General features: G+C 40.9%; 1 protein-coding gene and 1 pseudogene across 2 annotated transcripts; one reads left to right on the top strand and one right to left on the bottom strand.

The window, feature by feature from the left end:
* Nucleotides 1–10,648: 10,648 nt before the first annotated feature.
* On the bottom strand, nucleotides 10,649–11,956 carry LOC101538725 (tubulin alpha-1A chain-like; annotated as a pseudogene).
* Nucleotides 11,957–19,375: 7,419 nt separating this feature from the next.
* Nucleotides 19,376–50,769, top strand: SLC28A2 (solute carrier family 28 member 2). Of its 2 annotated transcripts, none has more exons than XM_004609801.2 (17): nucleotides 19,376–19,453; nucleotides 19,598–19,686; nucleotides 27,604–27,695; nucleotides 29,082–29,265; nucleotides 31,294–31,435; nucleotides 32,699–32,812; nucleotides 33,199–33,276; nucleotides 33,840–33,920; nucleotides 34,335–34,415; nucleotides 37,744–37,869; nucleotides 37,944–38,074; nucleotides 38,476–38,644; nucleotides 38,823–39,020; nucleotides 39,949–40,030; nucleotides 42,225–42,323; nucleotides 42,488–42,599; nucleotides 50,584–50,769. In XM_004609801.2, the coding sequence occupies exons 1-17, from the start codon at nucleotides 19,376–19,378 to the stop codon at nucleotides 50,726–50,728; spliced, it is 2,001 nt and encodes a 666-aa protein (XP_004609858.2). In that variant the 3' UTR covers nucleotides 50,729–50,769. The 2 variants fall into 2 exon arrangements, with proteins under 2 accessions (XP_004609858.2, XP_054988470.1); XM_055132495.1 differs by having other exon boundaries at nucleotides 27,607–27,695.
* Nucleotides 50,770–72,089: the final 21,320 nt, after the last annotated feature.

Consider the following 72,089-nt stretch of genomic DNA (forward strand, 5'->3'; position numbering starts at 1 on the left):
TTGAATATCTCTGTATAGCCAACAGTGTGTTAAATACTTTAACTATTTCACTTGCATAAATGAATTGTTAGTTTCTTTAGTTCTGCAGCTCTGAGAAGATGTCATTGCATTTTTTTAAAAAAATAAGCCATAGGAGTCGTGTTGCATGCAAGACATGCTCTCCACTTCTTTGATCTATCTCCCCTGCCTTTTCCCTTTTAAATATTACATAAGCTATCTAAAGATTTTAATCTAGTTAGTAAATATAATAATTTGGGGACACAGGTTGTTGTATTGAATGTGGGTACAGGATTGGAAAGCTAGATTTCACCCTGACTGCAAAGAACATCAATCATTCAGGCTTTTCCCCTCACCCAGGCTTATCTGACTCACTGTTGGCTCAGTAACCCAATGACCAGGATGACCAGAATGTCACCACTCTGAGGCTGCTTTCCCCCATCTTATAATGAGGGGAGATATACTGATACTTCCCATACTACATAAGTATAATTCCATGAGCTAGCATGTTATTGTGCAGGAATAAAATTCAGGCAATGGGTGAGGGGCTACACCATACATTTAGTTCCATACTTTGTTCCTGTTGTTAGGAAGTTATAATGCAGTTAGAGAGAACATCAATAAGCAAGTTGTTACTAAAGTATTGACCACTTAGATACCATCTAAGGTCCCATCATGCTTTAGTATTTAAATAAAATGGTCTTGAACCTTTCTTTCCTATAAAATGAGAGTAATTTCTATCACTCTCAACATCTGAGAATTTTAGACTTCTTTTTTTTTCTTTTTGCTTTTTAGGTCACACCCGGCGATGCACAGGGGTTACTCCTGGCTCATGCACTCAGGAATCACTCCTGGCGGTGCTCAGGGGACCATATGGGATGCTGGGAATCGAACCCGGGTCAACTGCGTGCAAGGCAAATGCCCTACCCGCTGTGCTATCGCTCCAGCCCCCTTTAGACTTCCTTTTTATGTTGTCTCTGACTGGCACGTATCTTCTGCACAATTCTCTGATTTTTCTGGGTAAATTGACTTTTACATATCACTTCCCTGTTCTCCCCTCTCAGAAGCCCTGAACATCCCCTGGATGCCTGAATTCACCAAGTACCACTGACTCTGAGTTGTACTTATGGCACACTTTACTGTAGTCTTGAAAAGGGAGGTTAGAATTGTCAGTCAGCACAATGAATGTTAACTGTCCCTCTCAACCACTTTGTGGCTATTGTCACCACTGAAAAGACCTCACTGAACACCCCTTTTTCTCACACCCCAGTTTTTACCACACTGTTCCATTTCTTTCTTTATCTTTCCTTTGGCCTGCTTTGACCTGATCCTGCTAAGATGCTCCCCAACCATTGCTCTGTTACTATGTAGAAGAGTCACCCTCTTGTGACACTTCATTTGAACTAGGTACTGTGCTAATTTGTATAATAGCAGACATTCTCACTTTCCTTTGAGCCAGAGGAAATCCAGCACTAGCCCAGGTTCTTCTGTGTTTTATTTTTGAAACAAATAATTTTTAAATTTATTTTTTATTGTGGTAAGCTATTTATGAGTGTAAATACTTCTGTGCTCTAAAGTTATACCACACCACACTATACCAATCACCAAGGGACTAGTAACTATCTACCACATTTCACTGGACTTTTCAGTCCAACTAGCACCCCTCCCGCCCCTGCTCTCCTGACCAACTTTGGATTTGGGTCAGAGTCTAAAAGTTTCTTTTTGTTGGAATCCGGATTTGGGATATTCCTCTGATGATGGAGGCCTGAAATTTTAGTGCTCAGCTAATCCATGCAGTGATGATGGGGTAAGGGGTTGGTGGGATCACCAAGGCTACTTTCTATTGCTGTGGATCCAACTGAGTGCCTCAAACTTGAAAATCATGTGCTTCACTTCTTTGAGCTCCTTCACTGTTTCCCCTCAACAAGTAACTTAGACAACTTTTATGTGGGAGGTACTGGGGCCTCTGCTCTAATGCTGGTTGATAGCCAAAGAGATGATCAAAATAAGGTGAAATTGCTGGGCTGGGAGATAGCTCAAAGGGAGAGCACATTATTTGCATGAAGGAGATTGAGATTTAAACCCTAACACCATATGGTCCCCTGAACACTGCTGGGAGTAACCTGAGCATAGCGCCAAACTCCCCGAGGACCACTGTATCTCTGTATCACTGTCATCCCATTGATCATCGATTTGCTCAAGCAGGCCCAGTAATGTCTTCATTCATCCTTGCCCTGAGATTTTAGCAGCTTCTCTTTACTCGTCCTTCTCAATGGTACCGAATTAGAGGCTCTTCAGGGTCAGGGGAATGAAACCCATCTGTTACTGTATTTGGCATATGAATGCACCACAAGGAGCTTGCCAGGCTCTCCCCTGTGCGGGCAGTAAACTCTTGGTAGCTTGCCAGGTTCTCTAAGAGGGAGAACTAGACTATCAGATGTTGCACGCAGCTGCTTCTGGGAGCTTGGTTTTATAGTCTCTGGATGTTGGCCGTTGATGGGATTACACAGCACCAGGGGCAGTTTGTGGGTGTGACTACCTAGCTACTGGAAAATGGAGGATCTAGGTAGAGGAGGCCCAGTCCCAATCTGAGCAGCCTTGAAGATCTCGGCCCTGGGTCCCACACACCTGGGTTCCTCTGCTGGTTCCTTCAAGAGTGAGGCTTGTCCAAACATGTGAAGAGTGGCCTTGAGCATGGGTGTGGCTGGGTTCCGGAGGTCTTCAACTGCCAGGGCTGTTGACCACTGAGGACCACTGGAGTTTGTTAAATAATGCACAAGTCGAAATGAGGAACTCTATGTCCACTTTCATAAATATTTTTCCCTCAGGCTACAATATGGAAAATTGCAATATTAGATAATGTAAAAAGATACCTGGGGCTAGAGAGGTAGCACAGGCACTCACCAACATATCATCCAACCCTGGCTCAATCTCTAGCACTGCAAATTGTCCGCCAGCACCAATAGGAGTGATTCTTGAGCACCATCTGCTCAAAAAAATGGAAAAATATAAAATGCTACATGACATAACCGTGCTGCCAGACCCCACACCAGGCTGTTTCATTTGGGGTGCCCCAGAGACCCCTCCCGCCCTAAGGGACCCAGCCCCAGCAGCCGAGAACCTCCACGACTCATCCCCTGCCATGTTCACAGCATTTATCCACACGCTCAGGCTGAGCCTCACCCACAAGTAAACCCCCAGAAAATCAGGTATGTGAGACTTTGTGACTGAGAACTCTGGGTTCAATGGAACCAGAAACGAAGATCCTCTGCCCGTACTACGCTGCCTCCCCGTGATTCAGCAGTCACACCCATAAACCATCCCTGGCTGGCGCCAGATAATCTTGTCTTGTCATCGGCCACCACCCAAATTGCATGTCCTTCTTTCCCGGAAGAGAGCATAACATGACGCTCGCCATAACCATGCCGCTGAACCCTGCGCCAGGCTATTTCACTTGGGGCACCCCAGAGGGGGTTGGGTGAGATCCCGTCCTGCCCCAAGGGACCCAGCCCCTGCAGTTGTGGAAAACCTCCACAACTCAACCATCACCACGCTTACGGCTGTTCTCCACATGCTTGGGCCAAGCCTCACCCACGAGTGAACCTTTTCCTGGACTGCATCACCTCAAGACACTTCATAGGACACACCCTACCCATATTCCAAGAGTTTTGTACCACGTCGAATGGAATTCAAAGTAGGAGGCAACCAACCTTAGAGGGAAATATTGTTTATTTTGGTTCCGCTTTGGGCAGGGATTGGAGTTTGGGATGGAAACATCCAAAATATGGTGATGGTAAGGTGTAATGGTGTTGGGATGGGTGTTTGAATATTAAATGTAATCAAATATTATAAACTACTTTGTAAAATAAAAATAATTTTTTTAATGCCACATGATTAATTGACTTGTGTAGCTCATGCAGTAAAAGGACAGTGAATTCACTGGTAGTTGGAACATGTCCAAAGCCTTTCAGGAAAAGGGGTGTTCTCTGAGTTGGATCTATGGGTAGCATGAGAATAGAAAGAGGGGAGAAAGACACAGGAGACCTGGTAGGATGAGCAGTAGAGAGTCATGGGAAACAATGAGAGCTCTAGGCTGGAGGATAACTCAAAAGGTTTGAGCGCATGCCTTGAGGTGTAGGACCATGGATTTGATCCCCAGCATCACATCACCTGATTCCCCAATTCATATCCACACCAACTCTACACCCCATACACCTTTCACTGTTCTGGTGCACTCCACTATTTATGATTCAGGCCTGAAGTTTCAGTGCTCAGCTGAACCCCCATTTAAGTTTTTTTTTTTTAACTTTTTTGGGTCACACCTGGCGATGCACAGGGGTCACTCCTGGCTTTGCACTCAGGAATTACCCCTGGCCGTGCTCAGGGGACCATATGGGATGCTGGGATTTGAACACAGGTCGGCCGCGTGCAAGGCAAACGCCCTACCTGCTGTGCTATCTCTCCAGCCCCCCCATTTAAGTTTTGTTCTACCTTAATCTTCTGCAATCCCTTAAGCAGATATATATTTATCATCACCTCAACTTTGCCAAAGGAAAATTCACAGCACATGCAAGTGATTTTCTCCAAATTTATGAAGTAACTTTGGCCATGGAGTCTCTGACTCCAAATATTTATAATCCTGCCTTAAAAATGATAAAAACATGAGAGAGAGGTACCCTGAAATGAACAGGAATAAGTAGACCAAGGTTTATGTTTTATAACTTATTTCCTAAATAAACAAAGGCTTCCACTGATGGGGTGTAGTTTACCAATATGAAGGGGGCATCCAGAGTGGGAGACCAACACTGAGAAAGTTGTCTTAGACTCCACACACCTTACAAGTCAGCCAAGGAAAGTAATAGCCATCTACAAACCAGTCTAGACTATGAGGACTTAGCCTTTCTTATTGGAATCCACATTCCTGAAAGACAGCTGTGGGAGGTAATTGCTGAGGGTGCAGCTATCAAACACAAGAATAGACATGTATGTATTTGTGGAGACACATCAGGCTCCCACTCACTTTCTTCCCATCACAAAACTGAGACTATGCTCCCACCCGCCGTTGACCTCACAGTCACATGCCCAGAAAACCATCAACCAATTGTCCCCTGAACAAGTGTCCTGAACCTCATGAGCTCTGACTTGGTAGAGCGCAAACTCTCTCACAGGTCTCACAGCACTGCAAAGGAGAAGAAAAGGAGGGGTGGGAAATAGAATTCAAGGATTTTTTTTTTCTTTTTGGGTCACACCCGGCAATGCACAGGGGTTACTCCTGGCTTTACACTCAGGAATCACCTTTGGTGGTGCTCAGGAGACCATATGGGATGCTGGGAATCGAACCAGGGTCAGCCTCATGCAAGGCAAACGCCCTACCTGCTGTGCTATCACTCCAGCCCCAGAATTCAAGGATTTTGAGGGAGAGAAGAGAGAGAAAAGGAGGTAGTTTGAAAGAAAGGGAAAATAAGTTACAAAGTGAACATAAGAGCAGTAAATAAGAAAGGAACTGCCTCATACCAAGGCAGGGAGGTGGTGTCTCCTTAGGATTTATAATTTCCTCACTCCGGGTTCTGAGTTCAGCTAACTTTTGGTTGGTCTTCCAGTTAGATATTTTCATAAACCTTTTTGTTTGTTTTTGGGTCTGTTCCAGCAGTGCTAAGGGCATAATTCCTCTTCTGAGTTGGTATTACTCTTAGAGGTGCTCAGGGGACCTTACAGTTATGGGTATCAACCCCTGGCCTCCTGTATACAAAGAATGCACTCAGATATTGAGCTAACTCTTCACCCTCTAGAAATTTTTTTTCTTTTTTTTTTTTTTTTTTTTTTTGCTTTTTGGGTCACACCTGGCAATGCACAGGGGTTACTCCTGGCTCTACACTCAGGAATCACCCCTGGCGGTGCTCAGAGGACCATATGGGATGCTGGGAATCGAACCCGGGTTGGCCGCGTGCAAGGCAAACGCCTTACCCGCTGTGCTATCGCTCCAGCCCCGAAATTTTTTTTCTTTCTAAATATTGAGAAGAGTTAGTTATCTAAGATGTGGTAATTAAATTGACTAAAACTAGGGCTGCTGTATAGAGGGGTATGTATCATCTACTCCTCTATTTCTTATCCTTCACACTTTAAAACGATTCTGTATGTGCGATAAAGATACTGTAGCATTGTAGCACTGTCCTCCTATTTTTTATCAATTTGCTCGAGCGGACACCAGTAACGTCTCCATGTGAGATTTGTTACTGTTTTTGGCATATCGAATATGCCATGGGTAGCTTGCCAGGCTCTGCCATGCGGGTGGGATACTGTTGGTAGCTTGCGGAGCTCTCCTAGAGGGACGGAGGAATCAAACCTGGGCCGGCCATGTGCAAGGCAAACGCCCTACCTTAAGCTTTTGTTTTGTTTTGTTTTGGCATCTCATCAGTGCTTTGGGTGCTCAGGGCTTACTGCTGGCTCTATGCTCAGGGATTACTGTTGATAGTGTCTGGGGAAGCCATATGCAGTGCCAGGGATTGAACCAGAGTTGGTCACATACAAGGCAAGGCCACATTCAAGCCTCTGTACTAGCTCTTCAGTCCAAAACCTTAAACCTCTTACAGTAAAATTCAGAAAGCATCAGAATTTAATGGTAAATGGCAAATATTTAAAAATTATCACTAGTTGTATGACATAAAAGTTACAGGGTCCTTGGAGGACACTTTGTCTTCAGAACCCATTTAAACAAACTATTTTAATTTCCTGCAGTACAGTTGTGTTAAAAAAGTTTAGTATGATCAAAGGTCAAACATGAAAGTTTTCTTACCTCATGGTGAGCTGATAAAAATTTTTAAAAAATCATTTAGGTAAAATGGCCACAATATTACTAAATTTTATGGTCTCATGAACAAACTTGTTGCAACCCCATTTCCTTCAAAGCACTTGAGATCTTCAACCACTATCCCCATATCACCTCTAGTCCAGCTTCTCATTCCCTCCATCCTTTCCTCCATTGCTTGGTAATCTGAGTTTTGCAATCCAAGGCCAAAGTTTTGTCATTCCGTGATATTGTCTATTCCCTATTTTGTCTGTCTATGTTCACAAATGAGTGAGATCATCTGGTATTTGTCATTATCTATCCCTCTGACTTACTTTGCTTAACATGTTACCTTCCAGTTCCATACAAGTTGCCGTTGACTGTAGTGTTTCATATTTTCTTACAGTTGCATAGTATTCTGTTGTGTGTATCTATGATGCAGCTTCCTTATCCTTTCCTCTGTGATGAGACATTTGGGTGGTTTCCACTGTTCTCCATTCTTAGTGACAGGGATATGTTCTGAGAAATATGAACAATGATTACTATGGGAACATAAAAAAATGTAACCACAGAAACTTAGAGATTCTGTAATATTGCTTGGATATTGAAAAATCCAGTCCATCGCTGTTACATAGCACATGACAGTAATCCAAATGTTTTGGTATTCAGGATCAACACTACTGCAAATTGTATGTTTTAATGTTTCCCTTTCCATTCTACTTCCACATCTCTTTTATTTTCCTTCACAAGGTCATTCTTGAAAGTAGTCCTTGCTCTCTGGTGAGATGGAACCAAGATCTTGAGTTGGAACCCCATGCCAAACTCTAACACCAGGCCTCATGCGGAAAGTACCAATGGAAGAATAGAGGAAAGAAGCAAGGATAAGGTGTGCTTTGCTTATAACTTAATGGAGGGATTTGGAAAGAGGTGGTAAAGAAGAAGACAGTCGTAAGTTTCTGTTCCGAGTGCACTGGTGCTGAGGTTCACCTCAGTGAAAATTACTTTTGATTTTTTTATTGTAACTTAGGTAACAGAGTTAAAATAGAGTTATTATCCCCATCAAAAATGGGGAGAAGAAATGAACTGAAGTTTCCTCAAAAAAGAAATACAAATGGCCAAAAGGCACATGAAAAAGTGCTCCACATCGCTAGTCATCAGGGAGATGCAAATAAAAACAACAATGAGATATCATCTCACACCACAAAGACTGGCACACATTCAAAATGAACAAAGGCAACCAGTGCTGGCATGGATGTGGGGAAAAAAGGATACTCTTTTACTGTTGGTGTGAATGCTGACTGGTCCAGCCTTTCTAGAAAACAATATGGACAGTCCTTCAAAAACTAGAAATTGAACTTCCATATGACCCCGCAGTATCACTACTGGGAATATATCCTAAGGATGCAAAAAAGCACAGTAGAAATGACATTTGTACCTATATGTTCATTGCAGCACTGTTCACAATAACCAAAATCTGGAAGCAACCCAAGTGCCCTAAAACAGATGACTGGTTAAAGAAACTTTGGTACATCTACACAATGGAATACTATGCAACTGTTAGGAGAGATGATGTCATGAAATTTGCTTATAAATGGATAGACATGGAGAGTATCATGCTAAGTGAAATGAGTTGGAAAGAGAGGGACAGGCCTAGAAGGACTGCACTCATTTGTGGAATATAGAATAACATCACATGAGGCTGACACCCAAGGACAGTAGATACAAGGGCCAGGAGGATTACCCACATAGCTGGAAGACTGCTTCATGAGTGGAGGAGAGAAGGCAGTTGGAATAGAGAAGGGATCACTACGAAAATGATGGCTGGAGGAATCAGTCGGGATGGGAGATGTGTGCCAAAAGTAGATAATGGACCAAACATGATGACCTCTCAGTGTCTGTGTTGCAAACCATAATACCCAAAAGTAGAGAGAGAGTATGGGGAATATTGTATGCCATGGAGGCGAGGGGAGGGCGGGAAAGGGGGGTATTCTGGGGATACTGGTAGTGGGGAATGTGCACTGGTGGAGGGGTGGGTGTTTGGTAATTGTGTGATTGTAACCCAAACATAAAAGCTTGTAACAATCTCACGGCGATTAAATAAAATTAAAAAAAGTGTTATTTTGATCTTGATATACAAAATTACTGCACCTCACCAAAGTGTCCAAGACCCTGTCCTATGCAACCAAAAATGAATACCAGAAAAGTAAAGACCCAGGAAAAAATATCAGTTGTGATACAAATGAAGTAATATAAGGCCAGAGATTTGTCATTATTAGATACTGTCTATTCCTTTGTCTCTTTGTTGGATTTACCTTCAGATTTTTGAGAAGACTGAAATGTTTGAAAACACTCTCCATGGTCAGGCAGTGGGAGTTGTTCCCATGAAATGAAAGGTGTATGATAGGCTATCGGGCTCACCAAAGGTCTGAGTCCATGACAAGCAAGCACAGAGTCCTGAAGCTTGATAACTTTGCAGCAGCATTGCATTGATTTACAGGAAGTTCTGAGGGTACATTTTTTTCTAAATGCACTTAAGAGATAACCTGCTCCAACGCCCCTAGATAACAAATTTTATGGCCCTGACTGGCGCCGAGGCCAGATGAAATTGAATAGGAAGGCCTTTCAGAGGCATGATTTCTAAATCATTCTCTACCCTAGCTAATAACAAAATAATATATATATATATTTATCATTAGATTAACTGATGATTAGGAAGTTGGACTTTACAGCCTTTTTTCTCTGCCTTTCTTCTAAATAATATTTCTTCATTGATGACACATTTTCAACATTTTCTTCAGCAGTTGCTATATGTTAATGCACAGTTAATTCATTACATTAATACTGGCAGCCCCAACCTGGGAGCTTGAAAAAGGTTCAGCCTCATGGGAAGACTTCCTGAGTGTTATGTTTAAAGTTTTTAAGCTCCTTTCATTAGAGAATCATTTATTCTGTCTTCTTCATTATTCATTATTCAGCAAGTATTATTAAGTGTCTGCCATGTGATAGACCTGGAAGCACTGTGCATTTGACTAGTGATGGATGAGTATTTTGGCTGGATTGCTGGTCTGTATGTTTTAAGAGCTTTAGCAAGTTGCTGGCACGGCTTTCTGTTTCCCAGGTAACTGAGCGTATCATAAAGGGACTCCTCTTTTTTTAAAAAAAATATTTTACTTGTTTATTTATTTTTTATTTCTGGGTCACACCCGGTGATGCACAGGGTTTACTCCTGGCTCATGCACTCAGGAATTACTCCTGGCAGTGCTCGGAGGACCACATGGGATGCTGGGAATCAAAACCAGTTCGGCTGTGTGCAAGGCAATGCCCTCCCCGCTGTGCTATTGCTCCAGCCCCCCAAAACATTTTAAATTAAATTTTTTAAAATTCAATCACAGTTAGATACACAGTTACAAGGTTGTTCATGATTGGACTTCACTTATATAATGTTCTGACTCTGGGAAATTTTTTTCTGGAATTGGGGCAGTAGGCAGGGAGGGCTTAATGTGACCTGGGAAGTCACACAGAGTCTCCTCTCAAGAGGCCCCTATGCTTGGTTTAATACTCTGCTGTCCCTGACTTATAGCCCTTCATCTCTGAGCAAGGAGATCCATATTTCAGTTTGACATGGTCCCCACAAATGAGTTGTTATAAAGCAGAGAATTCTCTGGGAAAAAATTTTGCACCTTGTAGGAGAAAATTATGTATAAAAAGAGTAACAGGAGCTGAACGGGAGTGGGTACCAAGGCATCAGACACTGCTCTAAGATGTAGGTTTGAGAACCTAAGTATTTGTTGAAAGGAAGTAAAATGCAGCCCACACCCAGCAGTGTGATAAGTAAGCACTTTACATGAATCAATTCAAATTAGAATTTTATGAAATGGGAATTACAGAAGCCACACCACCTACTTCATACTCCTTGTCAAGTGTGGCCTGGTCCTCACGGGCCTCCATACCCTCACCCACACACCAGTGAACAAAGGCATGTTTGCAAATATCATATCAAATTTGTGGTCCAGGTGATCCCAGGCCTCAGCAATGTCTGTGATGTTGCTCAGCGTGTACACAGCTCACTGGACTTTGGCCATGTCTCCACTACGAGCCACAGTAGGAGGCTGTAATTTATACCAACTTTGAAGCCAGTGGGACATCAGTCCACAAACTGGATGGTACGCTTGGTCTTGACGGTGGCAATGGAAGCATTGACATCTTTAGGGACCAGGTCACCACTGTATAAAAGGGAGCAAGCCATATATTTACCATGGCGAAGGTCTTATTTCACTGTCTGGTTGACTGGCTCAAAGCACATATTGATGATCTCTACAACAGAAAGCTATTCATGGAGGGCTTTCTCAGCAGAGATAACAGCAAGCGTATGTGGCCAGAGGGAAGTGGATCTGGGGTAGGGCACCAGGTTTGTCTGGAATTCTGTCAGATCAACATTCAGGGCCCTATCAAGTCACAGGAAAGCAGTGACAGAGAACACAATTAGGCCTGTCAATCTGTTCAGGTTAGTTGAGTGTTCCGTATCAAGGTTTCTGTGACAAACATTACAGATGGCTTCTTTGTCCATCATAAAGGCACAGGGTGAGAGCTTCAGGGTGATGTGAGTGGAGAGGATAGAATTGTAGGGCTCAACCACAGCAGTGGAAGCCTGAGGGGCTAGGTTAATGGAGAACTTGAGCTTGGGCTTCTTGCCATAGTTGATGGAGTGATGTTCCATCAGTATGGAGGTGATCCCAGAACTAGTTTCCCCACCGAAGCTTGAAACACCAAGAAGCCCTGAAACCCTGTGCACTGGTAAGCCAGTTTCCAAATTTGGTCCAAGATGAGGTCTGTGATCTCCTTGGCAATGGTGTAATGCCCACAAGCATAGTCATTGGCAGCATCTTCCTTGCCTGTGATAAGCTGCTCAGGGTGGAAGATCTGGTGGTAGGTACCAGTGTGAACTTCATCTATACTGGGCTCCAGGTCTAAAAACACTGCCTTGGGCACATGCTTGCCAATATCTGTTTCACTGAAGGAGATGTTGAAGGAGTAGTCTCTTCCCTCAATAGTTTTGTCACTTTGCATCTGGCCATTTGGCTGGCTGGCTGCTGTGTTTCAGACAATAGAGCTCCCAGCAAGCTTTGCCAACCTGGGTGCAGCCTGGCCAGTGTGCATGGTAATACACTCATACATGGTTGCTGCATGTGGTGGAGACGGTGAAGAAGAGGAGAGGTTGTTGCTTTTTACAACACAACTCTTAGGTGATTGATATAAGAGATGTTGTATCCATTCCATCAAATCCCAGTCATTACTTCTCTGTACTTTCTAGCACACTCCATCTTGGAATGGCCCACATCCTACTACTCTTGGTGTACTATATTTTCTGTTACTTTAAGGTGCATGCCACTCTGAGATCACGAACATCCCAACTCGAGGTACTTAAGTTCTTCATTAATTTACAGCACTCCACTCTGGGGTTTCCGATGACATTCCCTGTGGAGGGCGGCCTTGAGCATAGTTTTGCAGTTGGGTTCTGGAGGTTTTCAGCTGCAGGGGTTCTGCTGAGGCGGGGAGGGAAGTTGCCCCGGTGCAGCCTGGTGTGGGGTCAGGACGTTCTCAGTGTCATGTTTTTTACCCAAATTTCATTTACTTTGGGTATCCCTTTTCTCTTTGGAGAATCCCCATTTTCTTTTTATTTATTTATTTATTAGTGAATCACTGAGAGGGTACAGTTACAGATTTACATATTCTCGTGCTTGTATTACAGTCATACAATGATCGAGAACCCATCCCTCCACCATTCTCTACCACCAATGATCCCAGTATCCCTCCCACCCCCTAATTCCATCCCACCCCACCCCACCCTGCCTCTGTGGCAAGGCATTCCCTTTTGTTCTCTCTCTCCTTTGGGTGTTGTGGTTTGCAATAGTGGTATTGAGTGGCCATCGTGTTCAATCTATAGTCCACTTTCAGCACTCACCTCCCATCCCAAGCGGTTCCTCCAACCACATTTCACTTGGTGTTCTCTTCTCTATCTGAGCTGCCTTTTCCCCCAGCATGTGAGGCCGGCCTCCAAGCCATGGAGCAAACCTCCTGGTCCTTATTTCTACTATTCTTGGGTGTTGGTCTCCTATTCTGTTATTTTATATTCCACAGATGAGTGCAATCTTTCTATGTCTGTCTCTCTCTTTCTGACTTATTTCACTTAGCATGATACTTTCCATGTTGATCCACTTATATGCAAAGTTGATGACTTCATCTTTTCTAACAGCTGCATAGTATTCCATTGTGTAGATGTACCAAAGTTTCTTTAACCAGTCATCTGTTCTCGGGCACTCGGTTTTTTTCCAGATTCTGGCTATTGTAAACAGTGCTTCGATGAACATATAATTGCAGATATCATTTTGACTATTAATACTTTTTTGCTTCTCCAGGATATATTCCCAGTATTGCTGGGTCAAATGTGAGCTCAATTTCTAATTTTTTGAGAAGCATCTATATTGTTTTCCAAAAGTCTTTGCTCCATTTTCTGATGGGGTTGGATGTTTTCTTCAACCAATGCCTTATATACCCTTGAAATCAACCCTGTATCAGATGGGTATTGGGTGAATATCCTTTCCCATTCTGTAGATTGTCTTTGTATTCTGGTCACTGTATCTTTTGCGTTGCAGACACTTCTTAGTTTAATATAGTACCATTTGTTTGTCTCTGTTTCCATTTGGTTGATCAGTTGCGTGTCATCTTCAGAGATACCTTTAGCTTCAATATCATGGAGGGTTTTGCCAACCTTGTCTTCAATGTACCTTATGGATTCTGGTCTGATGTTGAGGTCTTTAATCCATTTTGATCTGACTTTTGTGCATGGTGTTAGGTCGAGGTCTAAGCCCATTATTTTTTTTTAAAATTTTATTGAATCACTGTGAGAGAGTTACAAGCTTTCATGTTTGGGTTACAATCACACAATGATCAAACACCCATCCCTCCACCAGTGCACATTCCCCACCACCAAATATCCCCAGTATACCCCTCACCTTTTTCCATCCTCCCCCTGCCTCCATGGCAGACAATATTCCCCATACTTTCTCTCTACTTTTGGGCAGTATGATTTGCAACACAGATACTGAGAGAGGTCATCATGTTTTGTCCATTATCTACTTTTGGCACACATCTCCCATCCCGACTGATACCTCCAGCCATCTTTTCCTTAGTGATCTTTCTCTATTCCATCTGCCTTCTCCCCTCTGCTCATGAAGCAGTAAGCCCATTCTTTTGCATGTGGATGTCCAGTTATGCCAGCACCATTTGTTAAAGAGGTTTTTCTTTGTTCCACTTCACATTTCTTACCCCCTTATCAAAGATTAGATGATCATACATTTGATGTGGTGTGTAGGGATATTCCACTCGGTTCTATTGATCTGCGGCTCTGCCTTTGTTTTAGTACCATGCTGTTTTAATTGTTACACTTTGTAGTAGAGTTTAAAGTTGGGGAGGGTGATGCCTCCCATCGTCTTTTTCCCAAGAATTAGCTTTAGCTATCCGTGGGCGTTTGTTGCTCCGTATGAATTTCAGGATTGCTTGGTCCATTTCTTTGAAGAATTTCATGGGTATCCTTATAGGGATCACATTGAATCTGTATAATGCTTTGGGGAGTATTGCCATTTTGACAATGTTGAGAAAATCCCCATTTTCTTTTCAATTTAGTATCTTCCCTCAATAAAATTTTATTATTTGAAAAAAAATTTTTTTTCGGGTGGCTGGGGATGTGGCTTATGAGAAAGCACATATCCTGCATACATGGTCCTTGGCACCAAAACTTATTTTTTAACAAAATAGATGCAAAAATTATTTTCAGAGATTGGATACACAGGATATTAATTCCTGAAAGAAGATGAGCTTTATCTTAGATTACTGTCTGCAGTGAGTTTCCAGAATCAGAGAAGTATGAAAGAGATTGGGAGTTCTTTCAGAGTTCAGGAAGGCCAGTATAACTACAGTTCACAGGACTGAATACTGAGAGAGGGAAAATAGCTTCAATTGACTCCCACTGATTTTGATTTTTTAAATTTTGATTTTTTTAAGGTTGTAAATAACTTGGGATATGGCTCAGCAGCAGATCAATTGATTTATGTGTGTTGAATTCCCAGGTTAAATCTCTAGCACTGGGGGAAGAATTGTAAAAGATTACATAACAGAAGATCTCTTATGTACCTCTTACCTCACCTCCCACAAATAATACAGAACTGGGAGTAAGAATCCCAGGATATGGTTTGGTAGAGGCATTACTAGCTAACAGCTCTGAGTAAATCACTTAATTCTTCCTGATGTGTTATTTGAGAGAGTTTATCAGACTATTCGCGATAGAGCAGCAAAGCAAACATTTAAGCAATGAAGCCAAGGTCTCTGAGCCAAAGGTTTATTGGGGGAGGTATCAACTTGGCCAATTTTCTTCTTTTTGACGGTTGGTTATGTCAATAAAACCTGCATTTAAGGGTATTGGCTTCTTTGCAAAAGTGATTGAGTTCTTTAGATGAGCGTAGAAAAGAAAGAGTAAAGAGTGAGCATGAGAGAAGAGAGAGGTGATCACTGGCATCGTTTCTCCTGGACTGAAGCTGTGATCTATTCCTATCCTTATTCCTGCACTTGGAAATTAAGGTAAAAATTGAAACATACAATGTGATCTAGGATGAGCAGAAGAGACTTCAGAGTCATATTTATATGACATCTGCTTGAGAATATCTTTAATTTTCTGAATCAGTCTTAAGGCTTTATGATAGTAGTCAACAACTCTAAGGTCATTACTGGTTTCCAAGTTTATTTTCCTTACTAAATAATTACTTAATTATCATAATCTTACGAGAAAGCATTAGTTAAGACTAACAGAAGGGGTCCAGCATGGTAAAATGAGTTGTCTAGGATGTGTTATTGATACTTGAAGCAGATGAGCAGATGGGGGCAAGTTTGTGGAGGGAAGTCAAGGGAGAAGAAAAGAAGCTACTCTGATATAAACCTAAGAGACAAAAGGGCTGGGAACTCATTGAGATACAGAAAGGAAGTGAATGCTGGACCCCGTGAAAGAAACTCCAACATCAACCAAAGGTCATGATAAGACTATGAAAAAAGAACAGCAAAAGTTTCAAATTCTTTCACTTGACAACCCCCTGATCAAGGAATCCTTATCAACATAGAAAGCCGAAAGAGGAAGCAGTTTGGGGAAAACTTTGCAAAGGCAAATTTTGACATGGACTAGACTCTCTCCTCTCTGCATAAGCTCTCTTTCTCTCTAATATTTTTCCCTCTTTCTTTTATTCCATATTATTTACTGAATAATGATCTCACTTCACAATTTATCTCCCTCTGAAATTCTTTTTTGAGAGAGTACAGAAAAGACTAGAAATGGGGGCAGAGGACAGAGGGCAGGACTGACTTCCATTTGGGGTTTTGGTTTTTTTTTTTTTTTTTTGCTTTTTGGGTCACACCCAGCGATGCTCAGGGGTTACTCCTGGCTTTGCACTCAGGAATTACTCCTGGCGGTGCTTGGGGGACCATATGGGATGCCGGGGATCGAACCCAGGTCGGCCGCGTGCAAGGCAAACGCCCTACCCACTGTGCTATCGCTCCGGTCCCCGGTTTTGGGTTTTTTTTTGGGAGGAGGTTGTTGTTGTTGTTGTTGTTTTCAAAAGAGCAGTTCCTCCAGCCTAAAGATATGATGCCTTATAATTGGGATGGTAATGATCATCTTCTGTGATATATAGATCAAGTGAACCTCAGATGCATATTGATGCCTGTTTATTGGGGAGCAGTAGGGATTTGCTGAGCAGGAAAAGAGGGACGGAGTGTCAGAGGAAGAAGGGACAGTATCCATGGAGAAAATCACGTAGGAACATGTTTTTAGAGAATTACATGAAGATGGAGGGCATAAAAGTAGTTGCTGAATAAACTTGAAGAATTCTTCTGTTAATCCCCCCCCCTTTTTTTTTTTTTACTTTTTTGGGTCACACCTGGCGATGCACAGAGGTTACTCCTGACTTTGCACTCAGGAATTACTCCTGGCGGTGCTCAGGGGACCATATGGGATGCTGGGAATTGAACCCGGGTCAGCCGCATGCAAGGCAAACGCCCTACCTGCTATGCTATCACTCCAGCCCTTCTTAATTCCTTTTCTATGTCCACCAATAACTAGTGTTTCCCTTTATCCATCTTCTTCCTCTGCTTAGAGCCACACCTTGTCTTACCTGGTTGTTTTTGTATCCTGGCAGGCAACGTGAAGATGGGCTTTAAAATGAGTCAAGCTCTGCGAACAATTCCTGTGAACCTCACCCTCCAACCCACCAACCGATCGCTGTTGGTCCCGCCCTCTTTAGAGGGTCTCCAGAGCCGAGCTGGATTTTTGTTTCTTCTTTCTTTACTAAGGAGCCAGCAGAAATCCTGCCAACTGGAGTAAGCAAGGGTCTTGGGGGAGGGCAGGGACTTGATTTGTCTAGCTGGCTTTCTGTTCCCATATACATCTTTAGTTCATCTTTCTTCTGCCTCCCTGTTTAATTTAGAATGAACCCAGACTTTTAGTCTGCATATTGAGCCCACTCCTCCTGTACTTAACTCACTCTCCAGACAGTTTTTTTTTTTTTTTTTTTGCTTTTTGGGTCACACCCGGCGATGCACAGGGGTCACTCCTGGTTCATGCACTCAGGAATTACTCCTGGCGGTGCTCGGTGGACCATATGGGATGCTGGGAATCGAACCCTGGTCGGCCACATGCAAGGAAAACGCCCTACCCGCTGTGTTATTGCTCCAGCCCCACAGTGATCGTTATTTTTAAAAAGTATACAATAGCAACTTTTTTTTTTTTTTTGGCGTCACTCCTGGCTCCTCACTCAGGAATCACCCCTGGCGGTGCTCAGGAGCTCAAATGGGATGCTGGGAATCGAACCCGGGTTGGCCGCGTGTAAGGCAAACGCCCTACCCTCTGTGCTATCGCTCCAGCCCCCTACAATAGCAATTTGTTGACCGACTTTTTAGCAGCCATTGCATTCTAATCACAGGTAGCTCTGCTCTCTGTTCTTTGATAAAAACTTGTTTCACAGTGCTAAGTGCTATATTTTCTGAGTTACCTTTTGCTTTTTACTTGCAGGGCCCCCAGTGAAAAATTGGTCAATGCTTCTCTTGATATGTCTAGTTGAAATTGCTCAAGAATTTTGTTTGTTTTCTAGCCATACCTGGAAATACTAAAGGGTTCCTCTTGGCTCTGCACTCAGGAATCACTCCTGGCAGTGCTCGGGAAACCATATGGGATGCTGGGGATTGAACCCATTTAGCCGCATGCAAGACAAGCCTCTTATTTGCTGTACTGTCTCTCCCATCCAGCTGAAGAATGTTTACTCTAACACTCCTAATAAGTCTGTAACTTTAAAATTAATTCAGGTTATTCAATATTTAACTCGAGAGTTAAATATTCCTCTGCAGGCGAAGTGAAGATGAGCCAATCTCTGAGAACAATTCCTGTGAGCCCCACCCTCCAACCCCACCAACCAATCGTTGATAGCTGTTGATCCCGCCCTCTTCAGAGGGTCTTGAGACCTGAGCTGGATTTTTGTTTCTTCTCTCTTTACTAAGGAGCCAGCAGGAATCCTGCCAACTGGAGTAAGCAAGGGTGTTGGGGGGAGGACATGGACTTAATTTGTCTTTTTTTCTTTCAAATCTCTTAAATGAACATATTTAGGCCAAATTCAAGTAGCTACATGCCTGCAATATAACCCTAATATATATATAACAAAATTTATGTATATTCAATGAAATTATAATTTAAATGCCTGAAGAGATCACCTCTTATAAAAATCATTTCCTTGGGAAGGAAACTTTTCGGCAAAACGAAGAACAATTCAGAGTGGACATGACATTGAATGTTTGCTAGCGCTGCTTATAGGTGAGGCCCAGATGTTGGTTTAGTAACTTGATCTTCTCACTTTGCTTTAGAGCTTTATTTGGAATAATTACACGGAGAATCATTATTCTACATGTGGATTATTTTTATTTAAGGATGAGCTCTGGATTAGACGTTCTAAAAACAACTCTTGTACTTCATTAATAAGGAACATGAAAGCTGTGAACACTGATTTTTCACTAACATATTGGGATGTGGGGTCTTCCCAGCTCTCTGCTCTCTTTCATGTTTTCTTTTTACTCACTCCAGATGCCCAGGCTAACAGGAATTTCCCTCTGGGACAAAAACAAAGTCGTTCTCTATCTGGGTGCTGAGACCTAGATGAACACTGGGTTAAATTTATTTGAATTCTTTCTGCTCTTTATGTCTCTTTTCGGTTTGCATCTTTTCTAGCTATTCATCATGGGAAATAGAAGTCTCAATTCTCATTATTTATCATATAAAATTATGCTTCCAATATTCTAATTTTCTATTTTTAATTCTATTTTAATTTATTTTTGTGGGTGTTATTTTTTTGGGGGGAGGGCACACCTCACTTAATCCTGACTCTGCTTTTCCTGCAAAAATATGTGAAAGATTCTCCAGAGGCTCTCTATGACTTATCCCCAGCTTTTTGTTTTAGAATGACTGTTCTTTACAACTGTGCCCTTGTTTTTCATCAAGGACAATAGCAGATGGAGCAAACAACTGGAAGTGAGTCCATTGGTATGTCCATGAAGGTGGGCATAGAGAACCCTGGAGCAGAGATCTTGGTAATTCTAGGGGTTTCCATACAATTTTGTGGGGTATTGGATGACTTCAGTGGAGGATCTGGGACTGTTCTTAATCCAGTCATCTCTGGGCGGGGGAGTGGGAGGGGAGGTTATCACTCACACCAACTTTCCCTGTGCTTCTAGGATGGCAGTATAAATCTGGAGGAAACCAGGAGAACTCTAGAGCGAGGAAACAGCCTTGGGGATGGACTGGGGCCACCTGATCACCATAGGTACAGGTGTTCTATCTGGAATGGGGTTAGTTGGGATCGAAGAGCCAAGGAATGACTTTGTATGGTTAGTTGATTCACAAGGGGTCAAACTTCATTTTCTGGGTGTGTGGGATCTTATTGAGAAGACTCATCCATATGCTGTTAATATTTGCACACATATATTTTTATGTAATTGCTATATGAATGGAATTATGTACCCAGTTGTAGGATATCATTGGTTTGTCCTTTCTCCCTTGCCACAAGGAGTTTAGGTATATCTGGTAATAATCTCTAAACATTTTAAGACAACATTGGTATGTCCTGTTCCCCTTGCCACAGGAAGCTTAGGTTTATTGCAGTGCTCCCGAGGCATTTCCATTCCACTGCGTTTATCTGTAAACTCCTCTCTATGCTCTCTTCCCCAACCAGTTAATCAGCTTTTCCCCCTAATCAGACTCTGTTAACTTGTAAGGTCAGATTCCTCAGAAATCTATGATTTTATATGTATGAGTGAAATGTTGTATTTCTTCTCTCTTTATGTCTTTTGAATAGTTTACTAAAGCAGTCTCCTTTTTGTATGGACAAAGGAAGATAGTCAATATTATGTTTTATTACTTGGAAGTTAATTGGCTTTGAATATTATTTATTCCCGGCATCTGCTTTCTTGACTTAAGCCTCAGTTGCCCTTAGTTCCTAGCACCCCAAAAGCAGGGTCCCGACGAGGGACTGAAGGGGCCCAGGGGAGCTACCCTGGCATCGATATGGGCTAGGCCAAAGTGCCACGATTCTTAACTATAAGTTAAAAGTTTGATCATGGACAAATGCTGTTATGATCCAAAAGCAACGATGAGACTAGGACCCTGCTAGGGATAGGAAAGACTAATCTGGCCTGAGCACTGTAGTCTGAGATCGAGATGACCCCAGGAGAGCAATTCTATAAGCTTAATGTATCTTTTACTGTGTCTATACAAAATGATTAATATTATGAATGCTTATATGCTAGTTGGACAAGGAGAGGAAAAACACACCCTTGGGATTCTGCTCTTGGGCGGGTCGTCCTGCTGAAAGAGAATCTATCCTAGAAGAAGCATCCCCTGAAGGAAAGAACTTTAACCCTATTGATTGTGACCACAAACAAAGCATGTGTAAGCCCCGACCCCTCATGCTTGGGGATTTAACTAGGCTGGAAGAGTGGGCTGGGGGTTTGAGGGCCACATCTAGACAAGCTAGATTGAGATCCAGATCCAGAGCGAGAAGGAGAATGAAGTAGCATGGGGGAAAAAGAAGCAGGAGGAGAATCAGAGGAGAATGGAGATGGGAATGAAATAAACTGCAACTGAGACCAATCATCCTGGCCCTCTTTCCTTCCTTCGCCTGCCCTTCGCCATCAACCTCCCGGAGATAGGGGAAGCGGCGTGAGACTACCGAACGTGGGCTTCGGGGGAGAGATAGAACCTCCTGAGCTGCTGCTGAGCCCCTTTTTTCTGTTTATACACCCAGTATCATTAATAATTGGAGTTTAGAAATATTAGCTTTGATTGGACTGACCACAAAAATAATATTGACCATTTCTTGAGTGCTTGCTATGCTACAGAATGTTTTGTAATTAATTTATTAAAATTTCACAGCAATGGGTGTGTACCAATTTTAAACCTTTTCCCCCAAAATTATAAAATTAAGCCATAGAAATGAATTAACCTATCTTCTATATATGCATATATATTTTAAAAAAGCTCTTCTGGATCACGCAGATTGATGCGTGGGTAGAAAGGGAAACTAGAAGAGGTAGAGAAGGATGCATTATGAGGGGAAATGGAGAAAGTGAAAGTGTACACTCCTGGACGTTAAAGAGAAGGGAGGAGGAAGAAGAAAGGCATCGTTCAGCATCTACATGTAACAGGGCTAAGAACTGGAGGTGGTTTCATGGTGGTGGTTGCAGTATTACTAGCTAAATGTATACTTTGAGTAAAAGAGCAAAGGAAATCACGTTTTTTCCCACCAAGGTTCTGAATATTTATAATCTAGATGCCTAGGAGAAGATAAGAAATCAATTTCTTAAGGAAATGTGTAACCATGATCCAAAGATGCTCCTGCCAAAAATGGGTTATTTTTGTTAGCTTTCTCTTTAATAATTAATTCAGAGAACTCACAGTGAAAGAAGGCCTAATATGTTTAATTCTGTTTTCTTCTCCAGAAATTCACTTTTATGTACACATTCACATATATCATCTAATAAAATTGTGGACATGACTACTTCAAAGTTTTGTTTTCCACTTACTTTATGTATCTCATTTTATGCATGACTCTGGAATAGTAATTTTGAGTATTGGTTGACTTTTTTTTTTTTTTGTTCACCTTGGTGACTGAGACTATGAACTGGCAAACTTTTTCTATACAGCACTATATGTAAATATTTTAGACCTTGTGGGCCCTACAGTTTCCGCTGTTATTGTTCAGCTCTACCATATTATCAGGAAAGCAACCACCAATGAGATTCAACAAATGGTATTAGTGGTCTTTTAAGTTTTTTTTTTTGTCCTGGGTATTAAAACCGGGGCCCCACACATATTTATTTGAAAAAATTAAAAACATGTATTTTTGCAGAGTGGTATTGTTTAATAAAATTTTACTTACAAAAATATAGTGGACAGACTTGCCCAGGCATCATAGTTTGCTTATTCTAAAGAAAATAATAAATAAAACCTTCATTATAGCATGTACCTGTAGTCTACACTGTCAGGCCAATTTCAGTCCATCAGTGTGATGTCACTGAACGAGGTGTTGGGAGTGATGCAAGGAGCCCATCATTAGAGGTGTTCCCCCACACTACCATAGACATCACCTTAAATACTTGTTTAGCAACAAAAGTCATTAGGAAGTGATGAGTTTGAGTATTTATTATCCTTGTTTTGAACCTTTATTTCTAAGTTATAAATTTAGACTATTTAGATTTTAATAACTGCTAAAACAATTATGCAACAGTAAGCTCTCTCCAAGGTTTCAAGTTGGCTTCTTGTGCAGCTAGTAACTATACCACTTACCAGATAGTGTACAGATTACTATTTCTCCCTGTCCCAAGCCTCAGTGTTAGTTAAAGAAGGATAATGTTAGTTGTTCTCTAAAAGGGTATTGATTGATTTTGTGAAATTGTTGGCATCTTAGACTTCTCTGATGGGTGATAATGTCTTGTTCCCTCAGATTTAATTAACTTTATATTTTCTTATACGAGAAATTTTTTAAATTTATTTTTTGCTTTTTGGGTCACATCCTGTGATGCTTAGGGGTTACTCTGTACTCAGGATTACTCCTGGTGGTCCTGCGGGGAACACATGGGATGCCTGGGATTGAACCCAGGTGACTGCATGCAAGGCAAACACTCTATTACTGCAGCGCCTCATATGAGAAATTTAAATGATACAGATGACATAAAGTTATACAGATATAGATACAAGATTATGCCTTAATGTGTTTCTAGGAACATTTCACATTTTTCCATTTGACAATTTTTTTTTTTTTTTTTGCTTTTTGGGTCACACCTGGCAATGCACAGGGGTTACTCCTGGCTCTGCACTCAGGAATTACCCCTGACCATGCTCAGGGGACCGTATGGGATGCTGGGATTTGAACCCGGGTCGGCCGCGTGCAAGGCAAACGCCCTACCCGCTTTGCTATCTCTCCAGCCCCTTTTTGACAAATTTCTATATTTTTATGTGTAATTTGATTTTTTTCTGATTAACCACAGTAAAATCTGGGATTTGGATGCCATTTCCTTTTAGCTAAGCTGTTCAAATAGCTGCTATATAGTGTTTTGATGTTTTTGGTATGGCAGTTCTCAGGGGTTACTCCTGGCTCTGTGCTCAGGGATCACTCCTAGCGGGGCTCAGGGGGTCACATGGGTTGCTGGGGATTGAACTCTGGTTGGCCATGTGCAAGGTAACTGTCCTGCCCACTTTACTATTTTTCTTAACCTAACAGCTATATAATTTTTTTTAATTTATTTATTTTTAATTAGAGAATCATCGTGAGGGTACAGTTACAGATTTATACACTTTTGTGCTTATACTTCCCTCATACAAAGTTTGGAACCCATCCCTTCACCAGTGCCCATTCTCTACCACCCGTAAACCCAGTGTCCCTCCCACCCTCCCCAATCCCATCTCCCCCCCACCCCACCCTGCCACTGTGGCAAGGCATTCCCTTCTGTTCTCTCTCTCTAATTAGCTGTTGTGGTTTGCAATAAAGGTGTTGAGTGGCCGCTGTGCTCAGTCTCTAGCCCTCATTCAGCCCGCAACTCCCTTCCCCCACATGGCCTTCGACTACAATGTAGTTGGTGATCGCTTCTCTGAGTTGACCTTTCCCCGGAACGTGAGGCCAGCCTCGAAGCCATGGAGTCAACCTCCTGGTACTTATTTCTACAGTTCTTGAGTGTTAGTCTCCCACTCTGTTATTCTATATACCATAGATGAGTGCAATCTTTCTATGTCTGTCTCTCTCTTTCTGACTCATTTCACTCAGCATGAAACTTTTCATGCCCATCCACTTGACTACAAAATTCTTGACCTCCTTTTTTCTAACAACAGCTATATAATTTTTTAAATTTCTGTTACTTCACACCTATCCTAGTCACATAGATAGGTGTGCCTGAAGTGTGCCTCAGAACTCCCTTGTTAAAGTCCTCAGTGATTCCCCTTCATTTCCTGTACCCAACCCTATAGACTGGTATTTGAGTCTCCCCACTCCTCTCAGCTCCAACCATGATCTGTTAATTTGTAAATTAACTTTAAACATTATTTCTATTAATTTTTAGCACACGGGTAGGGTGTTTGCCTTGTACATGGCCAGCCGGGGTTTGATTCCTCCATCTCTCTCAGAGAGCCTGACAAGCTACCAAGAGCATCCTGCCTGCACGGCAGAAGCTGACAAACTACCCGTGGCGTATTCATTATGCCAAAAACGTAACAACAAGTCTCACAATGTAGACATTACTGGTGCCGGCTTGAACAAATCTATGAACAATGGATGTCAGTGACAGTGCTACAGTGCTAATTTTTATTTACTTTAAAATAATTTAATTTTTTTTAGGCACCAGGAATTTACATTCCTATTAAAAGTGTTCCAGATTTACAATACTTCAGCTCCCGTGTCAGGTCCTCCACCAGTGACCACAGGTCTTCTCCTGCCCACCCCACTCTCTAGAAAACTCCATTTAATATTTTTTGCTTTTTGGGTCACACCCGGCAATGCACAGGGATTACTCCTGGCTCTGCACTCAGGAATCACCCCTGGCAGTGCTCAGGGGACCATATGGGATGCTGGGAATCGAACCCGGGTCGGCCACATGCAAGGCAAATGCCCTACTTGCTGTGATATTGCTCCAGCCCTTAATTTTTTTTTTTTGAACATCATGATATACAAAGTTACAAAGCTTTCATGATCTAGTTTCAGTATAAAATGTTCCAACACCCATCCCTCCACTAGTGTACATTTCCCACCATCAATGTCCCCGGTATCCCTCCCACCACCCCCACACCCCTGCCTGCTTCTATGGCAGGCACTTTTCTTCTTACTCTCTACTTTGGGGCATTATGGTTTGCAATACAGATACTAAGAGGCCATCCTGTTTGGTCCTTTATCCGCTTTAAGCACACATCTCCCTTCCAGAGCGATCCCTCTAGCCATCACTGTCACAGTGTTTCCTTCTCTATCCCAGCTGTCTCTCCCCAAGCAAACTTGAGACAGACTTCCAACCATGACCTAATCCTCCTGACCCTTGTTTTCTTAGACAGCTCTTTTATTTTATTTTTGTAAATTTAAATTTTTTAAAAATTTTTTTGCTTTCTGGGTCACACCTGGCAATGCTTAAGGGTTACTCCTGACTCTGCACTCCTGGCATCACTTGGGGGACCATGTGGGATGCCGGAGATCAAACCCGGGTTGGCCACATACAAGGCAAATGCCCTACCCACTGTACTATCACTCCAGCCCTGAGTACTCTTTTTTAAATGGGGACACTGGTGCTGGGATATGTACACTGGGGAGGGGTGGGTGCTGGAACAATGTGTAACTGAAACCTAGTCATGAACAGCTTTGTAAGCAGCTATCTCAGTTTCAATTAAAAAATTAGTTTTTAAAAATTTAAAAAAGTTAAAAGAAATGTATATAGTGTTCAGGACCCTCAACTGTGCCTTTATGTTACCTCCCATTTGCCATAAAAAAGTCTCTCCCTTATCTCTGGTTGCACACACTTTGATGCAGTGTGCTGGAGAGTACATGCTTTGTTGTGGCACCAGTGATCCCATCAGGAGAGCCACTAGGATCATGTTCTGTACATGTTGCCTGGTGCCAGGTACTCAATTCATCCTTCATCTCAGCCTCCATCCATCCCTGGGTCCCTATATATAAACTATATAAAAATAATATAAACTATATAAAATATAGTTTAAAAAATATAAAATAATATAACTATAAAATCATATATATTTTTATATAGTTGTTCTTTTTGATAATGCCAGTCTCTGTGATGCGAGGTGATATATCATTGTTTTGATTTGCATTTCCCTGGTGGTTAGAATATAGAGTATTTTTTCCATATACCTTATGGCCACTTATATTTCTTTTTTGAGGAAGTTTCTGTTCATCTGTTCTCTCTATTTTTTGATGGGGTTGGATGCTTTTTTTTCTTGTAAAGTTCTACTATATATATATCTTGTTTTATATATCTTGGATATTAACTCTTTATTGGATGAGTGGTGGACAAATAATTTTTTCCAGTCTGTAGGCTGTTTTTGTAGTCCCATTTATTTATCTTTATTTCTGCTTGCCCAGTCCATGGCATTTCATCCTTAAAGATGCCTCTAACTTCAGTGCTTCAGTGTCACGAAGGATTATGTCTGTGCTTTCCTTCTGTGTACCTTATGGATTTAGGTCTGATATTGAGGTATTCAATGCATTTTGTTTTGACTTTTCTGCATGGCATTAGAAAAAAGTCCGAGTTATTATTATTGTTTTTATGCATACGGATGACCAGTTTTTTCCACATCACATATTAAAGAGGATTTGTTCCTCTTCACTTTTTTTTTTGCTCCTTTATCAAAGATTAACTGACCTTATACTTAAGGGTCTGTCTCTTAAATTTTAAATTCTATTCCATCGATCATGGGTCTGTCTTTATTCCATTACCACACTGTTTTAATTACTACTGCTTTGTAGTACAGTTTGAATTTGGAGAAAGTGATGTCTCTTATCTTCTTTTTCCTGAGGATTGTTTTGGCTGTGTGTATGTGTGTATGTTGTTGTTGTTTGTTTGTTTGTTTTTATTGTTTTGGCTTTGTGTGAGTGTGTGTGTGTGGTTGTTGTTCTGTATGAATTTCAGAAGTTTTTGATCTATTTCTTTAAAAAAAAAATCCCTGTAATGAGTATCCTTACAGGGATTGCATTGAATCTGTATTTGGGGAGGATTGCCATTTTGATGATCTTAATCTTCCCAATCCATGAGGAGGGGCTATGTTTCTATTTCCTCCTGTCCTCTTTTATTTATTAAAGTAGTGCTTTTTAATTTTATTTGTATAGGTCTTTAATCTCTTTAGTTAAGTCAATCTTTAGTTAAGACATCTCCAGAACAGGGTAGGAGTAGGTTTCTGGAGTTTCCCCAATGTGTACTGTTGGCCATTTCTATGACAAGATAACATAGATTAACAAGACATAACAAGATTACAGACAATATTGCTAGTCCAGACTAAGAGAGTTAATCTAGTTTATTGCTGCTAGGCAAGGTTGGACTTTTTGCCATTGCCCAGACACTAATACCCCATGGAGAAATGATTTACTTCATTCATCAAAAGAAATTTCTTCTCTAGCCAGATAATCTTTAACTCCTAGGAATTGATACAAGAGGGATGTGTCATATTTTTTAAATCTTAACTTTTGGGTTTTTGTTAGTAGGAAGCTACAGCCTTTCACCAGGGCAAGAAATTTCTACAAAACACATGCTGGCTTGTTCAAGAAGATTCTGCAGATCCTGTTGTGTTCGGGTGAGGTGATAAGAAATCATGGATGGGAGAGACACAATCATTTTAGGAACTTAAGCTTGTATGTCAAGATGATTACTAGATGAAAAGAAACCTCACTCTTAAACTGATATCAATAATGGGCTATTTGATGTTCAGATCTTCTGATTGCTTGTAGTAATGAGAACTATGATTTATTTAATTGCATCTCCAGGAAAAAGTAAGATATGACAATAAACCACTACTTAAAATATACTAAAGCTAGGAATGTAGCTCAGTGATAGAGTGTATGTTTCACATATGGGGAAGCTCTGAGTTTAATCCCTGGAACCCAAATACACACATTATACATAAACATTTATAAAATACATATGTAAAATATATATTATTTGATATATATATTTCAAAGAATATAGGTTTCTGTCTTTTTCAGTCTTGATTGAATATAAGACATTTGTTGCAATCTTTATGAGAGAAACCTATATTCTTATTTGCTGTTGTACCCCTAATATCTGTAGCACTGTAGCACTGTTATCCCATTGTTCATCAATTTGCTCGAGCAGGCACCACTAACGTCTCCATTGTGAGACTTGTTATTGTTTTTTGGCATATTGAATACGCCATGGGTAGCTTGCCGGGCTCTGCCATGCAGGCGGGATACTCTCAGTAGCTTGCCGGGCTCTCCGAGAGGGACAGAGGAATCGAACCTGGGTCGGCTGCATACAAGGCAAACGCCCTACCCACTGTGCTATCGCTCCAGTCCACCACTAATATCAATGAAATAAAATATTTTTAAAAAACACAGCAAATCTCTATTTCAAATATATTTCCAGTGTTGGAACATTGTATGACTAAAACCTAATCATGAACATCTTTGTAACTGTGCATCTCATGGTGATTCAATAATTTAAATATATATTTACATAGGTGTGTATATATATATGTATATATATATGCACACACACATGGATGGTGTGACTAAAGTTTTATTTAGGGTTGTCAGAAAGCTCTGGAGTGAGGACCATATATCTATGTTTTCTATTAGTGGCCCCTTTACATAGTTTTGGTCAATAAAAAGGTTAAAATGACTGAAGTTAAATTATTTTTCAAGAATGCGTGACAGATGCTTATCCAGTACATCCCAAGGGATATATCAGATAAAATAGAAGGGAGGGAGGAGACAAGTGACTACATAACAGTGCTCAGACCAAGTTGAATCTCACTGGAGATCCTTGAGACGAGCCAGTGAGCATGTTTTGGCATGAGAGTCTCGGCTCTGTGTAATAATGGGGATTGATGACAAGGTTAGTGGGGAGGATTCTTGCTTTTAATGACAGGTGTTCTTGATGAAAACATGTACTCCTGGATGCACTATTTTGCTGACCCTTCCTCTGTACCTTCTCTCTTTAGCTTATGCTGCTTACTTCCTGACAGCCTGCATATTGGATTTCCAAAGGGCACTGGCCTTGTTTGTCCTTACCTGTTTGGTGCTCTTGGTCCTGGTTCACCGCTATCTGAAAAGGTTCTTTGGTAAAAAATTAACAAGTTGTCTGAAGCCCTTTAAAAACTCCTGCCTGAAGCTTTGGATGAAACGGTGAGTAAGATAACTGGTTGAAATGGTGCATAAAATAGCCCTTCAATTTTTCTGGTTCCACAATGTGTCAAAACCCCAGTCAACTTCCCTTCTCATTTGATCTCTTTTGACAGTCCTCCAGTGTCTTTCATATCCTCACCTACATTCTTCATAACCAGGTCCAGAGTAGATGGTAAATGTTCCTTTGTGCTGGACTTCAATCTGGTTTCCTGTACCATGCTCTCAATTTTGCAGCAACCAGGCTGGATTAAGTGTTAGACAGTATTTCTGACTATTTATTGTCAGTGCTCATGCCATAAATGAGGAAAAAAAATATTCTCCTTTTCTATAAAGTAGTCAACGAGAAGACTTGTAGCTGAGGCCAAATGCCAATCAACCCTCTTTTTCCCTGACTCGTCTTGTGCTTTTTTCTACCTCTAATCCCAGAATTTCTCTGTTCTCAACTGGTGTTTTGAGCAGTTTCTTAGAGTTTAAGAGCAAATGAACCGTTCATGGAGCCTCATTCTGTAGCAGTCACAGATCATCTAACTATGCAATGCCATGTGTCCTTTTAGCACAGATTTGGAATGAGAAAATAACTTTTATAAAAGAGTCCTATTTCTCTGTCTGGTCTTCTCGGGATGCACAGAAAAGTAGGTATTAATGAGATTTGTACCAGCAATAATTTGAAGAGACACCAAAATTTGGTGTGGATTAGGAGGTAGAGCTGACAGACTTTGTTAGGAAGGTGGATTCTCTAAGTAGAGTTTATTTACTTTAATAGACATGAATTTACAGTGAAAACTTTCCTGAAATGCCTTTTGTTGTTATCTCCACGAATGGACAATGTGCTTTGTTTTCCTCAGTGATTGCCCTTCTAATCTTTTCCCTTGGTCTACAATGACTCCAGCATTTAAGCCTGAGGAGAACATTCATGTATTGATCAAGTTCGCTAGATACATTAGGGACCATAAAATTATGGGTGGAGGCAGTTGATTTGTGGCTTAGTCTTTATTGTTTTTCTTGTAAATAGTGGTTGGAAATTGCACAGGGATCCGTGGAGGGCCAAAGCATACTTTTTATTTTTTAATCTTTATTTTATGTTTTTACTTTTCAATTGGACTGGAGCGATAGCACAACAGGTAGGGCATTTGCCTTGCACACGGCCAACCTGGGCTCGATTCCTCCATCCCTCTTGGAGATTCTGGCAAGCTACTGAGAGTATTGCACCTGCACGGCAGAGTCTGTGCATATTCCATATGCCAGAAGCAGTAACAACAAGTCTCACAATGGAGACGTTACTGGTACCTGCTCGAGAAAATTGATGAACAATGGGATGACAGTGCTACAGTGCTACTTTTCAATCAAATCATTATGAGATACACTTAGAGTTGTTCGTCATTGGGTTTCAGTCATACAATGTCCCAACACCCATCCCTTCACTAGTGTACATTTCCCACCAGAAATATTCCCAGTTTCCTCTCCATCAATGTCTTTTCTGGAGGAAAAGTTTATCCTTGGGGTGAATTCTTAAATTGTTTTTGTTTGGTTTTAAATTAAAAAAATTATTAAATAACTGTGACTTACAAAGTTCATAGTTGAATTTTAAACATAAAGTATTCTTGCACCAGTCCTACCACTATAGTCAACTTTCTTTCACCAGTGTGCCTAGGTTCCCCCTCCGCCCACTCCCCAGCATGCCACCTTCATGGTTACATTTTTAAGTTTTTTTTTTTTTCCTTTTTGGATCACACCCGGCAATGCACAGGGGTTACTTCTGGTTCTGCACTCAGAAATTATTCCTGGCGGTGCTCAGGGGACCATATGGGATGCTGGGAATCGAACCCGGGTCGGCCACATGCAAGGCAAACACCCTACCCGCTGTGCTATTGCTCCAGCCCCCTAAGTTGGTTTTTATAGTCTGCATCTCATGTTGTCAGTGTTGTTGACTCTCTGGTTTGAATATATAGCTGTGCTACTCTTCTAAACCACCTGTGTGTCTCTATTCATTACTAAATTCATTCCATGATTTTGACATTCCCTCCTCAGGGTGTTCGCAGGAGTTGCTTTGATTGGCCTTATCCTGTGGTTGGCTCTGGACACAGCTCGAAGGCCAGAACAGCTGATCTCCTTCGCAGGAATCTGCATGTTTGTTCTCATCCTCTTTGCCTGCTCCAAACACCACAGTGCAGTGAGTCTAATTATGCGGGTTGGGCAGAGTACTCAACCAGGGGCCACATGTTACTAATTAAAGCCCACATGTATCAAGTATTGATTAACAGGTCATAGCACTAAGTTCTTAACAATTTCTGGAACTGCTTTCTTGACAGTTATGCTCCTAACCTAAGTTTTTAAGTTCTCAGGGGCCCTTTTAAAACTATATATTCTGATCAATAAAGAGTTTTGGTATTAATTTTGTGAATCTGAGGCAGTGTAAAGAAACAAAATAAAGAAGGGAAGAAAATAGAATTCACTAGAGGATAAGCTTCTATTGCACATATAATATTAAAGATTTGGTTTATGACACATACATGTATATATGTATACCATCAAATTTGTAGGAATAGTTATAGAAAGCTGATGGACAAATATGGCTCTCACATATTAATGTCTTGTTTTCTCTACTTCCACTCCATCTTAACCTAGATTTATTGTAAATATCCCAGGAAGAGTCCTTATATACCCATATTTTTAAACAGATTTTGGAATAATGCTCTTGTCCCCCTGCTCATTTTTTTATTGAAGCATCATTATTTAGAATATCATTAATAATAATTTTATGCACATATAGTTCTAACACTGTACTCATCATCAGTGTCCCTCCTCTGATATCCCATAGGGCTCTCCCATTCACCTCTCTACCCTAAGTAAGCACAGTTCTGTAGACCAATTATCCAGTTTTGTTGCCTTTGGCCAGTTGTTGATCTCATTATATATCTTTATTTTTTTCCCCAGAGATTCTGTTTTAATGCCCCCCTTTTTTAACCCAGAAAATCCTTTTGATTCATTTTGTGTTTAATTTTCAAGTGTTTGACTTGTCCCATCAGTTCTGTTTGTGAATTAATTTCCAGCTTTAAAGCACCATGGCATAAGAGGATAGTTACTACAATTTCTATCTTCTTGGTTTTATGGTGGTATGTTTTGTGATCTAGCTTAGGGTCTATCTTGGAGAATATCACATGTGCCTTACATAATAATGTATATTCAACATTTTGAGGAACAGAGAGCCTTTATGTGGCTTTTAGACCCATCTATTTCATTTCTTCTTCAAGGATTTTGTTTCCTTATTGAGTTTTTGCCTTAGTTGATCTATCCAGGAGTAATACGGGGGTGTTAAAGTTTTCTACTACTATTGTGTTGTTGTCAATAGCTTTTTATTGGGTATATTAACAATTGTTTTAAATATTTTGATAGTCCATGAAATACTGCTCTATACTATTCTTACTGGTTACAGGTATCCTGGAGGACAGTGCTTTGGGGCCTGGGTCTTCAGTTTGCCTTTGGAATTTTGGTCATTAGAACTGATGCTGGATTTAATGCATTTCAATGGCTGGGAGAGCAGGTTCAGGTATGAGAAGTTAAATATGATAATTCTGTTCTTTTACATCCCCAGAGAAAGGAGGCTTGGGGGAAGGATGAAAAGAATGACTACATCTTGTTAATTCAGACTGTGATGGGAGATCTGGTGGGAAAGCAGAGTGTACTGGGGTACATTAAGCATATGAATAAGAGGACTATTGCTGAATACTCTGTTATTTAATGAACCTCTCAGGTGGATAGCCTGTTCTCAGGCTCTCCTTAGGAGGCCAACCTAGTTGCTGTTGGAGGCCCTTATTACGTATGTGGATGGTTCCATTTTTCCTTGTGTCCTTTCTGACTTGATTCTTTCTTATTTTCTTTCTTTCTTTTTTGTTCGTTCATTCGTTCATTCTTTCTTTCTCTTTTTGTCTCCAGATTTTCCTGAGCTACACTGTGGAAGGCTCCAGTTTTGTCTTTGGCGATGTGCTGGTCCAGGATGTCTTTGCTTTTCAGGTCATATTTATTTTATGGGCAGAAATGAAGTCAATCTGGGGCTGGAGCGATAGCACAGCGGGTAGGGCGTTTGCCTTGCACGCAGCCGACCCAGTTTCGATTCCCAGCATCCCATATGGTCCCCTGAGCACCACCAGGAGTAATTCCTGAGTGCAGAGCCAGGAGTAACCCCTGTGCATTGCTGGGTGTGACCTAAAAAGAAAAAAAAAAAAGAAATGAAGTCAATCTTAGGGGAGTTGTAAAACAGAGTAATTCCCCCAGGACCTATAAAAGAAAAAATATAGAATTATCATTTTCACCTTGATGTTGGAATGATAGTGGACTTGGGGAAGAAGAATTGGAGAATAACTTATTGTGGATTAATACTGATTTTCTCTATATTTTAAATATATCCCTAAACTTATTTGTGTTTAAAAAGCCCCTGATTGTCTACATTGTATTAGTTTCTCTTGGGATACTGAAGCCTAATTTAGAGGACTAAAACCCAAACCCCAGTATGCCCCGAGTATGTGATTGCATTCACTGTGAGGTCTCAGCTTTTTTTCCCATCACTCTCTTTACAGTCCTTACCAATTATCATTTTCTTTGGATGTGTGATGTCAATTCTCTACTACCTGGGCCTTGTGCAGTGGGTAATTCAGAAGGTGAGTCATTCTTCTCTACCGGTTGGAAGATGGGCCTTCATCTTGTGATCTGTCAAGAGACATGAAGATCACACTTCTTTAGGGAAATGCAGATGTGTAGCATTTAGAGCATGAGAAGAAGCAAATTCTTTCAAGAATGCCTAATATCAGACCATTAATTAGGTACAGGTCCTCGGCAGGCTGAGAAGTAGAAGAGAAAATCATTTTCCTCTGAGCTTTTATGTACTTGTTCTGGATGCTAACAAGTCTGAGTTCTGATCCAGCCTTGGTGATAACTTACTTTATGGCCTCTGGTTTGCCACAATAGTGCTCTGGGTCTCAGTTTCCTTACTAGTAATGTGAAGGAGAGGTTTTACCAAGGACTCTTTAATTTTCCTGTGACTGTTAATGACTTAAATCTTTGTGTCTCTTTAGGTTGCCTGGTTTTTGCAAATCACCATGGGCACTACTGCCACAGAGACCTTGGCTGTGGCAGGAAACATCTTTGTGGGTATGGTAAGTTCCCTGAAGCCTTCTGGTCTTCTCTCTGGGGAGCAGAGCATGTGGCAGAAAACAGAGAAATATGAGTCCTTGCTGAAAATCAGACAAATGAAGAGTGCACAGTCAGCCAATGATTAAAGAAAACTCAGAAACACAAAGAGAACTCAGATTTTTGTTTCTTCTTCTTTTTAAAGTTTTTTTTTTTAATTTGTTTTCAGTGTCAGGTATCAAACCCAGGACATCACCCATGCAAAGACCGAATACTCTATGGCTGAGCTTTATATCCAGCCTGAACTTCAGCTCGTTACTTTCATTTTTCATGCCTACTAATACTTACCTGAGCCAACTTAATTTGAGATATTTAGTCATTGATAAAATTTATTACATAAGAATTTATGGGAAATCTTACTCTCCAGGGGCTCTGAATGCTGCTTGCTGTCTATTCTGATTTCTCCCTGTGACCTTTGTTTTCAAGGAGGCAAAGCTTAGGAATAACACCAACTCTCCTACCCCCCAAAATTGTGCGATGCATTTGTCAGTACAAAGTAGGTGCTCAATATGTGCTGTGAATGATCAGCTCAAAGTTAAGGACAATGACTTGTTATATTGCCAAGGAGTCATTCCTTCTGGAGGCCTTATGTGATTAACTGCTTGTGACATGTTCTCAGAATACTTCTGCATATTGTTACCATAGCACTCTACATTCTGCTGTAATTACACATAATCAGCTTAGCTTCCTCTGCTAAGCTATAAGTTACGAAGGACAGGAATTTTGAATTATTCTTATTAATATCCTTAGCATCTAGGAACACAGAGGATCCCATTTTTATGATTATTTATTTTTAATGTAGGTCTATTGCTATTTATTCAGCCACTGATTAAGCTGACTGAAGCAGACATGAACTTCACATTACTTTTTTAAAAAGAATTTTTTATTGAGTTATTCGTGAGATAGACCAAAAGCTGTTCATGATTGCGTTTCAGTCATACAGTGATCCAATACCCATCCCTCCATCAGTGTACATTTTCCACCACCAATGTCTTCCATTTCCCTCCCCCAACGCCATACCCCCCACCCCCAGCCTTCCTCTATTTTTGTGCATTATGGTTTGCACTACAGGTATTAAAAGGTCATCATACTTGTTCAGAGAATTTCTATTGGGATGGTAATGCTGGAGTAGCGTTTTAACTGAGTGGCAGCTTTGGGGTATGGATATTACTGCTCGAGCCTTCCAGGGAAGTAGGGGGAGGTAACCCATCCTGACTCCAAGAAAGCCTTGGAGATTTCAGTCACAAAACCCGCATACCCAAATTTTCAGCTGATTATATCTCGGGTAGGTCTGTCCTGAGACAGTGGAATCAGACCAGGGGCATGGTAGTGCTTTTGGATTGTGGAAGCAAGCGGCTGCCAGGGGCTCTGCTTGGGTGGGCCCCAGGCTAACAAGGGTCCCTTTTTAATGGTCAGCACCAATATTTTAGATTGCTACTTACATATAATTTTTATAGCTGGATCTTTATAACTTTATAACATTCTCTCTTTTTCTCTCTCTTCGGGCTTTTGGGCCATATCCTTCTGTTCTCAGGGATTATTTCCAGCTCTGTACTCAAGGATCACTTTCAGTAGTGCTTTAGAACTCAAACCCATGCCTCCCCCATGCAATGCCTGTGCTCCAGCACTTTGAGCCATCTTCCCAGACCCACAAATATTATTCCTTATGATTTTTTTTGTTTTTGCTTTTTTTTTTTTTGCTTTTTGGGTCACACTTGGCAATGCACAGGGGTTACTCCTGGCTCTGCACTCAGGAATTACTCCTGGCAGTGCTCAGGGGACCATATGGGATGCTGGGAATCGAACCCGGGTCAGCCACGTGCAAGGCAAATGCCCTACCCGCTGTGCTATCGTTCCAGCTCCTATGATTATTTTGTTAACCCTGTGCTTAGTCATCTATCTGCAATTTATTTAATGAGTGATTTTAAAGCAATTAATATGCACTCAGTAAGTGCACCATATTCCATAAGGTCATTTTTTTTTTTTTTGCTTTTTGGGTCACACCCAGAGATGCTCAGGGGTTACTCCTGGCTTTGCACTCAGGAATTACTCCTGGCAGTGCTTGGGGGACCATATGGGATGCCGGGATCGAACCCGGGTCGGCCACGTGCAAGGCAAACGCCCTACCCGCTGTACTATCGCTTCGGCCCCCATAAGGTCATTTCTTAAATGTAAAGGTTTAAACATTGAGAACATGTAGAAGAAATATATACCAGTACTCTTCAATAGATTTTGGGTTTTCTTTTTGTTGTTGTTGTTTGTTTGTTTGTTTTGGCCAGTGGGACACACCTATAGTGCTCAGGCCTATTCTGGCTTTGTTCTTGGAGATTAGTGCTGTGCTCAGAGGATCACATAGCAGTTTGAAAAACATGCTCTTAGCACTTCAGCTCATTCTCCCGCTGAGCAGAGACTGGAAGATTGCTGGAAGCGTTGCTATCTTGAAGAGCGATCTTGAAGGCTCCAGCATGCGAGCTTTGACTGTTGGAGGCCCAGATCCAATTCCTGGTATTGGTCCTCCAGGTACTGCCAGGAGCAACCCCAAGCACCCATGGGAGCAGACCCCCGATTATGGGCTGAACATTACCTGAGCACCACTGAGAAAACAAAAATAATTAAAAGGCCAGGAAATATCTCAAAGGTGTGGTGCATATACTTGCATACGCAAGACCACCAGTTTGATGTTCAGCACTTCATGGCCTTTCCCTGCCCTGGTGCTTCTGGGCTTGGCCCTCATGGCCCTTAGCACCCAGGGTGAAGGCTCCTTGCATTGCTTGGTAAGAGTACTGAACTATCAGGCATGAAGAATAGCCTGGAGTAGCCCCACAATTCTGAGCATTGATGGGGAAGGTTCCCCAAAGTAAGCATAATAAAAATTAAGATTTTAAATATATAAAAGAAACATGAGGGAACATAGTGATAGTATAGTGAGTTGCCTTGCACATGGACTACTGAGTTCAATCCCTGGCACCCCGTATTGTTCCCTGAGTACCACCAACAGCAGTTCCTGAGTACAGACTCAGGAATAACCCCTGAGCTTTGCCAGGTGTGACCCAAAAACAACAACAAAAACAAAAAAAAAAAAGAAAAGAAAAGAAAAGAAAGGAAAAAACCATAAAAGAACACAGATGCAAACAGTGTCAGGCAGAATGTGATTGGTTCCAGACTTGGGAGGAGGGCTTGGGTCTGGGAGGATGGTCTCACTGGAGAGCTGTATGCTGGCATCCATGGGGGAGGGGGGCACTCTTGGTTGAGGAAGTTATACCCTCTTTGATCTGACATACTTCCTGTTTATAGACGGAGGCACCTCTGCTCATCAGGCCATATTTGGCAGACATGACACTCTCTGAAATCCATGCAGTTATGACAGGAGGTTTTGCCACCATTTCTGGCACTGTGTTGGGAGCCTTCATATCCTTTGGGGTGAGTATAACTATAACTCCAGAGGTGAGGGAGTTGGGGCCCCACAGTTACTGATCCCAAGGCTGGACTTTCAGGTTGATGCGTCATCCTTGATTTCTGCCTCTGTGATGGCTGCCCCTTCTGCTCTCGCCTTATCAAAGCTGGTATATCCAGAAGTAGAGGAGTCCAAGTTCAAGAATAAGGAGGGGGTAAAACTACCTCGTGGGTGAGTCCAATGAGCCAGAGAATTTGGGAGCTTCAGAAGTCACAGTAAAAAAGTAAAAAAGGTGGCAAAACTAAGATTCCTAGAGAAAGTATAATCTGATTCCATATCCTCTTTTGCCTGCCTCTAACTAATCATGTTGATTTGCTTCTTTCACTGAATCCCTCATCCACCTCAATCTCTGCATGTGATGTCTCTGCATGTGATACTGCTCTTGTTGTCTGTGCAACTTAATGGTAATTAATTATGACACTCTTTGCATCATTTCTGCCAAGGGCCATTAAGGAACCTCACTTTGTGCCTTTTTGAACTCCTGCACCACGGGAACAATAGGATTTTTCCTCTTGTAGGAACTGAGACCTACTGAAGACAACATATTCTTCTTCTGTGTCCAACTCCCACAGGCAGGAAAAGAATATCCTGGAAGCTGCCAGCAATGGAGCCTCAGATGCTATAGGCCTTGCTGCTAACGTAGCAGCCAATCTTATTGCCTTTTTGGCTGTGTTGGCCTTCATCAATGCTGCCCTCTCCTGGCTGGGGCAATTGGTAGACATTGAGGGACTGACTTTCCAGGTAAAGGATTACATTTGTTGGGCTGATTTCTGGGTGTGTTTAAGTAGACCTTGAACTGTACATGTCCTCCTGACCCACAAGGATAGGAGAGGGGGGGGAGGGGCAAAGACAGGGTGCAGAGAAGCTCCTGGCCTGGGTTTTATGTTCTTCATTTTTGTGGGCTATGTCTTTCACACAGGTCATCTGCTCCTACATCTTAAGGCCCCTGGTTTTCATGATGGGTGTAGACTGGGCGGACTGCCCAATGGTAGCTGAGTTGGTGGGGATCAAGTTCTTCACCAATGAGTTTGTGGCCTATCAGAAACTATCTGAATACAAGAATAGACGTCTTTCTGGAATAGAAGAGTGGCTCAACGGTCAGAAGCAGTGGATTTCTGTAAGTGACCATCCAGAAAAACAGTCCCTGTGCAGACAGAAAGTGTTACGCAAATGTTTGTTTCATACCTACAGACACCTTACTACTGGCCAGTCCTAACTACAAAGCAAGCCTAATAGTGTCCTTAGCCTAGAGCCAGCTGCCTTGAGGTCTGTGTTTATTGTACAACCCTTACCCCCAACACACACCCCCCACTTCCCATACATTTCCCTCCTGCCACATACACCCAATTTCTCTATAATTGCTGGATCTTTATAGTTGGGGTAGTCCAAGGAAGACACTTCTTATGATGGTCTAAATATCCGTCTGGGATTAGAGAGATAGTATAGGGATTAAGGTGCTTGCCTTGCTTATGGCTGAATTCAGTTTGATCCTGGAACCACCAGCAAAAATTCCTGAGCACGCTCTGGTATTGCCCCAAACCCCCTTCTTCATGTATTAACTTGACATTGCAAAAGTTAAAGTTTCCCCTCTGTCTCTCTCCACTCTCAATCATAGGCTTTCTGATCTCCTCATGCTCAAGTCTTATTCCCACACTTCAACAAAGGGACTATTGTTGTATGAAGAGGCCCATGATGGCTCCACATCTTTATCTCTATCATTACTCAGAATGTGCTTCTTTCTGTGCTTCCTTGACACAGACATTAGAGCAGTGTGGACAAGAATCTTGGGTTCTAAATGTAAACCTCTTTCCTTTTTTTGGTACTGTGGTCAAACCTGGCAGTGCTAAGGGCTTAGTTCTGGCTCTGTGCTCAGGGACCAAATTGCATGCTGGGGATCAAACTGGCATTATTTGCAAGGCAAGCACCCTACACACTATACTATCGTACTATCATTCCACCCCTTCTAAATATAACTTTCTACTCTTATTATAGGACTGTACACACAAAACTAAATTCATTTACTTATTTATTTTTGTTTTTCCTAGGTGAGAGCTGAAGTCATCGCAACATTTTCACTCTGTGGGTTTGCCAATCTTAGTTCCATAGGAATCACACTCGGGGGCTTGAGTGAGTTCATTTCCCCACTTTCCTAATGCGCAGATTCTATATTTTGAAGTTGGTATTCCTGAGCACATGTTTTTCTTACAAGCTGGGCCCTGATAGAGAAGTTTGTGTTCAATAGGCCTTCTCAGGCAGCAGTAAATCTGCAGACAACTATGCTGTTGGCTGTGTGTGAAGTCCAGGAGAGTGTACAGTTTCAACTTCTGGTTAATTAGTAATGATATGATTTAAATTTTGCCAATAGATGGGGTATAGAGTATAAATAAGTAAAGATTTTTTACTTAGTAGTAGAGGTCATTTTAAAAATTAGACTGCTTGGGGCTGGAGCAATAGCACAGCAGGTAGGGCGTTTGCCTTGCATGTGGCCGACCCGGGTTCGATTCCCAGCATCCCATATGGTCCCCTGAGCACTGCCAGGAGTAATTCCTGAGTGTAGAGCCAGGAGTGACCCAAAAAGCAAAAAAAAAAAAAATTAGACTGCTTGCTGCTTCCAGGTTCTTCAATAGATGTAGGAGTTGCACAAGAAATGAAAAAACAACTAAAAGCAGCAGACACATCATCAGGCATGAATTTAGTAAGATAAAGTGTTGGGTTAAAAGTTTCATGTCATTGGGCTGGAGTGATAGCACAGCGGGTAGGGCTTTTGCCTTGCACGTGACCGACCCAGGTTCGATTCCCAGCATCCTACATGGTCCCCTGAGCACAGCCCGGAGTGATTCCTGAGTGCATGAGCCAGGAGGGACCCCTGAGTGCATAAGCCAGGAGGGACCCCTGTGCATCACCAGGTGTGACCCAAAAAGCAAAAAAAAAAAAAATCATGTCATTAAGAGTGGGAAGAATAAGATTTGAAACAGACAAAGCTACATTTATTTATTTATTTATTTTTTCAAAGCTACATTTAGACTGCTGAAGATGTTACTAAATATGAGTGCTGAGGGAGGAAGTAATATAAGAAAACAAAAATTTTTTTGAGGCCTGTGGCAGGGAGAATCACTATAGCAGATTCTAAGTTTGTAAGAATCAAGTTAAAGGTACTATGCAAGAAGAGCTACAGATCAGGGGCTAGAGTAAGGCTCTCACCTTGCACAAGGCCAAGCTGCGTTAGATTCCCAGCGCCTTGAGCACAGAGGGATCACCAAAACCAAACCAAAACAAATACAACTCAGTGCTGCCATTATGTTGTGATAGTTATATTTTAGGGAAAAATCATTCAATGATTTGGTAACTGCTAAAAACAATGTAAATGTTAATCAGTGTAGTTTATCTTTTCCCCTTCTGTTAGATATTTGTTTGTAATGTCTAAAGTTGCTGTCTGACTAGATTCTAATAGTGTAACTGCTCTGTAGTAAGGGCTCAGGCATCCTGTGGCTAAGGCTTAAGTGGATGTTGCCCTTCCAATCCCTTAAGCTCAAAATAGTCTAATTGTGGTCTAGATTTAAGAGTTAAGATCCTTGGACATGAGGAGTATCATGTTGAGTGAAATTAATCAGAGAGAGAGGGACAGATATAGAAAGATTGCACTCGTTTGTGGGATATAAAAAAAATAGTACAAGACTAATACCAAGAGAGTATAGAAAGGGCCAGGAGAACTAGTCTGTGTTTGGAAGCTTGCCACAAAGCAGGAGGGGGAATGCAGCTGGGAACTATGGCAATGATGGCTGGAAATGATCACTTGGGATAAGAACTGAGTGCTGAAAGCTGGTAAAATAATATACCTGATAACCTTTCAGTACCTTTATTACAAACCACAGTGCATAAAAGGAGAGAGGGGTGGGGGGAGAGAGAGTGAGAAGAGACAGGCTGGTAGGGGAGGGAAATTCGGGGTCATTGGTGGTGAGAAATGTACACTGGTAAAGGTGTGGGTATTGGAACATTGTTTGACTAAAACCTAATCATGAACAACGTTGCAACTATGTAATGTGGTGATTCAATGAAAAAAAGGGATGGGGAAGAGTGAAGATCTTATCTGGTGAACACCCTGGTATTGTACCTGCCTGGAGTAACTCAGAGCATTGCTTGACCCAGTACCACTTGGGAAGTGTTCCTGAGGAATAGTTGGATGTGGTGATTCTTCAGTGACACAGTTCCTAGAAAAACACTAGCCAGCTTCTGGGGAATGGGTGCTGTTCACCTCAGTTTTGCACCTCTGTATTCTTCTAAATGTATTTGATTGTAAACACTTTTGCTTTGTTGTCTGCAGCCTCAATGGTGCCTCATCGGAAGAGTGACTTGTCCAAGGTTGTAATCAGTGCCCTCTTGACAGGGGCTTGTGTGTCCCTTATTAGTGCCTGTGTGGCAGGTAAGTGCATCAGGTGGTCTCCTGATGAAAGTGACTTAGCTTGATCCTAATAAGGTTTCTCTTAGAATATTGGCCTAATATGTGTCTCGCAGGAAAGACTCCTGTCTTGATTACCTCTTGATTGCATCTAGAGAACTAAGAGTATTTCTCTCATCCTTATCTAGGAATTCTCTATGTTCCCAGAGGAGCTGAAACTGACTGTGTCTCCTTCCTAAATACAACTTTCTCCAATAAAACCTACGAGAGCTATGTGTGCTGCCAAGAGCTCTTTCGGAGGTGAGTGAATGCTGGGATCCCTGATTCTCCATCTGATACTCCACACTCCACTTTTGGGGCAGGGGAAACCTTGTGGCCAGTCATTTGGACACCGAGGATAAGAGAAAGGAGATGTACATGTATGAAGTTTAAATATATGTTATTTTCTGTTATAACATGCACCCTCAGTATTAGCTCTGGTACAGACTAGTGACTTATTGTACCTATATTTGTGGAGTACTGAGAAGTGGAAGGACATGGGAAGAAGGAAGGTGTGGTGATTTCTCTGATAAAAGTTGCTTATTTATTGTGATTAGAATCTAGGTAAGTTTTAGGTGACCATATATGGTCACTTAGTTTTAATAAAGGAGCCAAGAATATACTATGAGGAAAAGAGTATTCTCTTAAATAAATGGTTCTGGGAATGTTATAATAATGTGTGGAAAAATGAAGCTAGACTGTGACTTATATCACATCTAAAAATTAACTCACATGGATTAAATACTGATTATAAGACCTGAAAGCTTAAAACTACTAGAAAGAAACAAAAGGGATAAGTTCCTTGCCATGGGTCTGGACAATGATTTTTTGTATTAACACTGGAAATGAAAATAAACAAGTGGAACTTTGTAAAATTAAAATATTCTGCACTGAAAGGAAACAGTCAACAAAATGAAAAGTCACCATACACGATAGAAGAGGTCTAATAATGGTTAGTGTACAAAACAAGAAGACTTCATAGAAATCAACAGTAAAACTAAGTAAATAAAAAACAACCTATCAATCCAATTAAAAATGTACAGAGGGGGGCTGGAGTGATAGCACAGTGGGTAGGGCATTTGCCTTGCACTTGACCAACCCAGGTTTGAATCCCAGCATCCCATATGGTTCCCTGAGCACCGCTAGGAGTAATTCCTGAGTGCAGAGCCAGGAGTAACCTCTGTGCATTGCCAGGTGTGACCCAAAAAGAAAAAAAAATGGACAGAGACCAGAGTGATAGTACAGTGGTAGGGCATTTACCTTGCACGAGGCCAACTCAGATCTGATCCCCGGCATCCCATATGGCCCCCTGAGCACTTCCAGTAGTAATTCCTGAGTACAGACACAGAAGTAACCCTGAGCTTCATTGTATGTAGCAAAAAAAAAAAGAAACCCCACCAATAAAAGCAAAAACTAAAAATGAACAGAGGAATCAAGCAGACATTTTGCTAAAGCTTCCAAAAATCCATAAGGTGTAATCCATAAGGCCCAACATCCCTGATACATCAGGAAATGCAAATGAATCCACAAGGAGATGTCACTTCACACTTGTTAGAATGAATGCCATCAGAAAAACAAGAGATACAAAGGCCAGTCAGGATGTAGAGGAAATGGAGCCCTGATATACTAAGGACATTTAAAATAGAGCTACCTTATTTTTCAGCAATCCCACTCCTGTTTGTATTATCCAAGGAAACAAAACATTCTTTGTATCCCATGTTGATTACAACATTAACCGTAGTAGCCAAAGTATGGAAACAGCTTACGTGTCTGCTGACAGATAATCACATAAGGAATATGTGGCATTATATACAATGGAATATTACTGATTAATTCTTATGAAAGGAAGAAATTCTGGTATTTGCAATAATGTGGATGGATTTGAAAGGTATTATGATAAGTGAAATAAACCAAAGACAACTTCCTGACATCATACATGGGGAATCTAAAGAGAAAATCAGACTCATTGAAATGGAGATCTGATTCATAATTGCTTGGTACTAGGAGTGAGGGACATAGGAAAAGGCTGGTATAAAGTACAGACCTTCAAATATAAAAAATAAAAGGGTTAATCAAATATTATGACTATTGTTGATAATTGAAATTTGCTAAGAGAGGAGAACTTGTGTTCTCAATCCCCAAAAAGTATAAATGTGAGGTTGGAGAGATAATACAGTGGTAGAACTCTTACCTTGCATTCAGCTTAACTTGGATTCAGTCTCCAGCACCGCATATGGTCCTCTGAGCTTCAATAGGAGTGATCCCTGAGCTTACAGCCAGGAGTAATCCCTGAGCACTGTCAGGTGTGCTCCCCCCAACCCAAAACAGAAAAAAAAGTATGTATGTGAGGTGATGGGTGTGTTCATTTTGTACTTCTTTTACAATCTACAAATATACATATAAAATATTTAGAATATTATAAATTTGAAAGTGTTATTATATTGTCACTTCGACCATAGTGAAGCTGAAATGTAGATGGATGACAGATAAATAGATATATTGATGGATAGTCTCATTCTCAAAAAAGTGCAGGATCACTAAATGGAAAAGAGGAGCTTTATTGGTAATAAAAACAAGTTGGGAAGGACAGAGAACAAATTCAGAGAGGAGGGCTGGAGCGATAGCACAGCGGGTAGGGCATTTGCCTTGCACGCGGCCGACCCGGGTTCTAATCCCAGCATCCCATATGGTCCCCTGAGCACCGCCAGGGGTAATTCCTGAGTGAAGAGCCAGGAGTAACCCCTGTGCATCGCCAGGTGTGACCCAAAAACCAAAAAAAAAAAGAAAAATTCAGAGAGGAAATAAGGGGTCTGTGTTTATGCCCAACAGAGATAGAGTGACATAACAGCTTAAGCATATTATAGTAGTTTTTCAGAAAATTTATATATTTATTCATGAAGGAGAAAGGCAAACATGTGCAATTGAGAAACTTACAATCAACACACATTACACTATAGGAATGGCAGAGAAATGTTGTTGGAGGTTGTATTTTAATGTTGTAATAAAGACCAAGGAGGCTAGAGATTGAAATGGGATCTATTGCAGTCTCCAATGGTCAGCACTGTTTGGTCAAGACCTGGAGTACTTAATAGTGCCAAGGTGTACCCAGAGTTTTATTTTGGCCCAGTCAGAGCCAATGGAATGAAGCAGGCTGGCTTTTCTCAGGGAGTGGTTATCACACCCTCCGAACTACAGCACTCGGCATTCTATTCCCTTCCACTCTCTCTTGGTCCTAGAAGCTTCCACACCCAATCACTGCCATATCAGCAGGCCCAGCTCCACATCTCCTGAGCCTTTGCTAGTCAAGACAAGTAGGGAAAGAAAAGAGACTTCAGCAGATTCACCTTCAGCATAGCAGGAGCACAGCAAACTCAATGATGAAGACATATACAAGCCCATCAAGTTCAGTAAGTGAAAACAATAATACCTGAAGGCTCACCCACCAATAGCTCTGAATGACTTTAGTAATACTTTATGGAGGATATTTAATGAACTCAAGGGATCAATGATGTAATCAACAAAGCACAAAAATGTATAAGAGCCAAAAAAGAGAAAACTACAATCAGAAATAACAGAAATTAAGAGTATAGTAGTTGATATCTAAAAACTCAGTAGAGGGGGCTGGAGAGATAGCACAGCGGGTAGGGCGTTTGCCTTGCACGCGGCCGATCCGGGTTCAAATCCCAGCATCCCATATGGTCCCCTGAGCAGGGCCAGGGGTAATTCCTGAGTGCAGAGCCAGGAGTAACCCCCGTGCATCGCCAGGTGTGACCCAAAAAGCAAAAAAAAAAAAAAAAAAAAAAAAAACTCAGTAGAAGGTCTGAGCAGCAGAAAAACAACAACCAAGGAAAAGATAGAGGAGCTCCAAGATGAGATGCAGGAAACTTCTAGAAAACAACAGAAAATGCAAAAAAATGTCTGAAAAGAAATGAATAGCACACCAGAGAATTATGGAATGAGTTCAAGAGAAATAATACAAAAATCATCAGAGTCCCTGAAAAACAGGAAGGGGAATTTGAAGAAGAACCAATAGTTAAAGAATCAGAGATAAGAATTACTCAGTGTTGAGGAATACAGGTGACCAGATCCAAGAGGCTTCAAGGGTCCCAGTGAAAATAGACTCAAGTAGAAAAACTCCAAGACTCGAAATGACAAAGGCCAAAGGCAGAAACAGACTCCTGAAATCTTGAAATCAGATCGAAGAAGGGGCCTGGAGTGATAGTACAGTAGGTAGGGTGCTTGCTTTGCATGTGGCCAACCCAGGTTTGATTCTCAACACCACATATAGTCCCTTGAGCCCTGCCAGGAGTGATCCCTGAGCATGGAGTCAGGAGTAAGCCTGTAGCAGCACGATGATTGGCCCAAAACCTGAAGAAAAAAAAAATTACACACATAGAAAAGTCTCTAAAACTCAAAGCAGCCCTGTCAAATGAAACTCTATGAGCCAGAAAAGAAGGAGAGATACAGTACAAAAATCCAATGAAATGAATATGTCAACCCAGAGTGCTCTATCCACCAGGTTTGTCATTCAGATTTGAAAGAATAATAGAGGAGCTTCAGAGACAGACACTAGCTTAGTGAATTCTTAACCTTGAAACCAGTTTTGCAAGAAGTATTAAAGGAGCTTCTTTAAAAAACAAGACAAACTTCTAAGCACTTGGCATTGAGTATGGCATTTGTTCATAGTGTTTATGGTTTCCCTCTACTAGATTAAGAAAGGCTTGTTTATTCCTAGCTTACTAAAGTATTTGCAAGTTTTCAATAGCGAACTAGTATTTCATTTATATAAAATGTTCTGTCTGATCAGTTGGGTTTTTTTTTTTTTACATCCAGAGCTTTTTTTTTTTTTACATATATAAAAAACACTTATTTATTTATTTATTTATTTATTTATTTTATTTTTAAATTTATTTATTTTTAATTAGAGAATCACCGTGAGGGTACAGTTACAGATTTATACACTTTTGTGCTTATACTTCCCTCATATAAAGTTCGGGAACCCATCCCTTCACCAGTGCCCATTCTCCACCACCCGTAAACCCAGCGTCCCTCCCACCCTCCCCAGTCCCATCTCCCCCCCCACCCCACCCTGCCACTGTGGCAAGGCATTCCCTTCTGTTCTCTCTCTCTAATTAGCTGTTGTGGTTTGCAATAAAGGTGTTGAGTGGCCGCTGTGCTCAGTCTCTAGCCCTCATTCAGCCCACAACTCCCTTCCCCCACATGGCCTTCGACTACAATGTAGTTGGTGATCGCTTCTCTGAGTTGACCTTTCCCCGGAACGTGAGGCCAGCCTCGAAGCCATGGAGTCAACCTCCTGGTACTTATTTCTACAGTTCTTGGGTGTTAGTCTCCCACTCTGTTATTCTATATACCATAGATGAGTGCAATCTTTCTATGTCTGTCTCTCTCTTTCTGACTCATTTCACTCAGCATGAAACTTTTCATGCCCATCCACTTAACTACAAAATTCTTGACCTCCTTTTTTCTAACGGCTGCATAGTATTCCATTGTATAGATGTACCAAAGTTTCCTCAACCAGTCATCCTACATTAAACTAAAAAGCTTCTGCACCGCAAGAGATACATTGACCAGAATCCAAAGACTATCCACAGAATGGGAAAGGATATTTACACAATACCCATCAGATAAGGGTTGATATCAATGGTATATAAAGCACTGGTTGAACTCTACAAGAAGAAAACATCCAACCCCATCAAAAAATGGGGCGAAGAAATGAACAGAAACTTTACCAAGGAAGAAATACGAATGGCCAAAAGGCACATGAAAAAGTGCTCTGCATCACTAATCATCAGAGAGATGCAGATCAAAACAACCATGAGATACCACCTCACACCACAGAGACTAGCACACATCCAAAAGAACAAAAGCAACCGCTGTTGGAGAGGATGTGGGGAGAAAGGGACCCTTCTTCACTGCTGGTGGGAATGCCGACTGGTTCAGCCCTTCTGGAAAACAATTTGGACGACTCTCAAAAAATTAGATATTGAATTCCCATTTGACCCAGCAATACCACTGCTGGGAATATATCCCAGAGAGGCAAAAAAGTACAATCGAAACAACATCTGCACATGTATGTTCATCGCAGCACTGTTTACAATAGCCAGAATCCAGAGCTTTTTTTTAATTTAAGTACTCTACTTATTAATGCAGGTACTTAAATACTACCTACAATATAATATTTTTTAACATAAAAGCAGTATTTTCTTTGCGGGGAGTGGGAGTCAGCAAACATAGTGATGCTCGGGGGTTACTTTTTACTCTGCACTCAGAAATTAGTCCTGGCGGTGCTTGGGGTACCATATGGGATGCTTGGGATTGAACCAAGTAGGCCACCTGCAAGACAAGCTCCCTACCTGTTGTACTATTGCCTCCAGCCCCAATGTTCCCTTTCTTAGGATAAAACATACTTTTGTGCTTCTGTAGGCCTATTTAGATTCTCCCCTTTAAATTTTCTTAACTCTTCACTCTTGCTAAATTTTACATCTGTAGGACTTATCTATTTCACACAAATTTTGGATGTATTAGCACAAAATTATTCATAATATTTAAAAAATTATATACTGTGAATAAAAAAGATCATTTTTGAAAAATATTTAATTTTACAGCTTATCAATTTACACTTCCTTGGCATTTCAAGAATTTAGCTGTTTATATGTGTATTGGTGTCACCAATCTCCACAATAAAATGTTTTTTAAAAAGATCTCTCATATATGGGATAAAAAGGAATGTAATGTGTCTGGAGTGGTAGTATAGCAGGTAGGGAGTCTGCCTTGCACAAGATCAACCTGCTTTCCATCCCTCACATATGATTCCCTGAGCACTGCCAGGAGTGATCCCTGAGTACAGAGCCAGGAGTAAACCCTGACACAGCCAGTTGTGTCCCGAAAGATAAAAACCAGCCAAATGAAAGAAGAACATAATAAGGGACAACAACTGGCCAAAGTCAATGGAACTAGAGGTTTTGTCTGTAGAACTGAACTAACATGGATGGGGTGAGGGTGGTGGTGGCTGGAAGGGGTCCTTTGGACACTAATGGAAGGAAGTGGGCACTCTGGTGATGGGTATAGTGTTAGAATGATGTGAACATGAAAAGTATAATTAAGAGTTTTGTAAATATTGGAATGATGTAAACATGAAAAGTACAATTAAGAGTATTATAAATCCTGGCACCTTTATAAAAGTGGTAAAACACAAAAACAAAAAACTGCAGGCCTCAAGGCCAATCTGTTTTAGCTTTTCCAACTGCAGAGGGTCCTTCTGAACTTGGGGCAGGAGTGGGGGTTAGGAGAAAGGGAAGTTAAAACACTTTAACCAGGGATCAGTTGCTCAGTAGATAGTCAGATAGATAAAGCCTTCATTGTTTTTCTTTCTAGAAAGGAAAGTGGTTTTGAAATACCATCTTTGGTGTGTGTGCATTGAGCAGGGAGTCAGACCCACAGAGCAAGGCAGATGCTGTAGCACTAAGCCATGTCCTTGACTCCATCTCACTTCTTTAGAGTAATTTCAATGGCCAATCACATTGCAAGGCATGCGTTGTGTCCCAGTAATGTTTTTTAATTTATGTATTTATTTTATAAAAGTATTTTGGCTTGGGGGCCACACAAATAGTAATGCTCAGAGGCCACTCATGGCTCTGTATTTGGGGGTTGCTCCCAGATGCACTCAGGAAATCATGCTGACATCCAGCCTGTGAGCATGTGCTGAGCCCATTAAGCCCTCTCTGCAGCAGTTTGTGTTTTAAATTTATTTTGTGGTGCCAGAAATTGAACCCAGGGCCTCACATGCAAGGCATGTGCTCTATCACTGTATCACATTCTGGTTTACCTAAATGATGTTTAGAAAGAAAATTCCCCGAAGGACTAGGAATTGAGCTTGGACTAGGGTTAGAAATTGGACAGAAGAGCGCACACATTTTTACACCTGTGGATTGGCACCTGTCTTGTATAACCAAGGCGGTAAACCCATGGTTTTCAGACTGGTACTGTCTAAGGACTGTGATTGGAGACCACTGGTATAAAGTTTCTTGCTAATATTTCCTAGAGCATGAATGAGAATATAAACTTAATTCTGTTCCATTGTTTTTGTCTCTTAAGAATGGATCCATCCATTTGCTTTGGTTTTTGTTTGTCTTCCCCCAGATGCTTGATGTATAATTTATTGATATTTGTTACATTAAGTTTTTAAACCTGATCCACTATATACCTCTCTGGATTTTCATTTCAGTACTTCTTTGAATGGCACCAACACTCCTTCTTTTTCTGGTCCCTGGGAAGATAAAGAGCACAGTGCCAGGGCCTTTACTAACTGCTGTGGATTCTACAACAATACTCTCTGCCCTGAAGCTGGTCTATTCTCATGGCAATTTTGAGGACTTTGCTGACAAAGTTGCTTATGTTCTTAAAGGTCCAATTTCACAAAACACCATGACCTTTTGTAGTAAATGTAAAAATTTCAGTTTGCCTAACTGGATGTCAAAAATGAAACTCAACTATTGTCTTCCTATTTAAAATAAATTAAATAGAAAATTTATTTATTTATATTTTAAATTAATAGGTTAAGTTAAATAGAAAATTCCTTATGGATCCTGAGCTTAGAGTTGAAATAATAAAAACATCCATAAGAAAACCCTTGTAAATATTGCTTCTAGTTGCCATCTAAAAAAATCATGTGATACATTGTACAATAAATGTGATTTTGTTTGTAATGTGTTCTGAAGTGAAAAGCTATTTGTTGGAATTCTGTGGATAAGTTGCACTTGTGATACTAAGTTTCACATGAAATATACATGACTTATATGATTTTTCTGGTTGTTAATCATTCCTAAATCTGAAAACTCTTAATATCAAAATTGCACAACAAACAAAAATATGTCATTTATGCAGATTTATAAGGAAAATGAATTTCTTCAAGGCCCTTACTTTCTTTTAGTATTCTATTAGTGCCACATTTGCTTCAAGTTTACAAAGAAGAAATAAAAACTTGTTTTCAGTGGGGAAGGGGAAGAGGTATTTTTACTTCCTAGGGGACATTTGGCCAAGTGTTGATACAATATTTGTCACAACTGGGAGTGGGGTGAAATGGTAACAGCATCACTTTGGCAGAGGCTCAGACAGTGGCTGAGCACAGGTAAGTCCCTGAAACAGATTCCCCTGGCCCCAAATGTTTGCAGTGCTAAATTTAAGACACTGTGATTTAAATTGTTTAATGCATTCTTATATTAATAGTATATTTGTATAAACATGATATTATATAATATATAAATATTAATATTTATAATAATATTATTATAAGCTTTAAGAAAGAACTTCAAAAGAATGTTGAACACAGGGACTGGGGAAATAGAGCAGAGGCAAGGCACTTAGGCATTTGCCTTGTATGTGAACTTGATGGCTATGACCTTGATTCAAATCCCCAGTAAAACATACAAGTGTGAGACCCTGGTTTCAATCCCTGGCACCACACAGACACACACACAGAATTTAAACATATGCCCTATAGTCCCTCTCCTAGATAATGCTCCAAAGAACTGAAACAGGTATTTAAACAAGTACATTTGCATGCACGTTCATAATAACCCTATTCACAATAAATAGTCAAAAATTTGGAACCGTTCATATGCTTATTAATGGATTAATTAATGGATGAGTAAATTATGTTTTATTTAGGCAATACAATTTTATTGGTTATAAAAACCATAGGACTGGAGCGATAGCACAGCAGGTAGTGTGTTTGCCTTGCATGCAGTCAACCTGGGTTCAGTTCCTCCGTCCCTCTCGGAGAGCCCGGCAAGCTACCAAGAGTATCCTGCCTGCACAGCATAGCCTGGCAAGGTACCTGTGGAGTATTCGATATGCCAAAAACAATAACAACAAGTCTCACAATGGAGATGTTACTGGTGCCTGCTCGAGCAAATCAATGAACAATTGGACGACAATGCTACAGTGCAATGCTATAAAAACCATGAAGTACCAATACATGCAGGTAAAAAGAACCCTGAAACATACTAAATCAAAGACACCTGAAGCAAAGAAGGCTCATTATTTATGATTACATATGATTCTATTTATGTGAAATATTCAGAGTAAGTCCACAGAGACAGTATATCAGACACAGAGAGTACAGGAGATAAGGCACTTGCTTTTTATGTGGCTGTGGCAGTTATAGTACTGGTTCAAATCCCTGTAGTCCCCCTGAGCCAGGGGTCACTCCTGAGCTCAGAATAGGAATAGGCCCTGAGCATTGCTGGATGTGGCCCCAAACTCAAAATAAATACATTTTAAAAAGAATACATATTGGTGATTACCAAGAGCTTGGAGGGCGGGAGACGTTTCACAGGGAATAGGAGGTGATTGCTTAATCGGGAATGACTACAGCTTTACTTTGGAGTGAGGAACTAGAGAGATTACGATTGCAATACTTACAACACAGTGCAAGGAGTAAGTGTCATTTTATAATGGTAAAACTTGTGTGAACTTTGCCTCAAAAAACTATATATTTTGAAACAGATGTAGATACTTAATGTTCCCTTGGCTAGTTTATCTTTTTTCATTTCTCAATTATCTGAGCTCAGAATTTGTTAATTTTCTTTCTAGTCTCTATGACTATCTCCATTCCCATATTTTTCACACTCAACATAAGTAAAGATTAAATCTCAAGAAACTGCTATTTTGATCTAGCTGCTAATTTTACATTTTGCCTGGCTGCTTCTGAGAGGCAGCAGAATGCTGTGGTTGATGAGATTGGACTCTAGTATATGAATTTAATGGCTGTGACCTTGATTTGAAGGTCACAGATTGCTTAGATTGATTCTGACTCTGCCATTTATTCACCAAGGTCACAAAAGTTAAGGAAGGAACCAGAATAATTTTTGTGTCAAATATTTATTCACCAATGTCACCAAGTTAAGGAACTGACACCATTTTTTATCTAAAAATTGGTGAAAATGGGCCTGAAACAGTCAGTGGAGGCAGTAGCAGAGGAAAACTTCCATATGAAACTAAGTCCTTGGCTCTGTTTGCTGGCTGAAAACCTTGAGAAAAAAGAAACACATTTATTTATTCTTTTGATGAAGCAAAATGGTTTTATTGAAACTTACTTAGAAACATATAAGAGGAGAAACAGAGAAGTGTGTGTTGAAGAGAGAACACAGGCTTCCCAATGTGGAATTAGGCAAGCAAAGAAACGTAGAGACAAGTAAGCAAGATAGATGTTTAAGGGAGAACATGGGCTTGAGGAGCAAGCTGAGAAACACTTCTTAAGCCTTGGCAGCCTTACCAATTCCCTGATTTTTATGAAATGGACTCTGAAAACCAGTTTTAGCCAATTATTTGAGCATGTGCAGTTAATAGAACTTGAACTTAATCTCACTTTTCCCTCAGTAAGACCAAATCTATACTGTGACATACCCACTAGCTTCATAATGAGATGCTAATGATATTTGTGACAGATGGGCAACAATGTAGTTTTTATATACATGTGCAGTTTTAGCACCACATGAGCCCTAACTCATATTTCACCCTTAGCATACTTCTTTTTTAATTTTTAAAATTTGAAATATCTTAGATTGCAGTGCTCAGGGTTTACTCCTGGCTCTGTGCTCAGGGATCACTCCTGATGGTCTCAGGGGACCATATGGGATGCCCGAATCAAAACCAGGTCTCCTGTCTGCAAGGCAAGCACCCCACCCCCTGTACTATCATGCTGGCCCCCTCCCTCCACCATTTTCTCATCATCTCTTCCCTGCCTCCCCTCTCCGACCACAGTTCCCAATTCTGTTGATTACATCTCAGGATTTGTTATTGTTGGGGATTGTCTAACCCATTTTTTGTTTCTTTATACTCCATATATAAGCAAGATTCTCCAGTACTTATTGTTTGCATTGACTCACTTCACTCAAGTTAACTCACTCCTTGAGGGAGTACTACTGCTTAATAAACCTTTCTGCTTTCATCCACATTCTCTCTTGTCCTTGAGTTCTTTTTTAAAATTTTTATATATTTTATTTTCATAAAAGTAGTTGACAAGAGTTCATTGCAGATAACATTCAAACACCAATCCCACCACTGAACATCTTCCCACCACAATAAGAGGTAAGTGTGTGAGGGTTGTTGTATTTAATTCTGGAGCCATTTAAGCCTGAATATAAGAGAATATAAGCAAGTATGAGAAACTAAACAAATGTGTGATACTTTTGATAAGTAAGTGAGGTAGAGTATAAGAGGTCCGTGAAATTCTGTGGCGCTCTTTTCTGGGAGCTTTAGTTTATAGTCTCTGGGTCTTGGCCGTTGATGAGATTACAAGGGGGGACGGGGGAGTTTGTGGGTGTGACTGCCAAGCTACAGGAAAACTGAGGACCTGGGAGGAGGAGGCCCAGTCCTGATCCGAGTGGGTTTGGAGATCTCAGTCATGGGATCCTGCGTACCTGGGTTTTCCTGCCAGTCCGCTCTCCAGTGAGGTTTGTCCTTGAGTTCTTTCTCATGATGAAGATGAGAATTCCAGGTAATGTTAACCTAACTTCTTTTCCCCCTTACTTTCTTAAAGAGCAGTACTTGTTCAGGGCTGAGATCCATCAACCAGTGAACATGAGGTGGTAGACTTGGTTTCAGGACATGCATGTTCAAGTGGAACTCAAGTATGGTCTAATAACTGCCCCAGCAGGACTGGCAGGAATTTGTTCTAGGCTGTGAAAGAGCTCACACAAGAATCTCTAAATCTTTTTTTTTCTCTATTTTTGACCTACATTTTTGGGATTGGGTTAAGTACATTTTCATTTCTCTTTCTAGACCCAAAAGAGTTCAGTTCTTTTTTTGTTCCCCCCCCCCTCTCTCTCTCTCTGTGTGTGTTGGCTCACACAGGTCAGGCAAATACTGTCATACTGATCTATTTCCTTGGTCCCTAGGTCATAGAACACTCATGGGTACAGCTTATATTTTCCATTAGATTGAATTTTTTTTAAAGTCAAGACCAGAGAGATAATACAAGTCAAGGCCAGAGAGATTATAGGGTTAAGGTACATGCCTTGCTACAGCTGACCCTGGTTTGACCCCCAACACTGCATATATCCCTTGAGTACCATGAGGCGTTATCCCAGAGTTCAAAGCCAGGAGTAAGCCTTGAGCACTGCCAAGTGTGTCCCCAAAACAGCAGCAATAAGAGAATCAACTCTTCCTTTCAGGAAGGCAAAAAGTGTATTTTTTAAGACCCAGAATTATTTTTTTCACTGTTTCCAAGCTAATTTGTCTGTCACAGCCTCCAGTATATAAATTTGCCTTCACAACAAAAAAATCAACTATATTTTAAGCAGTAATAAAAATGGAACATTGGAGCAGTGTTTAACATTTAGAACAGTGAGTTCTATTTTTACTTGTCAAGAGCTGCTGTCCCTCAAGGGAAGCAAACCATGTCTGCAGCACTGAGTGACTTGTAAAGAGAAATTTAAGCAAAGAGCTCTTTTTTCCATGGTGACAAAGCTAAAATATAAATTATTCATTAAACGAAGGATATTTATTTATGATTAACCAAACTCATGGGGTGATGTGGCAGATTTCCAAAAGAAAATATTATCTGTAAGATATTTGTTTTAGAGAGCTTGTGTGCTCATGATTTCAGAAGCAGATCTGTGAGTGTGCATGAGAAAATTATCCTTAGGTTACATGGCTGGGATTATAGAACAAACAACCCAACCACTTATTTCCTCAGTGGATATCACAGACAAGTTAAATATTTAAAAGAATTTCTGTGTATAAAACCCTGAGTGCAGTTTCTGGTATGGAAAAGAAAACTTAGGTGGCTAGACAATAGAATATATTTTGAGTAGTCATATTTATTATAAAGGCAGAGTACTCAGCTTCATTGAATGCTGTATGCTGCCTGGTTGATAGCTACTGATATTGTGGTGCAAAGCAAATTTGGCTGACTGATGTCCCCTCTGTGGACCACAGTTCATATGGCATTGTTGAGCCACTAAATTGTGTCTGGCTGTATGTCAGAGCATGGAATCTAGTAGTGTTTAACAAAGGCTAAGGGAGGTTAAGGGAAATGTTTAGTCATATCACAGTCATAACAGAGCAATCACATACACAAAGCCTCCTAATTACTCATAAAAAATAATAGCTAAGATTTCCCAAGTGCATACTAAATGTTAGACACTGGATGAAATAATGTTTATTGGCTATTCCTGGTTCTATGTTCAGGAGAGACCCTTTGTAGAGATTCAACAGTGTTCAGCCAAATGAAGGTAAGCACCTTGCCTCCTGTGCTATCTCTTTTGCCCCACAATTGATGATATTAGTTGACTCAGATATCCTATAGATTTCCCACAGCCACAGCCCTGCTGCCATCTACCACAAAGTGTCTCCCACATGAAGTGCTGACCAGAAGAAAAGTCTTAAGCACCTGAAAAATAGCCAGAAGAGACTGCAGAGGTTCTATCCTTCCAAAAAGCTACCTGAGGGGCCTTTTTTTTTTTTAACCTCCCAGAAGTGTGTAGCACTTCTGTAGCACTGTCGTCCAGTTGTTCATCGATTTGCTCAAGTGGACACCAGTAATGTCTCCATTGTGAGACTTGTTATTGTTTTTGGCATATTGAATATGCCACGGGTAGCTTGCCAGGCTCTGCTGTGCGGGCCAGATACTCTCGGTGGCTTGCCGGGCTCTCTGAGAGGGATGGGAGGAATCAAACTTGGGTTGGCTGCATGTATCTTGTTTTGTTTTGTGGCCCACACCCAGCAATGTTTAGGGCTTATTTCTGGCTCTGCATTCGGGGATCACTCGTTATGGGGCTCTGAGGAATAGAAGGAGTGCAGGGGATTGAACCCAGGTCTGCTGTGTGCAAGGTAAGTGTACTAACCCACTCTGTCGCTCTGACCCTGACTCCAGCACCAGGTTGAGATACATTTTTTTATGTTATTTTTCTTATATTTATGTTTCTTTCCCAATTGTGAAATATTCATACATAGGGAATGTTTCTTATGCACCTATGCTGTCATAAATGCCTTCAAAAGTTAAAATTTTTTTTTAATTTTATTGAATCACCGTGAGATAGTTACAAGCTTTCATGTTTGGGTTACAATCTCACAATGATAAACATCCATCCCTCTACTAGTGCACATTCTCCACCACGGTTGGGATACATTTTAACCAAGGAGATTAGGGTCAGAAAGAAGCCAGAATTGCTGGCTCCTTTTTTTTTTTTTAGCATGATAGTTACTTAGGGGAGGCAGTAGCTTCATATGTTTTCTCTGTAGATGCCCAAAAAGAGCAAGCATTCAGCTTTATTTTTCTACTGGTGATCCTGGTAACGCATTCCTTGTATATGTTTTCACTTTTTCTCTTACACTTTCTTCCCTCAATTCCACTCATCAATAAATCATTAGTACATAATCTTTTGCTTCAAGTTTTATTTTCTTAGGACCCAGAGTTAAAAAATATTTGTAGGGGGCCAGAGAGATTGTATAAGTTTAAGATGAATGCCTTGCATGTAGTCGATCCTGGTTCCATATCTGGCACCTGGTTCCATATCTGGCACCTTGCATGTAGTCGATCCTGGTTCCATATCTGGCACCATTCCCTGAACATTGCTAGGTGCCAAACATTCTTGTTCTCTTTCCTCTCTGTTTCTTGTCCTTTGCTTGCTTCCTCAAGGCTTCTTCCCCCTCACTTCACTTCCTCTTTATATGCTGAGTTTTTTCAGAAAAATCCTTAAACTTTTCTCACCCACCCACTTTATGTCTTGAATAACAAAGCTAATATTTCAGCTTGCATTGTCCTTCCACCTACATGTTCCAGTCATATGTCAAACTAAATCTGTACAACATCAAACTAAAATCAACAGACACTTAGTAGTAGTATCTTCTGTTAGTTTTAAATTAAGCTGCATATACACAAAGATGAGTAATTTCACACTTCCTTCCCAAATATATTTCTACTCCTGTGTTTTCTGTTTTGTAAATATCATTTCAAGGGTCTCTAAAAAAGTTGTGTGTGTCAACTCACATCTCTTTCTCTATATCTCCCATTGATTTTTTTCAAACAGTCATTTCCTCTTTTTTAAATTTTATTTTTATAAAGTAGTTCACAATATTTGATTACATTGAATATTCAAACACCAATCATTACATCATTACATCTTCCCACCACCATATTTTGGATGTTTCCATCCCAAACCCCAACCCCTGCCCCAAAGCAGAAGCGAAATAATTTATTTTGTACTGTTTGTTATGAATAAACCACTGAAAATGATTCAAAAAAGTTTCCTTTAGGAAACTGTGAGGAAAGTGTGCGAAGACTGTTGTATTTCACAGGGGCCATTAAGCACTTATATAAGAGATTACTAACATGTTGCTAAAGGTTGAGCCTTGTTTGTGTGTGTGTGTATTATATATCTGTAAAAATATATTTTCCTCTAAGATTCGTTGCCTTCTACTTTAAACCCCATCAAATATGGTGTGCTATGGAAAAAACCCGAATGCCCTAGAACGGATGACTGGTTGAAGAAACTTTGGTACATCTATACAATGGAATACTATGCAGCTGTTAGAAAAAAGGAGATCATGAATTTTGCATATAAGTGGATCAGCATGGAAAGTTTCATGCTGAGTGAAATGAGTCAGAAAGAGAGGGACAGACATAGAAAGATTGCACTCATCTGTGGTATATAGAATAACAGAGTGGGAGACTAACACCCAAGAATTGTAGAAATAAGTACCAGGAGGTTGACTCCATGGTTTGGAGGCTGGCCTCACATTCTGGGGAAAGGGCAACTCAGAGAAGGGATCACCAACTATAATGTAGTTGAAGGCCATGCAGGGGAAGGGTGTTGCGGGCTGAATGAGGGCTAGAGACTGAGCACAGAGGCCTCTCAACACCTTTATTGCAAACCACAACAGCTAATTAGAGAGAGAGAACAGAAGGGAATGCCCTGCCACAGTGGCAGGGTGGGGTGGGGGGAGATGGGATTGGGGAGGGTGGGAGGGATGCTGGATTTACTGGTGGTGGAGAATGGGCACTGGTGAAGGGATGGGTTCCCGAATTTTGTATGAAGGAAGCATGAGCACAAAAGTGTATAAATCTGCAACTGTACCCTCATGGTGATTCACTAATTAAAAATAAATAAAAAAAAAACACAGTGAAAAAACAAACAAAAGACAAATATGGTGTGCTACTCTTGGATGAGACAGGCACTCGACAGGGACTGGCGCCGGCTCCAGCAAATCAATGAACAATGGGATGACAGTGACAGTGACAGTGACTCTTGAAATATGAGTGGTGCGAGGCATAAGATGTCTTGCAGCCACAAATGCCATCCAGGAATCGCTTCAATCGTGGATGAGGCTTGGTCGGAGCATGTGGAGAGGGGCTGTGAGCATGGCAGCATGGAGGTTTTTGGCTGCCGGGGCTGGGTCCCTTGGGGCGAGGAGGGGCCTCACCCACCCACCTCCGGTTTCCTCAAATGAAACAGCCTGGCTCATTTCAGCAGCAAGGCCTTTTCCTCTTGCATTTCTTCTCATTCATGATGTCCAGGATCATTACAAATGCTTAATAACAGGCTTTCTTTCATACCACTGCCACCAAAGCAATGTGTCTAAAATGCAAATCATGGGCCAGAGATTAGTTCAATGATTAAGTGCATGTCTTTCATGCATGAGCACCAAGTTCAGTCCCTGGCACCACAACAAAACGAAACATTTTTTTTTTTAAATGTAAATATTGGGGCCGGAAGGATAGCACAGCAGGTAGGGCATTTGCCTTGCATGCGGCCAACCTGGGTTCAATTCCCAGCATCCCATATGGTCCCCTGAGCACCGCCAGGAGTAATTCCTGAGTGCATGAGCCAGGAGTAGTCCCTGTGCATTGCCAGGTGTGACTGCAAAAGCTAAAAAAAATTAAATTAAATAAATATCAGTTAGATTGATCTCATATTGGAAACCTTCAATCTTGAATATAGAATAACTCTAATCCCCTGGGCATTTTCCTATAACTCAATACTCCCCATGGGTCTAGGTTACTCAATCCCATCCTCAGGTCTCACATTGCTTGTGATATTTTGAATTCTGTTGTCCAAGGAAAAAAAGAACATCCTTTGGTATTGGAATGGATTCCCCTTGGATCAAAACATAATTATGCCTTAAATGCCACACTAGTTAAATATTTTTAAATTAGACTTTCGAGGACTCTCAGCTGCACAAAAATATACAACCACCAAGAATTCACCAAAAGTCCAAGGGTATTTTTAAACCTTTGTTAGAAAATACATGGCTTGAGTCAAGGGAATCAAGAACAGGGCAAGGGTTTCCTTTTGTCTGAAAATGAAAGCAACTGGTATGACTCCCAGAGAGATGAGTAAAACCATGGATTTGCACCAGAATCAGACTCTCCTACCCTTAGAGGAGTCAATGATACTCCGTATATGGAAGGACCAACCCCTGAGCTGGATCAACTACAAGATGAGCTATGAAAGTCTAGTACAGTTGAGATCTTCTGTGTGTTTTCAACATGTTCGTTGTGGTTGTCACTAGGAGTTTTGTAAGAGCAAAAGTCTTTCAGTGAATTGAGCACTTGGTTGTACTGTTGATTTTGATTTGTCAAGAGGCACTATGGTCTAGGCTGGAAGTCACAGTGCTGCAGTGGAGCTTGGTGGTGATCTTTCCTGGACTCTTGCTGTCCTAAGTCTGTTCTGTGTAGTGGAATTGAAGTAGGAATGAAGCAAACTGGGTAGCATGGAGAATATAGATGGGACAATTGAGGCTTGCCAACACTTGGACCGATTTCTGCCTTCAGAGTCCTTCAGTACCTCTCTACCCTACAAAAACTTCTCTCACTTTCCTCCTCAACTTAAATTCTATCACTATCTCTATGTGTTTATTCAATTCCAGGTGTTTTTTAAAAAGTTATATCTGCTGTTTCCATTTCTACATGTGAAGCTTAATTTATACCCATTTCATACTCTTTTAATATAGTGGTTTAAACTCTTTAGTCACACCCTAATGAGTCTCTCGATGTATTGGGAACTTATAATCCCTCATTTCCAGGTAGACCTCACTGACAATACTAATTTCTGGTTCTTCAACTTCCTGACAGCTCCATCGAAGTCTCTTGCCTGTCTCTTACATAATACTCTTCTAAGATGGGTGATGGGGCCGCACCCAGTGGTGCTCAGGGGTTACTACTGGTTCTGCATTCAGGAATTACCCTTGGCAATGCTCAGTGGACCATCTGGGATACCAGAGATTGATTCGGGTTCACCACACGCAAGGCAAGTGCCTTAACTGCTATACTATTGCTTTGACCTTTCATTCCTTATTAGAAATTTTTTGTACTCAGCTTTTGAAGATTACTCAGTTCAAATACAAATGATTCCATCAGTTAGAAGAATAACATTAAAGTTAATAAATTCCTGAGTGAGAATAAGCTTGTTTTCCAAATTTTACAATAGGAGAAATGAGGCAGGGGAGAAAGAAGATACTGTATCAGATTTTCAAGAACATATATTTGGGCACATAAGGGAGGATTCCCTTAAACAGTGTGTGCTAAACATGGAGCTTGTTATAGAAGGTTAATAAACCTGGAAGATCAGCAATGGACATTTATAAAGCACTGACTCCAAACTAATCTCAGGAGATAAAAAGTTTGCTATCTAATTGCAGATACTAATTGCAGAGATAGGTACTTAAGTATGCAATTACTGCACAATGTGACATCTGTTGTAATTTGCTAGGATAAGAGGTTGAGTTTAATCTTGCTAGAAAAAGATGTGTGTGTACATGAGAGAGACACAGAGAGGGGAGGAGAGATACAAAGACAGACCCACAGAGATATACCTGGATTTAGGTTCTTGTGGATGTTATGCAAGATTAGCATGCTGACCACCAGATGTCTTTGTGTTATAAAGTGTTATAGTTCTTTCACTTTTACATCTCATGTAGATATATCTCTGTAGGTTGCAGCAGGTGCAGAAACAGGAGCTTCCGTGTTCAGGACAAAAACCCCAATCACTATAGTTTCTTCTCACTACTTGAAAGTCAAAGCTTGCTGATTATTATTCTCACAGCCTCTTCTCTCTTCACTGTCATCTTTTCCTCCTTGCTGCCTATCCTCTGTGACCTATGAGGTCATCTGGTTGGACAGAACAATGAGGGTATGGGTGATTGTGAATGACCAATAAGATAGCATATGCCCTTATAAGGTTTGTAAGACTATTCAATATGCCTTATGCAAATAAGGTTCGTAGGATGACCAGCTGGATTGCATATGCCCTTATATGGATCATATGGATTGCATGGAAAGTTGTAAGGTGATCTGTTGGAAGTCTTGGTTATCTGGCCATCTCCATCCTCATTTCCTCAAACAAGAGGAAAAAGAGATTTAGTGCAGGTGAGTGATGAGAGTTCCAAGACCTTTATCTGGGAAATTCAGTGATCATGAAGAGTTGATATGACTGCTAGTTTAGGTGGGTTTATTTTTAACCCCTTCTCTCCCATAATCTTGAATAGTAGCCCCACCAGATTTTCATTTTGAATGATCATATTGGTTGCAACGTGAGTTTGAGTCTAGAGGTATATATACATACTCTAACAAAAAGGCTGCTGCTGATCTGTGTTAGTAGATACTGGGGTGCTGCTCACTCGGCTCCAATGCAGTGACAGTGACTAATGTTTCACAGCTACTCCTTTCTCCAGGGAATTACCCTCCATTGACAGCAGTCACTCACCCAGGAATTCAATACTCTCTTCAATCACTGTCAATCAGTGACTATCGGGGGTGGGAGTGGAGTACATGAAGTTCACTCCCTTGCCTCAAAGAGGGAATTGCCATTCTATTTTGTGGATAATCTTGTTCTGGTCTTTCTTTAAAAAATAATTTTGTTCTATTGTGGTTTCTTGTTATCACTAGGGTCAAACCTAGTAAAAAAATGATAAAAACAAAATTTGGGCCAGGAAGATAGTATGGAGATAAGCTAAGTGTTTCTTAACTCCTTTCAGAGTCAGAATGAACTGATTGTCAAAAGCATCATAATGAAGGGCCTCATTTTAAACCAGAATCTGAGGTGACTATTTAAAAATTTAAGCTTTTAATTATTTTTGTGTGGGGGGAGGCTCCAGGAATGCTCAGGGAACTCAGGGGCTACTGCCAGCGATTCTCAGCCCAGCTAATGGACTCTGTGCTTCAGTGCTCTGACCAGCAATGCTGTGCTGCCCAGGCGCATAGTTCTGAGGGCCACCAGGGCCACCCTAGAGAGCTCAGGGGACCATGCCAGGGGTCAAACCTGGGGCCTCTGCATGCAAGATATGCACTCTGGACCCTTGACTATCTCCCTTGCTAGAAGAACTTTTTTTTTTCTTTGCTTTTTGGATCACACCTGGCGATGCACAGGGCTTACTCCTGGCTCTGCACTCAGGAATTACTCCTGGCTGTGCTCAGGGGACCATATGAGATGCTGGGATTTGAACCCGGGTCGGCCACGTGCAAGGCAAATGCCCTACCCGCTGTGCTATCGCTCCAGCCCCAAACTTTTTTTTTTTTAATTGAATCACCATGAGACACACTGTTACAAAGCTACTCATGATTTGGTTTCAGTCATACAGTGTTCCAACACTCATGGCTCCACCAGTGTCTATTTCCCACCAACGTCCCCAGTCTCCATCCTACCAACTGCCACCCCCCCAGCCTTTCTCTATGGAATGCACTTTTCTTCTTTTTTCCCCCCATCCTGCTTTCTTTGGGGATTTATTATTTGCAATACAGATACTGAGATGTTAGCATGTTCGTTCCTTTATCTACTTTCAGCACACATTTCTTATCCAGAGTGATCTTTTTTTTTTTAAGTTTAGGGCATTTTTATTAAAAAGAGTCTCCACACTTTATTTGCTCTTCAAAAAAAGCTTTGTTAATGAAATTTTAAGTAGACAGAGTAATTAAAACTTGTGCACATTTTCACTTTAAATATAACTATTCCCAACATCAATCTAGATTTGACATCAGTGAAAGTGGTCTCTGAGATTAATTATTTATACATGGTTCCAGATAATTGAGTGGGAAAAAAAGTAATAAAGATGTTAATCCATAAACAGATTCGGGAGTCTGCGACTAACTTATGTGTCACTGCATTCATTCTCATTTGTAATTGAGGAGAATTTTTTTTTAATTCTTTTATTAATTCACCATGTGGAAAGTTACAAAGCGTTCAGGTTAAAGTCTCAGTTATACAATGCTCAAACACCCATCCCTTCACCAGTGCACATATTCCACCACCAAGAATCACGATATGCCTCCCCCCTTCCCCCTACCTCCCCAGCCCCCCACCCCGCATGTGTAACTGGTAAATTTCACTTTACTTTCACTTTACTTTGATTACATTCAATATTTAAACAAAAAAAAATTCACTATTATTGATTTGGAGTTTCTCCCCCCTAAAGTCGATCTGCTGAAAAGAAAGCATTTGGTAATTTGTTTTCCATTGCTGAGAATGAAGAGATATGAGGTCAGGAGGCCGCACTAGCAGCAGCATAGTTTTGGATTTCTGTATTTTAGTATTTTAGTAACTAAGTCCAGAGAAATGTCTGCCAGGAATCGCAACATTGTAAGTTTGTACCTCTCAGCTACTTTATATTCCACATATGCGTGTGATCTTTCTATGTCTGTCTCTTTCTTTCTGACTCATTTCACTCAGCATGATACTTTCCATGTTGATCCACTTATATGCAAATTTCATGACTTCATGTTTTCTGACAGCTACGTAGTATTCCATTGTGTAAATATACCAGAGTTTCCTTAGCCAATCATCTGTTTTCGGGCACTCTGGTTTTTTCCATATTGTGGCTATTGTAAACAGAGCAGCAATGAACATGGAAATGCAGATGTCATCTCTACTATACATTTTTGCCTCAGAGTGATCATTTTTGTGATGAAAATAAAAATCAAATTTGGGCCAGGAAGATAGTATAGGTATAACTTCTTTGTCAACTAACTATCTTTGTCCGTCATCCAATAAGGACTATATATTTTTTGTAGTCAATTTTTTTAAATTGGAATTTAAAACTTTAATTTTATATTAAATATATGTATAATTTTATATTAATTTAAAAATTCCAATTAAAAATTGATTCACAGTAAGATACACGGTTACAAAGTTTTTCATGATTGGGGTTCCGTCATACAGTGTTCTACCACCCATCCCTTCATCAGTGCACATTTTCTAGCACCAATATTCCAAGTTTCCTGCCCGCATCCTTCCCCCAATTCCCACTTTTAAGAAGGACTGTTTCTATTCTCTCAATGAATATATGAAATTAATACTGAGATTCCATCTTCTCTTCTTGAGAATAAAGAGACCTGAGGATACTTAGCCAAATTTTTAGGATGCAGATCCCAAATAGTACTATTTGACAAAGCAAGCACTAAAGTTTGACAAAGCCTGGGCAGTGAGTTTCCCACAGGAAAGGGGTTAGGCATAAAACATGAGAGAAGAAAGTTTGGGTTTTTTGTTAACACACCTAACAAAGTTTCTTAGTTGTATAATTTGGAATATGAAAGAGAAAATTGGTTTTTTACATCTAGTCATTTAGTCTTAGTGACCTATTGACATAGAGTTGCTCTGTATTAATTGATCACCACTATTGTTCCTTTGCCTTTAATTTCAATATATTTTATTTTTTTAATGTAGGAGTACTGCTATTTATTTAGCCAATTTTAGTCTATTTTAAAGGGCATCTATATTATCCAGTTCTTAACTGGAAAATAATTCAGCATTAAAGTAGACTGCAGTCCCTAAAAATCAATCCATCTCTTTATCATTCCTCTGCCCATGGCAGGCTTTTTGCCATTTACTGGCAAAACTCTATCATTAACTCAACAAGGTTCTTAATAGAAAATGTAAATACTAGGGTTGGAGCAATATAGTAGAGAACACAAGTGGCTCGTCTGGGTTCAATCTCTGGAACCCCATATGGCCCCCTGAGCACCAGTAACAGTGATGTCTGAGTGCAGAGCCAGGAGTAAGCCCTGAGCATGGTGTGTGTGACCCCCAAACAAAAACAAGATGCAAATATTAGCTTTGTTCACTGTATTCTAATATTGGAAGCTTTCTGAACAATATTAGAAATCGCCATTGAGCCTTACCTGAATTTATGTTTGAAATAATCATTATCGTACAATATAAAACCCTTTTTATTTTATAGGCAATAATTATACTTATTATTATAAAGATTATATCCTGTAATGTGGTGTGTAGGTGTTAATATTTAATGGTGAAGACAAGTTTTATCTCTGGAAATTTTGAGGATGAAATGAAATTTATCACCCTACTCAATTACTTAAAAGGTGCAAGAGAGAGTATGGGGAATATTGTCTGCCATGGAGGCAGGGGGAGAGTGGTAAAGGGGGGGTATACTGGGGATATTGGTGTTGCAGAATGTGCACTGGTGGAGGGATGGGTGTTTGATCATTGTGTGATTGTAACCCAAACATGAAAGCTTGTAACTATCCCACGGTGTTTCAATTAAAAATATATGTAAATAAATAAATAAAAAATTAAAAATCTAAAACAAAAAAGATGCATAAACAGTGTAGTGGAAAAGATTCTACACTTCCTACTCTACTGCTCACACACATTTGCATTGCTGCTGTGTATATCTTTATTAGTACGGAAACACAATAATATATTCTATCTACACATCCCCAAGGGCTTTGTAAATTTATTTATTAAATATATTAAAGACCCTTTCTATAGTCTAGTATTAAGGAGCTATTTTTATTTTATTTTAACAAGAGACACATTCAGGGCCAGAGAGGTAGAAAAAAGGACTGGAAGCACGTGTTCTGCATACATGGAGATCTCAGATCCCTAGCAGTACAAATCCCCTGAGCACCAGCAAAAGTGGCCCCAAACAAAACAAAGTGGTCCATTTCATTTTTACCTCTTAGTATATTAGAAAGCTCTAAGGAATGATTTCAAAAGGAAATCAGCATAATTTATATGCACTTAAAAGAATGTACCTCATCTTCCAATTCACTGAGTCGACCCAGTCAGCAAAACAGATTCTCTTGGTTGTCTGTGTCCCCAACCTTCCTTCACCTTATCTTCTAATTCTGACTCAGAAGAAAAAAGACACCTCAATTATGTGCTTTTTGGATTGCAGCAAAATTTACCCTAGCCTTCCGGAGGCAATGGTTGCAGTGAGCTTTGAGTTGACGTACTGGAATCCAATTACTGAGCTTGGTACTCCTGAGTTCTAATTTGAACTGCTGCTTAAGATATTAATTAATAGCTGATCTTAAGATGTTTAATCTCGACTTTGAAATGAGAATAATATTGTTAACCTAAAATCTCAGGAGGCCTATAAAATGACGGAATATTTATTTTGGACCAAATAATTAAAATTTAAGAGTCAGGTCAAAATCTAAAGCCTGTGCCAAGGAGACACAAAAATCAAGGCTTTTTCTTTTTTCTTTTTTTTGGCTGCCGGGATTCTGCTGGGGCCAGTCGGGAAACTCAACCCGACCCCTCCGAGTTGCCCTGAAGAAAACAGCCTGGTGAGGGATCAGGGCATCAATCAAGGCTTTTTTAGAAAGAAAATGGGATGAGGTGGTAATCAGATGACGGAGTCACAGCCAAAATTTTCATGTTAAAATGGTCACAAAGTAAAAATAGATGAAAGTTTGCTTTTTTCAGCCCTTTTAAACAGTATATTCAGGGCCTGCATGACACCAATCTAGGTTCCAATCCAGGGTACCCTAGATGGTCTGCGGGTACTACCAGGAGTGATCAGTGAGGACAGCCAAGTATATGGCCCCCCAAATTAAAAATGTAGAATAAAAATAGTATTCTCCTTCTTGTAGGCTTTCTGGAAGGTTGAGTTTGGCCCAGTCCAGAAGTCTGACCCAAGTTCATTTTAATGATATTTGGAGTTGAACCCAGGACTTCATACATGCAGAGGCATGAGTTTTGCAATCAAGCTATCTCCTGGCCACCTGTTAACTTTTCACAGTGTAATTACCATACAGAGATATGAGCCAACTCTGAAAATGTTTCCACAAAGGTGGCTGTTGCACAGTAAGCCTGCACTATAGGTTAGCATTGTATTGCCATAGTGCTCAGTTCACATTACCAATTTTGTGGGGTTTAAACTTTTTTGTCAGTGCTAGGGATGGAACTCAGGTTCCAGCACACGGAAAGCATGCGCTTTGCCCCTGTCTTCCTGTGTGGTCCTGAACTTCTTTGAAAGCTTGGGCAGCATACATGAAGAAGGAGGAAATTTTGGGCAAAGACCAGCTTTCTCATTGAGTTTCCTACTCAAAGTAAATCTGAATTCAGTTGGTTGCAAGAAAACAGCACAACCCTGAAGCCAATGATGTACAAAACAACTTTAACATTTGAAAGAGGCAGAGGGGGCTAGGACACTATCCTGACCCACCCCCAGGCAGAAGTTCTCCAGTGACCTAGGCAGGTCCAGGAAGAGCTGCCAAATCTCTGAATGCAGCATAAATCTGGCCACACACTCAGGAGTACAGGAAACTGGAAAGTCCAGGCTCCTAGGCCATGGCTTCTTTGCCAAGGTCTCTTCAGTCATCAATCTCACCTGTTGCCAATGAGTCTGCGCCAGCAAGAACAGGGGGAGTGGGGGAGAAACGTGAAAAGGGCCACTGAAAGGGACAATGGCAGCAAGAGGGGAGACAGGACCACCAGAGCTGTAACGTGAAGCTGTGGCTGGTAGCAAGAGAGGACCTGGAGAAATGAGGCAAGGAGGACCGGCGAGCTGTGGAGAGCTGGAAGGAGAGGATAGAGTGCACAAGAGTTTGACTGGGTAAGGGAAGAGTTCTTAACCTTCCTGGTATTAAGGTCTTTAGAGGTTTATCCCTTGTGTTCCTCCTTCACGCCAAGCTGGAAGTTGGCACCTGATCAGCTGTTGCCTGATATTCATTTGACTACCAGGTTAACCACCACAGTTTCTCTTACTGATGGGTGCCCGGATGATGACTGCCTCTTTAAGGTGAGACTAGTACTGTCTTTCCTTGGTCCTTCTGTGTAGGACTGATTCTTCTCCAGGGACTGTGCCCATGGACAGACACATTAGTAGATTCACCAGCTAAGTCACAGCAGGCTCACCCCATATACTCATTTGCTCTTTCTTTCCTTACCTGTCTCTATAGAAGGATTTGCTCTCTGTAGAAAATCTACCCTCAAAGGGACCGGGAAATTGTAAAGTTCAGACTCATAGGGTATTTACAGGAGGATTTCTTTTCTTGTTAGACTATGTCAATAATTTTCTGTAGTGTTCCATGGTTCTATCTCACCTCCACCTAGGAAACCTTGATCGGTGGGCTTAGAAATGGGCATACTGAGATATTTTAATAGGATCCTTCTCTTTTTTTTTTGCTTTTTGGGTCACACCCAGCGATGCACAGGGGTTACTCCTGGCTTTGCACCCAGGAATTACTCCTGACGGTGCTCAGGGGACCATATGGGATGCTGGGATTCGAACCTGGGTCTGCCGTGTGCAAGGCAAACGCCCTACCCGCTGTGCTATCGCTCCAGCCCCCAGGATCCTTCATTTTTAAGTTAAAAAAAAAAAACTCTTGAGATTCAGAAATTGGAAGTGCATTGAGACCTTAGTAAGTATTGGATACCATGTTTATCTTCGCATGGATGGTAAAAGTCTCAGCTCTGGGTGCATTTGCCTCCCTTTCGCAAATAAGGCAAGAGGCCTTATTTGCTTTTTTTAAGGCCAAAAGTCCTTAATTTGCTTTTATGTTATAGTACTTATTTTTTTTTTTATTAGTGAGTCACCGTAAGGTACAGTTACAGACTTACAAACTTCCGTGCTTACATTCAAGTATCCATTCCTCCAACAGTGCCCATTTTCCACCACCAATGGTCCCAGCATCGCTCCCACCATCCCCTTCCCGTGCCCCCCCCACCACCACCCTGCGTCTGTGGCAGGGCATTCCCTTTTGCTTGCTCTCTCTCTCCTTTTGGGTGTTGTGGTTTGCAATAGATGTATTGAGTGGCCATCATGTTCTGTCTATAGTCTGCTTTCAGGGTGCGTCTTCCAACCCGAGTGGATCCTCCTAGCACCAGTTACTTGGTGATCCCTTCTCTAACTGAACTACCTTTCCCCTCAGTATGTGAGGACAGCTTCTAAACTGTGGAGTAATCCTCCCAGTACTTATCTTTAATAATCTTGGGTGTTAGTCTCCCATTCTGTTACTTTATATTCCACAAACGAGTGCAATTTTTCTATGTCTGTCCCTCTCTTTCTGACTCATTTCGTTTAACATGCTACTTTCCATGTTGATCCATCTATATGCAAGTTTCATGACTTCATCTTTTCTAACAGCTGCATAGTATTCAATTATGCAGATGTGCCAGTTTCTTTAGCCAGTCATCTGTTCTCAGGCACTTGGGTTTTTTCCAGATTCAGACTATTGTAAACAGGTAGCACTTATTTTGCATCCCACCTGCTACACTATTTGAGTAGAAATTAGAAGGTGGAAGAATCACCTGATTTCAGTTCAGATCACACACCCTCTTTTATTTTTTTAAATTATTTTATTTTATTTTTTTTAATTAATAGTTTATTTTTAATTAGTGAGTCAACGTGAGGGTACAGTTACAGATTTATACATTTTTGTGCTCATGTTTCTCCCTTACAAAGTTTGATAACCCATCCCTTCACCAGTGCCCATTCTCCACCACCAGTAAACCCAACATCCCTCCCCCCCTCCCCAGTCCCATCTCCCCCCACCCCACACTGCCACTATGTCAGGGTATTCCCTTTTGTTCTCTCTCTGATTGGGTGTTGTGGTTTGCAATAAAGGTGTTGAGTGTCCATTGTGTTCAGTCTCTAGTCTATATTCGGCCCGCATCATCTTTCCCCTACATGACCTCCAACCACATTTTACTTGGTGTTCCCTTCTCTGAGTTGCCCAGAATGAGAGACCAGCCTCCAAGCCATGGAGACAACCTCCTGGTACTTATTTCTACTATTCTTGGACATACCCTCTTTTAAAAAATAAAGTCATACCACCATTTCTATTTCTTAAGTTCAGGACTATATTTTTCAGAAGTTCAATTATTTTATTGTATATGAATGAATATTATTCTACTTTGCTATCTAATGCTCATGTCTCCACTTTGTTCCTATAAAACACTCTCATTTCAGAAAAAAATAGTTTGAGCTTCTTTACAAGCTAAGTTTGGAGATCCAGAATGCTGACTTTACAATTCTGACTATACTATAGGTAGGCATTGAGAAGATAAGAAATAAAGCTAGAAATTATTGAAATGATAGTTGCAGAAACTTCAGGGTTTAATAAACTGAATCCCCTTGTCAGTGCTAAATTTTAGGAGTAGTTTAGGGATCTCTAAAGCTATAAATCACTTGTCATCATCACTTGTCATCCTGTTGATCTTTGATTTGCTTGAGCAGGTGCCAGTAATGTCTCCATTCGTCCCTGTCCTGTCGTGTGCTAGTGTAGCCCAATGATATCTGCTTGCTCCAGGATCATGAAGAGCCTCAAACCATTCGTTCAGGGTTTTGATGAAGAAGGCTGACCGTCTCGTAGGTGGGCGGCCACATGATTTTTTGATGTCCCATGGAATCTAGTCGGGAACAGCTCTAGTCCAGCGGTCATCTCTAAATCACATTACGTGTCTGGCCCATCTGATTTTCAACGCCTTGGCAAACGAGACAGTGTCCCTGATTCTTGATTGTCAATGGGGGTCGAAACTCCGG

The sequence above is a fragment of the Sorex araneus genome, chromosome 3 (assembly GCF_027595985.1).
Source record: "Sorex araneus isolate mSorAra2 chromosome 3, mSorAra2.pri, whole genome shotgun sequence".
In the NCBI taxonomy this organism is placed as follows: Eukaryota; Metazoa; Chordata; class Mammalia; order Eulipotyphla; family Soricidae; genus Sorex; species Sorex araneus.

Bases quoted from the DNA above. Each gene is read 5' to 3' on its own strand.
- SLC28A2 (XM_004609801.2), top strand. From the start codon at position 19,376: ATGGAGCAAACAACTGGAAGTGAGTCCATTGGTATGTCCATGAAGGTG. The intron at 32,813-33,198 runs GTATGAGAAGTT...TTTTGTCTCCAG, and splicing joins GGCTGGGAGAGCAGGTTCAG to ATTTTCCTGAGCTACACTGT. The intron at 38,075-38,475 runs GTGAGTCCAATG...CAACTCCCACAG, and splicing joins GGGGTAAAACTACCTCGTGG to GCAGGAAAAGAATATCCTGG.